The sequence below is a fragment of the Nicotiana sylvestris genome, chromosome 4 (genome assembly GCF_000393655.2).
Source record: "Nicotiana sylvestris chromosome 4, ASM39365v2, whole genome shotgun sequence".
Taxonomy (NCBI): domain Eukaryota; kingdom Viridiplantae; phylum Streptophyta; class Magnoliopsida; order Solanales; family Solanaceae; genus Nicotiana; species Nicotiana sylvestris.
Window position 1 is genome coordinate 32,072,883 of NC_091060.1, and position 72,089 is coordinate 32,144,971.

General features: G+C 38.1%; 4 protein-coding genes and 1 long non-coding RNA gene across 6 annotated transcripts; 2 read left to right on the forward strand and 3 right to left on the reverse strand.

The window, feature by feature from the left end:
* Nucleotides 1-19,150: 19,150 nt before the first annotated feature.
* Nucleotides 19,151-20,315, reverse strand: LOC138889393 (DNA polymerase delta subunit 3-like). Its single transcript, XM_070172697.1, has 4 exons — nucleotides 20,012-20,315; nucleotides 19,766-19,915; nucleotides 19,375-19,679; nucleotides 19,151-19,282 (listed from the first exon to the last, which is right to left on the reverse strand). The coding sequence occupies exons 1-4, from the start codon at nucleotides 20,313-20,315 to the stop codon at nucleotides 19,151-19,153; spliced, it is 891 nt and encodes a 296-aa protein (XP_070028798.1).
* Nucleotides 20,316-30,165: 9,850 nt separating this feature from the next.
* On the reverse strand, nucleotides 30,166-37,028 carry LOC104230189 (uncharacterized). The gene is made up of 6 exons (XM_070172698.1): nucleotides 36,531-37,028; nucleotides 34,608-35,475; nucleotides 34,384-34,493; nucleotides 32,985-34,284; nucleotides 30,396-30,464; nucleotides 30,166-30,311 (listed from the first exon to the last, which is right to left on the reverse strand). Exons 1-6 carry the CDS (start codon nucleotides 37,026-37,028, stop codon nucleotides 30,166-30,168), a joined length of 2,991 nt encoding a protein of 996 aa, XP_070028799.1.
* Nucleotides 37,029-39,506: 2,478 nt separating this feature from the next.
* LOC104230187 (uncharacterized) lies at nucleotides 39,507-41,576 on the reverse strand. Of its 2 annotated transcripts, XR_011406518.1 has the most exons (6): nucleotides 41,519-41,576; nucleotides 40,987-41,433; nucleotides 40,447-40,495; nucleotides 40,207-40,364; nucleotides 39,690-39,769; nucleotides 39,507-39,581 (listed from the first exon to the last, which is right to left on the reverse strand). It is a non-coding gene; the product is annotated as an uncharacterized lncRNA (long non-coding RNA). The 2 variants fall into 2 exon arrangements; XR_011406519.1 differs by lacking the exons at nucleotides 39,507-39,581; nucleotides 39,690-39,769 and adding an exon at nucleotides 40,049-40,136.
* A 1,705-nt stretch (nucleotides 41,577-43,281) lies between these two features.
* Nucleotides 43,282-43,725, forward strand: LOC104230191 (uncharacterized). Its single transcript, XM_009782933.2, has one exon. The coding sequence runs from the start codon at nucleotides 43,282-43,284 to the stop codon at nucleotides 43,723-43,725; it is 444 nt and encodes a 147-aa protein (XP_009781235.2).
* A 20,587-nt stretch (nucleotides 43,726-64,312) lies between these two features.
* Nucleotides 64,313-65,998, forward strand: LOC138889394 (uncharacterized). The gene is made up of 3 exons (XM_070172699.1): nucleotides 64,313-64,716; nucleotides 64,814-65,231; nucleotides 65,876-65,998. The coding sequence occupies exons 1-3, from the start codon at nucleotides 64,313-64,315 to the stop codon at nucleotides 65,996-65,998; spliced, it is 945 nt and encodes a 314-aa protein (XP_070028800.1).
* The last annotated feature ends 6,091 nt before the right edge of the window (nucleotides 65,999-72,089 follow it).

Consider the following 72,089-nt stretch of genomic DNA (forward strand, 5'->3'; position numbering starts at 1 on the left):
TCAATCGGGCCAGTCCCAAAGACGACTTCCCCTCGCCTAACATACACATTCTTATCGACAACTGCGCCAAGCATGAGTTGCAGTCTTTTGTTGATTGTTTTGCTGGATATCATCAGATATGGATGGATGAGGAAGATGTGGAGAAAACGGCTTTCATCATGCCATGGGGAATGTACCATTACAAAGTGATGTCGTTCTGTTTGAAGAACGCTGGTGCCGCCTACATGAGAGCCATGACTACCATCTTTCATGACATGATACACAAGGAGATCGAGGTATATGTGGATGATGTCATCATCAAATCCAAAAAAGCCAGGGATCACATGGAAGACCTAAGAAAGTTCTTCAACAGACTGAGGAGGTACAATCTGAAACTGAATCCCGCCAAGTGTGCATTCGGGGTTCCTGCTGGAAAATTATTGGGTTTCATCGTGAGTCGTCGAGGAATAGAATTGGATCCATCAAAGGTCAAAGCTATCCAAGAATTGCCGCCGCCAAAGAACAAGAAGGACGTGATGAGTTTCCTGGGAAGACTCAACTATATCAGCCAGTTCATAGCTCAATCCAAAGTCATTTGTGAACCTATCTTCAAAATGTTGAAGAAGGACACTGCTACCAAATGGACTAATGATTGTCAGAAAGCTTTTGACAGAATTAAGGAATACTTGTCAATGCCGCCGGTCTTGGTTCCGCCTGAGCCAGGAAGACCCTTATTACTTTACCTTGCGGTATCGGATAGAGCATTCGGTTGTGTTCTAGGACAACATGATGAAACAGGGAGAAAGGAGAAAGCCATCTACTATCTCAGTAAGAAGTTCACACCGTACGAGGCCCGGTATTCTCTTTTAGAACGCACTTGTTGTGCTCTGACTTGGGTCGCACAGAAGTTAAGGCATTACTTCTATGCTTACACTACTTATCTCATATCCAGAATGGACCCTCTGAAGTATATCTTCCAGAAGCCCATGCCCACTGGCAAGATCGCCAAGTGGCAGATCCTGCTAAGCAAATTTGACATTGTTTACGTGACCCAGAAAGCAATCAAAGGGCAAGCCTTGGAGGACCATCTCGCCAAGAATCCCGTGGACGGAGAATACGAGACCCTAAAAACATATTTTTCCGATGAAGAGGTATCTTTCATAGGAAAAGATATTGCAGAATCCTATGATGGTTGGAGGTTGTTTTTCGACGGAGCTGCAAATTTCAAAGGAGTTGGCATAGAAGCAGTCCTAGTATCAGAAACTGGCTAGCACTACCCGGTATCCGCCAAGCTCAGGTTCCCTTGCACTAATAATATGGCCGAATATGAAGCCTGCATCTTGGGGCTCAAAATGGCCATTGACATGAACGTTCAGGAGTTGCTAGTGATCGGGGATTCAGACTTGCTCATACATCAGATTCGAGGAGAGTGGGCAACCAAGAACTCTAAGATACTTCCCTACTTGCATCATATACAGGAGTTGAGGAAAAGGTTCACAAAGACAGAATTTCAACACATCCCCAGAGTCCACAACGAGTTTGCTGATGTATTAGCTACTTTATCGTCCATGATCCAGCATCCAGATACAAATTTCATTGATCCCATCCCAGTAAAGATTCATGATCAGCCAGCTTATTGCGCCCACGTTGAGGAAGAAGCGGATGGAAAACTATGGTTCCACGACATCAAGGAATACTTGACAACAGGGGAATATCCAGAACTTGTCAACGCTACTCAGAAGCGCACACTGCATAGGTTATCCAATAACTTCTTTCACAGTGGAGGAATCTTGTACAGGAGGACTCCTGATTTGGGTGTACTAAGGTGTGTCGAGGCAAAAGAAGCATCCAGGCTATTGGACGAAGTGCATGCAGGGACCTACGGGCCGCACATGAACGGTTTTGTCTTAGCAAAGAAGATACTCCGATTAGGGTATTTTTGGATGACTATGGAAACAGACTGTATCCGGTATGTTTGCAAATGTCATCGTTGTCAGATACATGCAAATATGATAAAGGTGCCTCCAAAAGAGCTTACTGCAACGAGCTCACCATGGCCATTCGCCGCTTGGGGAATGGATGTTATTCGACCAATCGAGCCTGCCCCATCAAACAGACATAGGTTCATTCTAGTGGCAATTGATTACTTCACCAAATGGGTCGAAGCGGCATCATATAGAGCAGTAACAAAGAAGGTTGTGGCAGATTTCATCCACAACCGCATTGTTTGTCGGTTCGGAATTCCGGAATCAATCATCACTGATAATGGTTCCAATCTCAACAGCGACTTGATGAAAGCAATGCGTGAAACATTCAAAATCAAACACAAGAACTCTACAGCCTACAGGCCTCAGATGAATGGAGGTGTGGAAGCAGCCAACAAGAATATCAAGAAGATACTAAGGAAGATGGTCGAAAGGCACAAACAATGGCATGAGAAGTTATCATTTGCCTTATTGGGATACCGCACTACAGTCCGCACATCGACCGGAGCAACTTCCTACATGCTGGTTTATGGTACAGAGGCGGTCATCCCCGCTGAGGTAGAAATTCCCTCCTTAAGGATCATACAATAAGTAGAATTGGATGATGCAGAATAGGTAAAAGGTCGCTACGAGTAGTTAGCCCTTATAGATGGGAAAAGGATGAATGCGGTTTGCCACGGTCAGTTGTATCAGAACAGAATGTCCAGAGCCTTCAACAAAAGGGTTAAGCCAAGGAAGTTAACACCAGGGCAGCTGGTGTTGAAGAAAATATTCCCACATCAAGATGAAGCCAAGGGGAAGTTCTCTCCCAATTGGCAGGGTCCGTACATAGTTCACCGGGTTCTAACTGGAGGAGCCCTTATTCTTGCAGAGATGGATGGAGAAGTCTGGCCGAAGCCAATCAATTCAGATGTAGTGAAACGATATTATGTGTAACCACTTATGATTCCCTCTATGATGTAATTTGAACTACGCCCGACCTGATTCCCGTTTAAGAGGGGATACGTAGGAAGCCCTATGGGTTCGGTCATAATTCCGAAGTTAATTTTAGTTCATGCATCGCCAGAAGTGCCAGCCTAGTAAACTGGGGCAGAATTTTGAGGAGGACCCTCAAAATTCCAAAGATGTTTTTAGTCATTCAGCACAACCGTCATAAATGCCCGCTCAGCAAACTGGGGCAGAATTTTGAGGAGGACCCTCAAAATTCCGGAGAAAAAGAGGTTGCAATGTCTTGAACCACGTCACAGTCGTTGGTTCATCTAAAGAAAACTATATTTGATTATATATTTACTAGAGCATGCATAACTATTATCTGAATTGCTGTTGTTTAGCGACGCTACCCCAATAACACACAACGTCAAGAGTCTGGGGAAGACGAACTAACCTTTCCCCTTACAGAACTCACGATTTTTATTTGGTTGCAGACACTCAATTTGTAATATCATTAGGTATATTTATGCACTCTCAAGAATATAACTTCTCAGAATCATCACTTGTCCGCAATTGCTATCCGTATACAATCTCCCCAGCAGTCATATTGTCGTAATCGGCTATCAGCTAAGAGATCTTACTACTAATCATCCTTTTACATTCTTGTACTGCATAAGGCTACCTTTCTGCCTTCCGAGGTTAAGCTCTACCTCCATCTGCATCGCATAAGGCTACCTTTCTGCCTTTCGAGACTAAGCTCTGTATCCATTTGCATTTTGCATAAGTCTACCTTTCTGCCTTCCGAGACTAAGCATTGTCTCCATCCTGCATCTTTCTGCATTTTGCATAAGGCTACCTTTCTGCCTTCCGAGGTTAAGCTCTACCTCCATCTGCATTTTTGCATTGCATAAGGCTACCTTATCTACCTTTCGAGACTAAGCTCTGTCTCCATCTGCATTTTGCATAAGGCTACTTTTCTGCCTTCCGAGGTTAAGCTCTACCTCCCTCATCATCTGCATAGGGCTACTTATCTGCCTTTCGAGACTAAGCTCTGTCTCCATCTGCATTTTTCATAAGGCTACTTTTCTGCCCTCCGAGGTTAAGCTCTACCTCCATCATCATCTGCATAAGGCTACTTATCTGCCTTTCGAGACTAAGCTCTGTCTCCATCTGCATTTTGCATAAGGCTACCTTTCTGCCTTCCGAGGTTAAGCTCTACCTCCATCCTGCATGGCTGAAATATCGCCACTTCATCTCTCTTGCATGGCTGAAATAGTGCCGTTTTATTTTGCATCGGCTGAAATACCGCCACCTTTTATTTATGTCTTGCATCGGATGAAAGATCACCACCTTCTGCATTGCATGGGCTGAAAGATCGCCAAATTGTCCAAGGGCATCATTGTTCGGAGGTACCATTTGCATAGCCCAAGAACGCCATGCCATGGCCTGAGGACCCTATTTTACCTTTTGCATATCATCATTCAAAGGCATCATAGTTCGGAGGCATCATTCTCATAGCCCGAAAATATGATTTCATAGCCGGCGAATCCTTTACCATACACTTCATGGCCTAGGACATCATGGTTCGAGGACGTCATCCTAACTGTCCGAGGACAACATTCATGGTCCAATGGGAATTTGCATCACGTTTAAATTTACGCACAATATGCACTCGTATTGCTCACTTGCAAGTACACCGGCTGGCAACGACCGTCTCAGCAGGAGGGATCCTGCTCCGGTTCCCACAGTCTATCGGTTTTTTAGAAAGCTTCTCTCAATCTAAAACATCGCGTCCGTCCGTTTCAAATCTCCATCGGCATATTCCGCCAATGGATCCTGAACTACATATGGCCTGATTCCTGTAAGAGTAGGGATATGTAGGCGGCTCAGAAACCAGAGCTAAGTCAAAACTCCTTTCAAATCATTTCCTTCGGTCAAAATTGGCCATCATATCTTTACCCGATAACTCTTTCATCCTCCTCGGATAAAGAGGGGCAGCTGTTGATACCCAATTTTTCCCTAGGTATTTTTGTACCCAAAATACTTCCAAAATAGCATATATGTGCATACATAAGTATGCCCAAGAGTTTTGGTATTTTTCCCTAATTTTTAAAGATTTTTAAAATCAATTTATTGTCTATTTCAGCATTGCAAAACCCATAATTATTCCCAAAATCATCAATTTTGGTGAATAATCTATTTCATTCCCATATTTATACCAAAATATAGTTAAGATAAATTTTTGTATATTTTTACAAAATTATTTGGTATGTTAAAAGCTAAATTGCATATAATTGCAATTTTAGCCTACTTTACGATTAACAGCCTTTTATGATTGTAAAATTAGGCCCAACATTTTTTAAACAAATATTTATATATTATTAATTGGCTCAGTACTTTTAATTTGCTTTTAAAATCTTTTTTACTAGTTTTTATAAAATAAAAGGGAAAACTGGCTATTTAACATTTAGCCTCATTTCATTGCAATTATAGCCTATTTACATTTAAATTTTGGCCCTCAATTGGCCCAATTCCGCCCCAAATTAAACGACTCAATTCCCATTTCGACCCGACCCCTTAGCCCAATTTTTAAACCCGTCCAATTTTCTTTAAATCCTAGCCGTTGATCGTTTTGATCAACGACTGTAGTTTAGGCTTTCCTTTTTTAATCACCTAACACCCCTAACCCTACTTCATTTGCATAGAGACGCCGCCTCTAACTCTCTTCGTCTCCCTCAAATCCTCTCGAACCCCTCCGAAACCCTAATCACCTCCCACCTTATCTCACCTCGTTTCCACCGGAATCCATGGCATCTCCTGCCATAGATGGCCTTTACTCACCCTCTCTCACACCCAAGCCTAAGTTGCACGAAGTATGGAGGCTTGACCTCGATGGTCCTCTCTCAGATCCATCTCAAATCCGTAGATCTATGGTTTTCCAGCCATGCTCCAGCATATTCAAGCGTTGGAAGCTCTATTCCTGATCGTTTCGACTCAGGATCTGATCTTGTTCTTCCAAGCCTTTCTTACTTCTAGGGTTTCTCTAAAACAGAGAAACCCTAAGCCATTCGAGGTTTTTTCACCGTTATTTGTTTAGATCTGTGCTATGTCTGTGCTTTTCTTGACGATTTGAGAGTTTTCCCCAAATTTCCTTCTCAAAAATCGTTCGATTTCAAATTAGGGTTTCTGAAGGTCTTTTGATTCTTGCTGTTCTTTTCTTTTAGGTGTTCGTCTGTATTATGCTCGTATGTTTTCCTTCTCTATTATGCATGTATTGTCTTTTTTTTCTTTCTTATATATGTGTGCTCACATGATTAATCCGTGTTAAATTTTCGTCACTCTTCTACCATGTGTGTTTACTACGAGCTTCTTGACTTTTGCTTTTCTGAACTCTATTTTTGTTCTTGTTAAGCATGTTTCATCTATTCTGGACTTGTCTGAGCTCCGGGTTTCCAAAACGTGTCCTTTTATGCTCTCAAATCGATTTTCTTTCTCTGATTGTTTCAAACCTGTTATCGTGGTCTGTTTGTTCCTCATGAGACTCCTTGAGTCTGTTCACTTGCCTTCTCGTTTCTATGTTTCATTCAATTTGAAACCCTAGATTTTGGGGGTTTCTTCGATAAATTGGATTAGGGTTCCACTTTGGGACCCTGAACTTTCAAACTCACCGTGAATCTATGACTGAACTCGTATCCTTTTGTTTGTGATCCTAAACCCTTCAATGCTAGACTATTCTGTTTGAATTGTTTGCTTTATATGTGAGAAACCCCTCTTTCAAGATTTTTGACGATTGCTTGATTGATTTTGGACCCCTTTGATAGGGTCTTGATTGATTGCCCTTAATTTCCTTTTGTTTGAGCCCTTCTCTCCCTATTTCTGACTGGGTTCATTCGAATCAAACCTGTTTACTTTGATTTTGTTAACTATCTGATTGATTCCCTTTCCTTTCTCTTTACAAATCAAGTACTAGTGAGACCTTTCCTTAAATATACTTCATGTATTTTCCCTTCTTAGGCTACTATGAAAGATTTTACTCAAATTTCCTTTCCTTGTTTACATTTTTCCGTCTGAAATTAAATCCCTTGGCTTAAGGGAGAATATTTGAGACTGATTTTTAAAAGGTTTTCTTACCTTTCTTGCTTGCTTCTCTACACTATAAGAGGGGGCTGCCCTTCTGCACTTTAGATAATCAATTTGACACGATCGATTCTGATCACTCCTCACTCTCAAGTACACTTAGAATTTTCATAAGAGCTTGAGTTCTCTGAACTCACAAGCATAAAGTGTTCTTCTCTGATTGTGGCTTGCTTGAAAGAATCCTGCTTTTCTGTGCTTACTTTTCTGCAACTGGTATGTTCTTATGTTTAAGTCATGTCTCTTCCCCTTATGTGTTTATTCTATAGTTCATCTCTTACTGTTTACATGCTGTGATTTTCTGCAAGTTTGTTTATTTCATCGTTCCTGCTCTTATATGAATCCCAAACCCTAAGCCCCCTATGTGGTTGAGTTATGGTTCAGAAACATGGCAATACTTGATATTATTGTCAATGGACATGAACTGGACCCTCTTGAGTCCTAAACTCTTTCAATTCCCATCCCCATTCCCCTTTACATGTATGCCGAGTTTGAGACTTTGGTCTGATAGTGTCCTAATCACTGTCCAGGCCCTAGTCTGACCTTCAATAGGTCTTTACTCATAATTGATTGGCCGACAGGCTGGTCAGGGGTGTGCCAACCTAGCATATGGCTGGGCATAACCACTAGCCTGCCTTGGCACTCCCTAACCCCTTTATTACACTTGCACTCATTCTTAGAACATTAAGTTCTGCCCCCTCTTGCATGCCTTGCTTTGGGATCCATGAGCTCCCTCTGAACTTGGACACCTGATGGCTGGCTCTTCCATACTGCACTATAACTCTTTCTGATTAATATCTCGGGTGTAAGCACTTCCTGGAATTTTTGAAATTTCTTGGATCTCTGAAACACCCTAAATAAGAGAAGGCTTTGTAAACCTTGATCTTGGAAGTGGTTCATCCCCAATTGTTAGACATTAAGTCTGAATTAGGTTCCTCGGATGCAGCTGTTAGTTTCTGATGTACTTTTAATTTTAGTCTGATTCACTGGTTTGTAATAATTTGTATTAAACTCATGGGGATTTAGTAAGGAAGGGAGGGGGTTTACTTTTATGCACAAGGGTATAAAGCATGCCTATAGGGGTGTTACTTCTGATTTCTGCAACTCCGCACGTAGATATCATGCCTATAGACTCCAATATTTCTATGTAATGCTATTAGGCAAACAGTTAGGCTTAATAATAAAGTTGTACATAGATATCATGTTCATAGGACTCCTATTAAAGTTTGAAAGGTGTTAAAATCAGTAAAAACTTGTAGAAAGCATGCCTATAGGAAATCTTGGATATAAACCGTCTCACTCGTTTAAAGCCATATCAGATTTCTGAAACTCACATACCTTTTTCTGAAACGCGTCTTGTTTGCTAAAACTGGTAGTCTTCTACATACCTTTTCTGAAAACTCTCTTCTTCTTGACAAAATTGGCAAACCCTTTCCTTTAATCAGTCCGCATTTTTGAAACCCAACTCTTTCCTGATAAATCTGATAAACCTTTTCAAAGTTGGTAAATGTTTTTCTATATTAAATCTGCACCTTTTCTGAACCATATTTTACTCTTTCAAAAAAACTGGCAACTCTTTATCATTTTATTTTTGAAATCAGTAGTTCTATTCAACACATAGACAAAATGTTGATTAATCAATTGGATCAGTCTTAGGGAACTACATTCGAGCGAACCTAATGCGGACTCCTGTTTAAAAGTCTGTGTTGAACCAGTCCGCTTATCGCCTTAATTTATTTTTAAGACCAAACCAGTACATGCAAGACATGCTAAACTCTATGGCCTATCTGATTTAAGGAGGTTTTGCTTGAGCCTTACTTGTTTATCTGCCTCCACTTTCACTTGTATTACGTGTTGTGATTGACGCTTTAGTATTTTGTCCTTTTGAAAACTCTGAAAGAGCCCTAACTCCCTCTCCTTTAGGATTAGTACTCTCAATGCCTCCGGGACTGATAGGATTGGGACGGGTACTAGCATGTAATAAGTAACGATACCATTCCGCGCTTTAGTACCTTAACGGGGTGGGAAGGGTAAATATGGATATGATGATCGGTGTGCTAATATCACGTGCGACCCCTCTTCTGAGAAGTGATTGATGGATATTACATTGAAGTGATCCATATTAATCATAAACCTAGGACCCCCCTCCCTTTTATTTGCTTTCAGCTCTTCTTGTAAGACTATTCAAAATTTTTTTTTTATAAATTTCTGCCCTCTCTATTTACCTTCAAAAGTTTTCAACCTAATTGCAATGTTATATGCAAGTCCTTATTTGAGCCTTGATTGTTTACTTGTAAAGTCACAATTGTAACATGGCCGGGAACCACACTTGTGGATCCTGAGGGGTGCTTAACACCTTCCCCTCGGGATAATTTCTAGCCCTTACCCTAATCTCTGGTCTCTTTATCTCAAACCCTTCTTAAAGTGTCCTAATGCACTATAATCATTAGGTGGCGACTCTTCAACTTCTAAAACCAATTCTCGAAAGGGAATAGAGTTGTCCCTCCAATGTCGTATACCCGATTTCTGACCCCACGGTTAGCGAAAAAGGGGGCGTCGACACATGCTAGGTAAGACTTTTAAAAATTTGCTTTCAATACTTTATTGTCATTAAAATACCATTAGCAACCTCTCGTTTGAATATAGTAGCTATCTTTTCTTTTTACTTCTTTTGAGCATTACATTAAATGTCCACATGAAAAAAAGCACAATAAAGAAGGACTTGGTCCTATCACCAATTTCTGTATGAAATGTTTATTGTGAGAGTCCTTATTTCAATAGTTGTATAGTCTTTTACTTTTGACATTGCTATTTACACAAAAATCATGGCAGAGGTTTTGGTTGGAAATCGTTTGGTATCATATGCTTTGAGATTGTGTGCAATTTGTTGCCAATGTTTCCATATCTTCATTTTCTTTTTAAAGGCCGTATGGTTTGCATCTAACAAAATAGTGCTAATTGAATTTTTGGTAATGGACTATTATTTGTTAGCTTTAAGGGGCTGTAGGATTGGTTTGGATTTTTTTTAGAAAAAAAAAAGCATGTTGGGTTGCATAATAATCCCAAAGTTTAGTTCAAATAATTCAAATACGTAGCTTGCTTTAGGCGTGATTAATAAATTGTCATAGCTACGGGTATGGTTCCCGTGACGTAGTTGTGACGACTAATTTCTAAATTCGGGGGTACATTTATGTGACCTGACCACAATTTAATCTTGTTAATAAAATAAACACGTTATGCGTTGTGGGTACGGTTCTCGTGACATGATTCGCAACGTGTAATCAAATAATTAGATGTATGACAATTGGATTATCAAAAGCGGTTTAGAAGGAATAAAAATGCACATAGGTTTCAAAGATGTTTTAAAATCAAATAAATAGACCAATAATGACAGTTGAGCGACCGTGCTAAAACCACGGAATCCGGGAATGCCTAACACCTTCTACCGGATTAACAAAATTTCTTACCCGGATTTCTGTGTTCGCGGACTGTAAAACAAAGTCAATCTTTCCTCGATTCAGGATTTAAAACCGGTGACTTGGGATACCATTAATTATCCCAAGTGGCGACTCTGAATCTTAAATAAATAATCCTTTTTTGATTGTCACTTAAATTAGAAAAATTCCCTTATACCCTTCCAAGGTGTAGGAAAAAGGAGGTGTGACAAAAATGACTAATTCATAAATATAAGGGATGGTGATGCCAGGAACTGGTCGAGGGAATAGGATCATAGATGAAGAAGCTGAGGCACTAGTCAAGTACAACATGCTGCACAAGAGGGTCCACGACTTTGAGAATTAGCACCGGGAAATACACGAGAGAAATATAAAGTGGATCGACGAGTGGAAAGAAATGGCTATCACTTCCAACAGAAAGTTGGAATATCTGGAGCGAGGATTAGTGGAGCTAGAGGGAAAAGTCATAAAGAGGATTGAGGATTGCCAGAATGCTGAAGGAAGTGAAGGAGGACATCTGGCTAGAGCCTACATGCTTCTAGGTCTTTGCGAGCTGGGGAACCTGTACGATGGAGTCAAGAAGATCGAATTTAGGAAGGTCTTTCTGGGACCAAGTAGGCTAGATTTATTTGCTTTCTTAAAAGTAATAAGGCCAAGTCTTAGTGTCATTTTGAGATTCGTCTGTTTTTACATTATGAAATGAAGAATTTACTGGCATCTAAAGTCTCCGAATTTACTTGTCGCTAGGCCTACCTCGGGCACAACGAGGATCCTAAATTAGGACATGAATTTACATTCCCGCAATATGTGTTTAAATATTGCAAACATTTCAGAATCCTTACTGACTTGTTTACCTTTTTGTTTTTTCTTTATTTCTTATTCCCATCCCCTAAGGTTGGTTCGCTCATACTGGCATCGTCAACATATCACACCAGATCTAGAGGCCCTCCACCACCTCCTCCTCCAAGCAACACAAAAGGCAAAGGGAAAGCAAAAATGGACGACCTAAGTGGTATCCGAAAGGAGAATGTTGAGAATGTAGAAACTTCATATGGTCGGAGTACTCCGGCACCAAATGATCTAGTCTTGAGGTTAGAACAAAAGATATTGGAGCTACAAGGAGAGCTTGAGCAGGACTGCAACTTGGCGAACTTTTCACTCACCCTGAATGTCCCCGACATCAACCAACAAAACATAAAGAACCCAACACCTCTCCAAAACACACCAAACCAGCATCCGCAAAACCCTTCTGCACAACATCAATATGCAACCCCACCCCAAAATCTCAATCCCCTACCAATACAACTCCGCCACAACACCACCATCAACCAATTCATTACCCACCAACCGCCACTTATCACATTCCCCAAAACACACCACAACCCATTCCCGATCCTCAAAACTCTACTAATGACCACCACCACACCCAGGCACCAGACATCACCAAAACAACCCCATATATGTGGAAACCGTACCTCACTCTATACAACCAATTTTCTATACCCAAGAATCCTCCGAGAAGGACCTGTTCATTCAAAACATGGCTGAAAAACTCAAGAAATTGATGAGTCAAGTTCAGGGTGTCGAAGGCGACATGGGAATAGAAGGTTTGAACTATGAAGACCTATGCATACAGCCAGATGTAGAACTGCCGGAGGGATACAAACTTCCCAAGTTCGAGATGTTTGACGGTACGTATGATCCCAAGGTCCATCTGAGGACCTATTGTGACAAGCTTGTCTGGGTCGGGAAAGACGAAAAGATCCGAATGAAACTCTTTATGAGGAGTCTTACTGGAGATGCTCTGTCCTGGTACATCAGCCAAGACCCCAAGAAATGGTCCAATTGGGTGAGTATGGCATCAGATTTCATAGACCGGTTCAGGTTCAAAACAGAGAATGCACCGGATGTTTTCTACATCCAGAATTTTAAGAAGAAACCTACCGAGACTTTCCACGAGTATGCTAATCATTGGAGGTCGGAAGAAGCCAAGGTCAACCCGTCTTTGGACGAGGAACATATGAACAAATTCTTCATCAGAGCACAAAATCCACAATATTATAAAAGATTAATGGTTATTGAAAACCATAAGTTCTCCGATATCATCAAGCTTGGTGAAAGAATTGAGAAAGGCATCAAAAGCGGGATTGGTAACAAATTTTAAGGCATTACAGGCCACAAATAAGGCATTACAATCAGGCGACATATCAAAGAAGAGAGACGTTGGGGCAGTAATGGTGGCCCAGGGCCCAAAATCTCCACTTACCTATCAAACACCTCCACCCATATATCAAACACCTCCACCCACATATTAAACACCTCCGCCCATATACCAAGCATCACCGCCTACATATCAGCCTTTATCTCCCAGATATTCCCAATTATCCACTATTTATCACAACTATAACTCCAAACCATCCCATTTCCAATCACCTCCAACTCGCCAAAACTTTCCAAGACCATGACCAAAATTCGACCGCAAGCCACCCAGACAATACACTGCCATTGCTGAACCCATCGACCAACTATATGAAAGGTTGAAAGCCGCTGGTTATGTCACCCCCATTCCTGCTGTGGCATTAGAGAATCCATCCCAATGGGTCAATCCGAACAAATATTGTGCGTACCACTCCGATATGAAGGGGCACACCACTGATGAGTGCCGAACATTAAGGATAAGATCAAGACACTAATTGATAACAAGGTTATATAGGCAAAAGAAGCTGCACCCAATGTCTGCAACAATCCCCTCCTTAATCATAGAGGTGGTGGGGTACATGTGATAGAGACGAACGAAGAACGGGACCCTGAGGGGTCGATTGGGCTTATTCGAGAAGGCGATGACTTTAAAGTTGCAGTCACACTTACTCCTATTGTGGTACAGACTCAGTCACCAATCGAGGTTGAGGTAGCTGCACCGATTCCATTTGAGGTAGAGGTAGCTCCACCTACGGCCACCCCCGCTCCATTTGAAGTAGAAGTGGTCACACCTTTCACAGTGACAGTATCAACCACACCTCCTTTCGACTCAAAAGCAATACCCTAGGATTACGTTGCCGAAGCTCAGCGAAAGGGAAAGGCAAAAATGGAGGAATTTGATGGTGCACAAGGAATGACTAGGACTGGAAGAGTCTATACACCTGAACATTTGGGAGGACCAAGTAAGGATGCCACTACCTGGCATCCTGTCATTGAAATAGGGCCAGATGACCTATGGAGGAAAGTACAAGCAAAGGAGTATTCCGTCATTTGACCATCAGAACAAAAACCCAGCTCAGATATCCATCCTGTCACTGTTGCGAAATTCAGAGGCGCATAAAAATGCTTTAATGAAAGTTCTGAGTGAAACTTATGTACCCACTAACATCACCAGTGGAGAGATGGCCAATATGATGGGGCAAGTACTAGAAAGTCATAAGATCATCTTTCACGAAGATGAGCTACCACCTGAAGGGTTGAATCACAACCGAGCATTGCATATTATAGTGCAATTTGAAGACAAATTCATTGCCAGGGTTTTAGTTGACGGAGGTTCAAGCCTCAATATTTGTCCGTTAGACACTCTGAAAAAGGTTAGACAAAGGTTTTCATGAAATACGGGTAGGAAGCATGAACGTGAAAGCTTTCGACGGCTCTCAAAGGGCCACGATCGGGGAAATTAACCTTTGCTTGCTGATGGGTCCAACTTGGTTCGATGTCGAGTTTCAGGTGCTTGACATAACGACCTCATATAATCTTTTGTTGGGCCAACCATGGATCCATGCCACTGGGGCCGTGGCTTCCACACTACATCAAGCCATAAAGTTTGAATGGAATCATCAAGAGGTGATCATTCACGGAGATGGGAGTAACCCTATTTACACTAGTCAAACCATCCCGGCTATTAGACATAGAAGAAGGCTAGGAGGGGAAACCTATCATCATATTAAGCGTGTCAATGCCATTGAGAAGGACAAATGGTGGAGCAGTAAAATAGAAAGCATATTGGCATGGTCTGGGTATGATCCCGACAAAGGGCTGGGGAAGAATCTCTAGGGCATCACTAAACCAATACGGCTGAAGGGTCATGGCACTACCTTTGGGTTCGGATATCAGTACACATGGCAAGAATACAATCATTGGGCGCCTCCATGGCACAGATCATATTACCCTCTCGAGCAACCAATGCCACATCTAGATCAAGTTTTTCACCAAGTTGATACAACATGGGGAACTGCAGAAGAGAAAGCATTAGCTGGGTTAAAGAATCTGTTCTTGGAGGATGAAGACATGGACTGTAATGCCATAATTGAGGAGGAGGAGGAAGAAAGCCTCACTATTCAGATTATGAAGAAGGGAGTTGTTCTCAAGAATTGGACCGCCACACCGTCCTTGGGCCCGCCGAGTCCCTGAGTAGCCTGACAGTTTTTATTTCTACAGCCATTCTAGGCATTTAAGATTTTCAGTAATTTTGATTTAAAGACTTGCTTGTTTCAAAAATAAGTGCTCGATTCATCGAGAACACTTGTCTGGATGTTGTTTAATTTTAATCAAATGCATTTGCTCTTTATTATTCATTACTATTTTCTACACTTTTTCTTTCTACAACGATATTATTACTTTTCCTGATGAACCGGTGACTGTGATATGTAATGAGGAAATGCAACATGAGAATAGTGATTCAGATGAAGAAGATGAGATACCTGAGGAAGTTGTCAGGGAAGTTGAAAACTTTGAGAATAAGCCTAAGTCCAATCTGGACGAAACCGAAGAAGTAAACTTGGTGGACGCCGAGACCGTCAAGGAGACTCGCATCAGCATTCACTTATCACCAACAGAGAAAGAGGAGTACATCCATTTTCTAAAAGAATATGAGGACATTTTTGCATGGGCATATGATGACATGACCAGTTTGAGCACGTCCATAGTGGCTCACAAGTTGCCTACTAATCCTATGTGTCTGCCAGTGAAGCAGAAACTCAGAAAGTTCAAACCAGACATGAGCCTGAAAATCAAGGAGGATGTTACCAAGCATATTAAAGCCAAAGTTCTCAAGCTGGTCGAGTACCCAACCTGGTTAGCTAACATTGTGCCAGTTACAAAGAAGGATGGGAAAGTCAGAGAATGTGTTGACTATTGAGATTCAAACAGAATAAGTCCCAAGGATGACTTTCCACTGCCAAACATACTCATCCTGATCGATAACTACGCCAAACATGAACTCCAATTTTTTGTAGATTTCTTTGGGGGTTATCATCAGATCTGGATGGACGAAGAAGACGCAAAGAAAATAGCTTTTATTACACCATGGAGGGTATACTGCTACAAGATGATGCTATTTGGTCTCAAGAATGCTGGGGCTACCTACATGAGAGCCATGACAACCATCTTCCATGATATAATACACAAGGAGATAGAGGTGTATGTGGACGACATTATTATCAAATCCAAGAGGGCCATAGATCAAATAGCAAACTTGAGAAAGTTCTTCAACAGGTTAAGGAGGTACAATTTGAAGCCGAACCCTGCAAAATGTGCATTCGGGGTTCCCGCAAGAAAGTTGTTGGGATTCATCATCTGTCGTCGAGGGATCGAGTTAGATCCATCTAAAGTCAAGGATATTTAAGAGTTACCGCCACCTAGGAGCAAAAAGGACATGATGTGCTTCCTGGGACGTCTCACTAATAACAGTCACTTTATAGCACAGTCCACAGTCATATGTGAACCTATCTTCAAGATGCTGAGAAAAGATGCCGAGACAAGTTGGACCGAGGAGTGTCAGAAAACCTTCGACAAAATTAAGGAGTACATATCCACACCACCAGTTTTGGTTCCGCCAGAGCCGGGGCGGTCTTTACTACTCTATCTATCTGTATTAGATGGAGCTTCGGATGTGTTCTGGGACAAAGGACGAGTCAAGAAGGAAGGAGCAAGCCATATATTACTTGAGTAAGAAGTTCACATCTTACGAAGCACGGTACTCTCTGCTGGAATGTACTTGATGTGCTTTGACCTGGACAACTCAGAAATTAAGGCATTACTTCTGTGCCTACACCATATACCTCATATCCAGGATGGACCCTTTGAAGTATATATTTCAGAAACTCATGCCAACTGGAAAGTTATCCAAGTGGAAGATACTATTAATTAAGTTCGATATCGTCTACATAACTCAAAAGGCGGTCAAAGGACAAGCCTTGGTAGATCTTGCTGAAAACCCGGTGGGAGGAGAATACAAACATTTGAAAATGTATTTTCCTGATGAAGAAGTGTCGTTCGTAGGGGAAGACATTACCGAAGCATACGACGGTTGGAGGATGCTCTTTGACGGAGCTGCAAATTTCAAAGGAGTGGGCATTGAAGCAGTTTTGGTATCATAAATTGGTCAACATTATCCGGTATCTACTAAACTCAGATTTCGCTGCACCAACAACATGGGAGAATATGAAGCCTTGATGTTCTAAACGTCAATACCACACAAGAGGGGGGATGATTTGTGTGGTACTCAATTTTTCGATCTAGAAGAACCTGGTTCTTCTAGGTGTTCTAACTGCTACTCTTGCAGAGTTAAAAGTACAGAAAATAAAGAACACAAAGACTTTTACGTGGAAAACACCTGGCTCAAATGGTGAAAAAACCACGACCTACTACTCAGTAGAATTTTCCCAAACATCCACTAAAATCACTGAGCCAAAACAGCATTTACAAAACTCTTTGTAAACCTAAGGATTAACTCTAATCCCTGTGTAGCACACAGCCTCAACTGTTGCGATACCTTCAAGTTAGCCTATAACTTGAACACTCAAAGTACCTATTACAAATACTTCTATGAAAGCTAAAAAGGTACAACTTTAAACCACCTACTACAATTGAACTAGAATAAGAATAAATACAATGGAACTGGTTCTTCTATCTCATTCAAGTAGCTTTAGGTTTGCACACTTGAATTTCACATGAACTGCTTGCAAAAAGCATTGCTATTTTGCTCCCTATTCACGTTTAACTTCTGCGTATGTGCAACACCTGTAAAAGAGAACAATCACTGTTATTTAATGAATTAGTAATCAGAGTTTGATTGAGACTCAATTGCTGATCTTCCATCGAAGTTGAGTCCTTGTTCAATACAAACTCCAACCCTATCATTTATCCATATTGTGTGATTGTGTCCTCTTCCCATAAGGAGACTTTCTCTCCTCATCCAATATGCAACCTTTTCGATCAATTCAGGAGATATTACTGCTTGATTACTGAGACTTATCTCCTTCACGTGTATCTCACATGTTTAGGTTGATAAATACTATGCCTCACATGATGAACCTAGTCCATGAGTGAGTTCATTTGTCATTCTTCAAAACTTCACATGAACTTGGGCCAACAAATTCCCCCTTTTTGATGATGGCAAACTCTGTGTTTTTACTAATCAAAGAACCTGTAGGAACTCAGCTTGACCATCAACACATTAACTTAGAATTTTAACTTATCATCAAGGACCAGATTTAATTAGGTTATAAATATCACATTATTCAGAATAAAAAGTAAAGCACAATATCTCTTCCCTCTTTTGGCATCATCGAAAAGTTGCATGCATTGTGAATCCCAGATTTTAGTAATTATTCATGGCCACTTGGGCAACTGCAAGTGAAAACATGGATGAAATCATCAATAATCAACAAACATATTCAAACTATTAAGAGCAAAATCTTCATAGAACAAGAGAAACAACAGCTTCATTGATAAGATATGTTTCCACCAACAAACCACAAAAAGAAAGAAAAACTTCCAAAGCATGAGCAAAAAAAATGAAAAAGTCCCTAATCTGGGTCACCGGGGGTACTAGATTGTTTCAGAAGACAACAACTGGACATCCTAAGGCTTGGAGGAACTAGAGGGCTGGGTTTGGAGAAGGTTGAGCATATTCTGAAGCATCCCATCACTCATCTCCTTTTCTTTTGCTAGCTCATTTCTAAGGCCATCTCTTTCAGTTTCCAGTTCAGCTACACGAGCCTGGAGCCAAGCAATTTCAGCATCCTTAGATCTATACTCTTGAACCAAAGCCCTAACCTTGCTGTTTACAGGTGTCTTCAGAGATGAACCAGGTTCAACTGGGGTGGCATTGACTGGATAGTCACAAGCCAGAAGAGTCTTGACGCCAAAGTGTTCCTTGCTTGATGTCATCTCCCATTTCTTCAAAGGCACATTCAGCCTATCCAGAACAGTAGTCAATATGAACCCATATGGGGTGGTATGAGCCTTGGAGCCATTTATGACCCTGTCCAGTAATTTGACAATAAAGGCAGGCCAATTGATCTGCATTCCTCTCACAAGGCACTCCATAAGAACCATGTCCATGTAGTTAACAATGTGCCTCCTCTCCTATCTGGGCAGCAAGCACTTGTTAACAAATACAAACAAGACCTTGTGCTCAAGCCTCATCTCACTTTTCTGCACAAATCTGGCTTCAGGCCCATCTTCAGCAGTTGCGGCATCACAAAAATTCCTAGTGATTTGAAGAGCAGTAGGGAGAGAATCTAGACATGGCCACCTTTGCCTTGTATAATCATCATACCCCTCACTAAGTATTTCTAGAATCTTACCCAATTTGAGTGCATCAAACTGCACCCTTACTCCTTTCACTATACTGGTGATTACCCCATTCTTCACTGTGGCATTGGCCATAAACTCAATCAATTATTTCCTAGCCAACCTCCTATCCATTTCAAGGACCATGTCCTTCCAACCTTGTACAACTAGGGCATCCACCAGTCTTCTCATTCTTGGCTCATCCAGGTCTCTCAACAGTCTTCCTTTCAAAAATTTCTTCTGCCAAAGATGGCAAACCTATCTTGTTCATTTTCAGATTCCTCTTCTTCTTCTTCTCCACTCTATTCTTCTTCTTCCTCAGTAATTTTTACCTGCTTACCTTTCACTGCAGATCTGGTTCTTTTGGCTAAAGAGGGTTCAGCAAATACATGTTCAGAGGAAGACTTCTTGGAAGAAGCCTTGGCCCTTTTTGGTTTGGGTGTAGGAACCTCCACAGTTGTTCCCCTTTCTTGATGGACCAGTTCCATCTCCTCTTCTTCTTCTTCTGCAACCTCAGAACTCTCCACAACCTTTGTTTTTCCCTTCTCCTTCATTTTCTTCTTGTTTTCTTCTAGAGCTTTCTGTAACTCAGCTTCACTTTGTCTGACCCTGCTTCTAGTGGCTCTTCCCTTAGGTACTGAAGGTACAGTAGATTTTGGGGATGACATTTTGCTTTTCTTTGTTGGCTTGGAAGCAGTTGGAGCCTTTTTGTGGAAGCTTTACGCTTCTTTGGATCATAACTGGCCCCAACCCTCTTCAGAAGATTAGCTAGTGTTTCCTCAATAGATGAACCAGGTTCATCTTGTTGATTGCTTAGATGCACAAGCCTTTCAGCCGCCTCCCCAGAACCACTTCCCCCTGACTTGTTGCCACCTTCTTCAACACCTCAACAGATAACCAGAACTTTTTCTTTCCCATTTCCCCTCTCATCACCACTTGCTCCCTCTCTCTCCTTTTCTTTCTTTTTACCTCCACTTCTACTAGATTCAGCTCCCTTTACATCTTTGACAGGACCAACCAAGACAAATCTATTTTCTACATTTTCAACCACAATAGAGAGTACCACACAAGAGCTCACCTCACCAGGGGTTTCTTGAATTTTGGCAGTGTCAGAAGACCCATGTTCTTCTCCTTCGCTGGCAGAAATAAAAGCTTCAGACTCAGAGCTTGAGTTAGATTCTTGAGTAGGACTTTCCTTCCTCTGTCTAGCCTTCAATTTCTCATTTAGAACTTTTCTTAGAGCTCCAGAAGCTACAGTTTTTCTGGCCAACATTTTCTACCTACGAAACCTAGGTTTTGGGGTTTCACTAGGGGGTGTAGATGAGGATGTATTCGAAGGGGATACTGATGGGGGAGTGCCAGGATTATCTTGGGGGTTAGTCATGGTGGATTGTTTCTTTGAGAAAAATTTGGGAATTTTGGAGAGAAGAAGGGCGATCAGAACTTGAGAAGAGTTTTGACGGTTATGGACTAATGAAGAAGAGGTGTGGCATGTATTTAAAGATGATTAGACTTAAATGCAGTAACGACAGCTTTTTCAGAGGTCAACTAGAAGTCTAATCAAGATGTAATTCCGGTCTCTTAGTGATTATTAGGCATCGCTAGATTTTAGGCAAAAATCTCGATTTTTAGAGTTCTAGGGGAACGAAACTGGTTCAATGCTCAACCGATAGAATTTCTGGGAATTTGATGAATGTAGGACTTCTGCTCATGATTGGAAAAATGATCTTTCTAATTGTGCAGAGTATAGAAAACATACCTGAGCTTTTCATATGAACACATACTGATGAACTAGGTTCTTTATATAGAACTCTCTTGAACATGCCTCAAATGCCAAAATAGAAGAAACTTTGTAAGAGATCAGTGAGTCATACACATGTCACAGGAGTATACTAATTAAAGTATGAAACTGAGTAAGAATTGATCTAGATATTTATACAAAGTTAGAACTCCTAACCAAAAAACATTATTTTTCATTGTGCATTCTGAACTGGACCTATTAGGTGATCTTAATCATCCCTAACTCCAACCTGTTCCTCTAAAAGTTTTCTCTACTCAGTGCTTTAGTGAATATGACAACTATTTGTTTATTAGTAGCACAAAATTCTATTGAAATCAATCCTTTCTCATAGTTATCTCTTAAGAAGTGGTGTCTAACATCTATTTGCTTAGTCCTCTTATGATGAACAGAGTTCTTTGTCATACTTATAGCACTAGTGTTATCATAGAATATTGGAATACATCCCACTTCAATTCCAAAATCTACCAGCTATTGTTTGATCCATAGCAATTGAGCACAACAGGAAACAACAGCAACATACTCAGCTTCAGCAGTAGATAGGGCCACAGAATTTTGCTTTTTGGTAGCCCATGACACAAGACATGAACCAAGGAAGTGTGCCATACCAGAGGTGTTTTTCTTGTCCACTAAGAAACCTGCATAATCAGCATCAGCATATCCAACTATATCAAAATTACTACCTTTAGGATACCAGAGACACAGATCAATGGTGCCTTTCAGATATCTCAGTATCCTCTTTACCACAGTCAAGTGAGACTCTTTTGGATTTGCTTGAAAACAAGCACAAAGCCCTACACTGAAAACGATGCCAGGTCTGCTTGCAGTAAGATACAAGAGTGAACCAATCATACTCCTATACAACTTTTGATCGACTGATGAACCAGGTTCATCAATATCTAATTTGGTGGAAGTTGCAATGGGTGTGTCTATTTCTTTAGATTCCTCCATTTTAAACTTTTTAATTAACTCTTTTGTATACTTCTGTTGATGGATCATGGTTCCATTTGGACTTTGTATGATCTGTAAGCCTAAAAAGAAGTTAATCTCACCCATCATGCTCATTTCAAGCTCACTGCCCATTAGTTTTGCAAAGTCCTTACTCGGCCTATCAGTGGTAGCCCCAAATATGATGTCATCCACATATATTTGCACAACAAGGAGATCTTTACCTTTTTCCCTTAAAAATAAGGTACTGTCAATTTTACCTCTTTTGTAACCATGCTCCAATAGGAATTTGGATAGTTCATACCAAGCTCTTGGGGCCTGCTTGAGCCCATAGAGAGCCTTGTCTAACTTGTACACATACTCAGGACATTCCTTGCTCTCAAACCCTAGAGGTTGTTTCACAAACACTTCTTCCTTTAGGTAGCCATTCAGGAAGGTACTTTTGACATCCATCTGATGAAGAGTGAATTCCATGTGTGTTGCAAAGGCTATGAGGAGTCTGATTGCCTCTAGTCTTGCAACTGGAGCAAATGTCTCATCATAGTCTATGCCCTCCTCTTGGCTATATCCTTGTACCACCAGTTTTGCTTTATTTCTTGTAACTGTTCCATCTTCATCAAGTTTGTTTCTGAAGACCCATTTTGTACCAATGATTGATTTGTCCTTGGGTCTCGGAACTAGATGCCAAACTTGACTTTTTTAAAATTGGTTGAGTTTATCTTGCATTACATTCACCCAATCTGCATCCTGCAAAGCCTCAACAACATTTTAGGTTCAATAAGAGATAGGAAAGCATCAAAAGCACACAGATTCTTTAGCTGTGATCTAGTTTTGACTCCAGATGTTGGATCAGTAATAATGTTCTCAATGGGATGAGAACTTTGATACTTTTGAGGTTTCACAACCAACTGGTTTCTGCTAGATGTCTCTCCCATGTTCTGTTGCTGAGGAACAGGTTCATGAACAAGTTCCTCTAGGGGGTTTGATTCAATTTCTCCTTGATTAGTTCCCCCTGTCAGGTTTCCCTGATTTGAAGGACCTATTCCATCACCTGTTCCTTCTGTTGATTCCACTTTGACTTGTGCTAGGGATTCAATCAATTCCTTTACCAATCCAATGGCTTCATCTTCATGTTCCTGTCTCTCAGAAAGTATGTTAGTTTCATCAAATAATACATGTACACTTTCTTCTACACACAGAGTTCTTTTATTAAACACTTTATATGCTTTGCTATGTGAAGAATATCCCAAGAATACTCCCTCATCACTTCTGGGATCAAACTTACCTAGGGAGTCTTTTCCATTATTGTGCACATAGCACTTGCAACCAAATGCCCTAAGATGGGATATGTTTGGTTTTCTCGCTTTAAGTAATTCATAGGGAGTCTTCTCTACCAGAGGTCTTGTCATGCATCTATTGATTATGTAACATGCAGTGTTTACGGCCTCTGCCCAAAAGCTGTGGGGCAATTTACTAGAAAGCAGCATGGTTCTAGCCATGTCCTCCAGAGTTCTATTCTTCCTTTCAACTACTCCATTTTGTTGAGGGGTCCTAGGGGCAGAGAAATTATGATCTATACCATTTTCATCACAGAATTCAGCAAACTTGGAATTTTCAAATTCAGTTCCATGATCAGACCTAATGGATGCAAGTTGATTTCCTAATTGTTTCTGAGTTTTTCTAACAAATGCAATAAACATGTCGAATGCTTCATTTTTGGAGGTTAGAAATAAAACCCAGGTAAATCTAGAATAATCATCGACAAGCACCATTACATATTTCTTTCCACCTCTGCTCATGGTTCTCATTGGACCACATAGATCCATATGGACCAGTTCCAACGACTTGGTTGTACTTACCATTTTCTTGCTTTTGAAAGATGATCTTACCTGCTTCCCCCTTGCACATGCCTCACAAACTTTGTCTTCCTTGAACTTGATATTAGGTAACCCTATCACCAAGTATTTAGAAACTAATTTGTTTAGCTGATTTAGACTTGCATGACCAAGTCTTTTGTGCCACAGGAGGGGATCATTAACTAACACACTTAAGCAAGTGAGTTCATTTTCTGAGAGAGTAGACAAATCTACAATGTAAATATTGTTAACTCTTTTTCCCTGCAAAACAATCTTGTCAGTGGTAAGGTTAATCACAAAGCATTTGGTAGAGGTAAAAGCTACAAGATAATGTCTGTCACACAATTGTGACACACTTATTAGGCTATATTTCAAGTCATCTATCAGGTAGACATTCTCTATGGAATGAGAATCTGTTTTGCCTACCTTTCCAACCCCAATTATCTCACCTTTCTTTCCATTGCCAAAGGAGACATTACCTCCTTTTAAGTCCTCAAGTGAAAGGAACTGGTCCTTGTTCCCAGTCATATGTTTTGAGAAGCCACTATCCATATACTATATTTGGCTCTTCCCTTTCACTTGGACCTGCAAAAAGAAATCAGGGGTTAGTATTAGGAACCCAAACTAGTTTGGGTCCCTTTCTATAGGCAAAAGGATGAATTAGATTCCTTCTTGCCACCCAGGCAACTTGTTTTTCTCTTGAACAAAGACTTTGTTCTTTTGACTGGCCTTTTCTTTTGCATTACATTCATTTTGTACTGGTCAGCCTTGCCACAGTGTGTGCAGATTTTATTTTCAGGAAGAGTGAGGTACTTGCTTCTAGAGTCCCATTTTGGAGCTTGAGTCACATAGCCAAGTCCTCTTTTGTCACTACTGTGATGCTCTTGCAGCCAAGAGAGTGCATCAGAAGCCTTGTTCCACTTGCAAGTTCTGTCTAGTTCATGTTTCACCTTTCCTAGATCTTCCTTCAGGACTTTGATGAGTTCATCTTTATTATACGATTCATCTTTCATTTTTCCCAAGTTTTCTTCTAGAGTGAGATATGTGTGATCAAATTTCTTCTTTCCTGTTCCTAGTTTCAGTTTTAAGTTTTCAGACCTAAGTTCTAGGACACTGTTATCAAGTTCAAGAACTTGGTTCTTCAACTCAGCATTTTTGTTATCACTCTCATTAGCCCTACACTCTAGACTTTTGCATTTTGCTTTTAGGATCACACATTCCCTAGACAGAACTTCTTTCTCATTGTTAATTATCTCAGACTCATCAATGAAGTCTAGTAGTAGCTCAGCCAACTTTTCTTTAGACAAAAATTTAATTTTATTTTTGAGATGAAGGATACTTACCTCTTGTTCATCATCTGATTCTCCGATGGCCATCAGTGCTTGCTCTTCTTCAGCTTCATCTTCCTAATCTTCATCTGAAGTTTCTCCCTAAGCAGCAACCATAGCCTTGGTTGAACCTTTGTTCCTTTTTGGTTGAACCTATTCCTTCTTCCTATTCCTTCGTTCAGCCCTTTCTTTCTTCCACTAAATTTCCCATTGAGGGCAGTTTTTGATCATGTGATCAGTCTTTCCACACTTGTAGTAGCAACCCTCATTGGTCTGTTTCTTAGGAGCTCTTGACTTGTTGAAGGTTGTACCTCTTGAAGAACTTTTTCCTCTCATCGGGTACTTTTTGAATTCTCTAGTGATCATAGCCATCTCATCATCTTCCAGATCTGAACCTTCAGCAATTCTGAGAGCTAGGCTTCTCTCCTTCTTGGGTGTATCCATCTTCATGGTTTGCCTTCTTAGTTCATAAGCAGTAAGATTTCCAATCAGTTCATCTAGTCTGAGAGTAGCAATATTCTTGGATTCCTTAATCAATTCATCTAACTGCTACTGTTGCGGAATTAAAAGTACAGAAAATAAAGAACACAGAGATTTTTACGTGGAAAACACTTGGCTCAAAAGGTGAAAAAATCACAACCTACTACTCAGTAGGATTTTCCCAAACATCCACTAAAATCACCGAGCCAAAACAACATTTACAAAACTCTTTGTAAACCTAAGGATTAACTCTAATCCCTGTGTAGCACACAACCTCAACTGTTGTGACACCTTCAAGTTAGCCTATAACTTGAACACTTAAAGTACCTATTACAAATGCTTCTATGAAAGCTAAAAAGGTACAACTTTAAACCACCTACTATAATTGAACTAGAATAAGAATAAACACAACGGAACTGGTTCTTCTATCTCGTTCAAGTAGCTTCAGGTTTGCACACTTGAATTTCATGCAAACTGCTTGCAAAAAGCGTTGCTATTTTGCTCCCTATTCACATTTAACTTTTGCGTATGTGCAACACCTGTAAAAGAGAACAGCCATTGTTATTTAATGAGTTAGTAATCAGAGTTTGATTGAGACTTAATTGCTGATCTTCCATCGAAGTTGAGTCCTTGTTCAATACAAACTCCAACCCTATCATTTATCTGGATTATGTGATTGTGTCCTCTTCCCATAAGGAGACTTTCTCTCCTTATCCAATATGCAACCTTTTCGATCAGTTCAGGAGATATTGCTGCTTGATTACTGAGACTTATCTCCTTCACGTGTATCTCACATGTCTAGGTTGATAAATACTATGCCTCACATGATGAACCTGGTCCATGACTGAGTTTATTTGTCATTCTTCAAAACTTCATCTGAACTTGGGCCAACAAGCCTGCATACTAGGACTCAACATGGCGGTCGACATGAAATTCAGGAGCTGTTGATAGTCGGTGATTCAAATTTGCTTGTGCACCAAGTACAAGGAGAGTGAGCCACAGAGAATTCCAAGATATTACCATATCTGCACCATGTACAGGAATTGAGAAAGAGGTTAACGAAGATAGAATTTCGGCACGTACCCAGAATTCAGAATGACTTTGCCGATGCATTGGCCACCTTGTCATCTATGATACAGCATCCAGACAAGAATTTCATTAATCCCATCCCGGTGAGGATTCATAATCAGCCGGCGTATTGTGCCTATGTTGAAGAAGAAGCAGATGGAAAACCTTGGTTTCATGACATCAAAGAGTATTTGGCAAAAGGAGAATATCCGGAGCATGCAAACCACACTCAGAAACACACACTTCAGAGATTGTCCAATCACTTTTTCCACAGCGGGGGAAACTTGAATAGAAGAACTCCTGATTTGGGAATGCTAAGATGTGTCAATGCAAAAAAGGCTTCTAAACTACTCGAGGACGTACACGCTGGGACCTGCGGCCTGCATATGAATGGATTTGTCTCAGCTAAGAAGATACTTAGAGCCGGTTACTTTTTGATGACTATGGGGACAGACTGCATCCAATATGTTCGCAAATGCTACCAGTGCCAAATGCATGCCAATATGATAAAAGTGCTACCAAATGAACTCAATGCAACAAGCTCACCTTGGCCATTTGCTGCTTGGGGAATGGATGTCATTAGCCCGATCGAGCCCACTGCTTCAAATGGACACAGGTTTATTCTGGTAGCCATTGACTACTTCACGAAATGGGTAGAGACTGCATCTTACAAAGCTGTCACCCAAAAAGTCATCACAGGCTTTGTCAAAGATCGTATCATTTGCCGGTTCGGAGTTCTCGAGTCCATCGTTACTGATGATGTTGCTAACCTCAATAGTGATTTGATAAAAGCCATGTGTGAAACTTTCAAAATCAAGCACAAGAATTCCACAACCTAGACCTCAAATGAATGGAGCCGTAGAAGCCGCCAACAAAAACATCAAGAAGATACTAAGGAAGATGGTAGAAAACCACAAATAATGGCAAGAGAAGCTACTTTTTGCTTTGTTGGGATACCGCACTACAGTTCGCATATCAACCGGGGCAACTCCCTCTATGTTGGTTTATGGTACCGAAGCTGTCATCCCAGCCGAGGTAGGGATTCCTTCTTTAAGAATCATATAGAAAGCCGAACTCAGTGATGCAGAATGGATAAGAAGTCACTATAAACAATTGGCCCATATCGATGGAAAGAGGATGAACGCAGTATGTCATGGTCAGCTTTATCATAATAGAATGTCCAGAGCTTTCAACAAAACCGTCAAACCAAGACAATTTGCGCCAGAATAGCTGGTGCTGAAGAAGATCTTTCCACATCAAGATAAAGCTAAATGAAAATTCTCTCCCAACTGACAAGGTCCCTTACATGGTTCACAGGGTGCTGACAGGAGGAGCACACTACAAGAAAAGACGTTTTTAGCGGCAATAATTATGTACTTTTGCGGCAATAATAATTGCCGCAAAAACCTTTACCGGTAATTAATTATTTGCCGTTATATCCAGCGTCGCTAAAGCCTTTAGCGGCAATTACATGAAGTGTTGGTAAAGGTCCAAACTATTGCCGCTAAAGGTCTAAATTATAACGGCAGTTATTTGGTGGCAATAACTATGGCCACTAATACTACCCTGAATCATCCTTTTTATATTATTTTATTGGCTTTTGATATGGCCGAAAATATCATTTTCTATTGCCGCTATAGCAAAGAGTGTTTAACAGCCATTGTATTGGCACTAAAACTATGCCCATATTCGAATTTTTCTTGCAATTAAATACGTCAAGGAACATTGTGCGTATTTATCATTTAATGTGATATCAACATGATCAATAAATTTTTTAGATATAATAATATTTGCACCTAAATAATAACATAAATTCCTAATAAAATATGCTCATGTTCATTCTAGAAAGCATAACATGTTTAATTAAAACAATTGTAACAAAACTACTAATCCATAATTTTAGTTTCAATATATAGAAAAAAATATAGAATTTAAATTCAAAAGCTATTGAAATTTTGAGATTACTAACTGATGTCATCAAATATTCATAATACGCAATAATAGTTAGTCTATAACATTTTTCTAACTCTTGATCATAATAAAGTCTTCCACATGTTAAATCTCTTAACATCATATCATATGATGACCTGAAATGATAAAATAAAGTGAGCAAAATGTCATTCATCAAAGATAAAACGAACATAGATAGTAGGCGAGAACACTGGAGTTTTAGTTTTACAATAAGCAAATGTATACCATTTAAAAACTCGTAATAATGTATTATATATCTTGCTTGTTTCCGGCCTTGCATCTGAAGCACAAAATTTTTTATCAAATGGATTAATATCAGGACAATGACACTTCAAAATCAAAGAACAGAGTGTCATTTGCTAAATAAGGAACCGAGCATGCGGCCACGACTAGTTTATCTCTTTAGAGAAGTGTTTAGTCCTACTAACAAATTTGAGACTTGGTATTGGTTAATTAAAGCTAAGGATTTAGCTGCAACTATTTTAGGGAGAACAGTTCGAATGAGGCAAATAGTTAAGTGTCATAAAATAAATAGAAGTAAAAATATTCCTCTATCATATCATAATTCATTCATCATGCAGTTTCGTTTTCTATGCTCAATAATGGGGTCCTGATCTACGTTTTAATACGTCTAGGACTACCTAATATGCGCTGCAAATAATATATTAGAATTTACTCCCTAAGTTAATTAGTCAGCCATACGTTTACATTTTCCGAGGGAAAATCAATACATACTTAAGTGATGACTTCAACAGATTTTATGGAGAAATGAAGATCATTCACCATAGCAAAATGAGTTTAGATTAAAATATATTATTATATAGATCTATGGATATCCAAACACCTGGTCTTATGAAATCTGAAAGACCACAATCTATAGCCTTTGATGGTAAATCCCCCTTTGGAGATTTAAAGAGAAAAACCCACAAAAAAAGAAAGATATGCAAAAAAAAGCAACATAAAATCCCAAGAACCAGCTAAAGCAAGTACATACCTTCTTGCAAGCCTCAGGTTTTGTATCACGATGCACCAACATGTAAATTACATTGAGCGTCATATTTTAGCAGCTAACATACAACTATTGCTGCATCTTTCTCGGTATAATGGTTGTCAGAAGAAATTATCAATAACATGTATAAGCATTCTTCTTAACCAGAAATAACCTATAATTAAAGCAGGTACTACATCCCATGAATGAACTAAACCTGGTTCATGCTACTTACTTGGCCAAAATGCGATTCAAGAATTCTCCACCCTCACATAACCTATAGAAAAATAAATTAGAAATCCATTAGCTTACCATTAAATAGCCTGATCAATTATAAAGAAAGGGGCTAGGACCAAACGGATCTCTTAATAAATAAACTTACTCCATTGTTGTTTGGATATTACTATCATACTCATTGGACCAATAGATCAAATTACAATCTGCTATCTATAAGATAAAAATGGAAAGATTATTGGTGAACTAGGGAACGTGACCGCGCTTCGCGCGATCGTTAAAATATGCTATAATTTTGTAATTATATTCCCACGTTGTATATTTAATATGGTGTAAATGAAAAACGAAGTTCATTAATTTTAACGTCGATAAATGGTATGTAAATAACATTTATTTGTAATAATGTAAACTCAAATTTTGTAAATGCAATTACATAATATTCGAATAAATAATCATTCTTTGCATGTTGTATCTGGTAATACTCCTTTATATAATTCGTTTCTAAGTTGTTTTTGTTCATACTTCAAATATTCTTTTCGCATTTGTGTGATTCTTGTATACATCTCATCCAAGGAAGCTTCAGGTTGTTTTTTCACATCTGTAACAAAAGACGAATTGTAGTGTTAATATAGCTAAGAATAGTAAATTAATTAAATTATTTAATTATGCATAAATAATTTACCTTGACAATTATTCAAGGAAGTTTGATGTCGTTGATCTATAATCTGTTTATCCATTGTAGAAATCCTGCCTAATGTAAGACAAATTTTATTGTGCAGTAATAAGCATATGTTGAATTATATTATTAATGTATATTTAATTTAGATCTCTATAAGAATGTATTATTTTATATGCTTAAATAGTTATGCTACTTTAGAGACAATATCTATTTGTGCAAAGGAATGTGATTTGTGTAGAACAATAAGAGAATAATGTATAGTTTATGATTAAACCTGATGCTTAAAAATTATTCCTCTTCATGAAGTTATGTTTTGTGTTATTTTGAATCTTCCTCTCATCTTCCTTGTATGTTGTCTTTTTTGTATTTATAGGGGTAAATTGAATGTCTGGAGATCTTGAAAAAAAATATGAGTATCAAAAATTTGAATGAGTATAGGAGAATTAGGAGGGATCTATTTTTTATTTGGAATTAACCGTTAGTGATTTGGTGGATTAATGATATAATGGGAAGGTAAAGAGAAAAATGAGTGAATAGGTGTATAAAAAGAAAAACAATAAATAAGAAAGATAACATACATTAAAGCGAAATCTTTTTTGTAATCTTACCAGTTAAAATTCATAATAACCGGACAATATTTATCAATCAATCGATTGTTTTTAAAACTTATTTAATGTTACAATTGTTGTTCTGTATTTGTATTATAGATAGAAGTAAAGTATTAGGACCAATATAAGAAAAGTTAATTTTGTAACTAAAAGTACCTCAGTGAAAACGCAAGCAGCTGACCACATATGAATTGCATTTGTGTATTATGTAGTCGTAAAGATGAATTCATGCGCCCTGTAATAGCACGCCAGATCAGATGTAGGATATATTGGGCTCCCCGGGCACCTATGGCAAGTAAAAAAAATCTGAGTAGATGCAAACACATAGAAAAAACATAGTATTCCATTATCGAGGTGGAGAATTCCATTTCACAAGGCTTAATATGGTATTCAAATGCTTATTATACCCTATAAAATAAACATATATAACTGCATCTTATATTCGTATTATGTTAATACAGGCATAAATAATCGTATTTTTTTTATGTTTTTGACATTTTTTAATTAAACTGGGAGATTAGTAAAGGAGTAGGGCCTATAAAAGTAGTACTAAAAAATTAAACTCAAATGTATTATGTGACGTTGTTCTCTACTTTTGACTTCACTTATACCAAAATAGATGATTTTGTTTACTAAGGTTATAGTAAATGAATGTGCACTTTAAACCAAAGGGATACTGACATAAGATAATCAACAACATATTTCTAACCTACAAACCTCTTACACAGTTATGTCTTTCTATATTAATTAACAGTAAAAATAGCACCAATAGTAGAATATATTGCGTGGTAATCAGACTTGTGTATGCTTTCCACTATTGTGGAACAACCGTTAGATGTGAACACTGCACATCAAGTCACAAATAGTTAGGACTGAGGCAACAGAAATGACGGGTGAGTGATAAAGGAATTATTTCAGATAACCAAGGAAATGGAATAGTTATTAACACCTAAGCAGGGAGCATTACCAGCAAAACTTACCATTTCAATTGTGCAGTCAAATTTACTGTATAATCTATCTTTAACTTTTGATTTTAACCTCTTTTCCATTAGTAGCAGTTGGATCATCCCAAAAGAATATAATAAACAAAAAACAAATCAACAAATTGAGATGTGAAAAGATAGACAATGTCATTATTTTAACTAAACTACCATCAGTATGTTTTGCCTTAGTTGAGGAGAGTAAGGTCTGTTGTTGCTTCTTCTGCCTGGATTCTCTCCTCATCTCCATAGCTATTGGTATTTTTACTTCTTGTTTTCTCAAAAATTAGATTAGTGTAATGAACAAATTTAGAAGCAAATTAAGACAGAGTAGAAAGAGTGTGTAGTAAATTTTTGAGAGAATTGAAGTGTAGCTCATAGTATTATGCATAACAAATTGTTATAAGTAACATCAAAGAAGTAAGTAGAAATTCATTAGCTAAGAGTAAGAATCATATGTTTGGGTGTTCGAGCCTGTCCTTTCCTCAATCAATATAGCCAACCATCGCAAGGTGAGGCTGGTCCTGATGTTTCAGCTGCCAGAGAAGATGAGAAATTATCATAATTAATTAATTTTTTAAAAAAAACTACACAATTATGAACGTCTTTAATGGTAGAAAAAAATACCTCGTGTTTATTGCAACTGTAAGACATATATTTTGGAAAACTTCTTTGTCAACAATATTTTTAATGAACACAAGGTCTTCTATGTCGTTGCCAGCATTCAGTATGGTTAATCCTTGTCTTGTTGTTACTCTGGAGACAGCTACATATAATTGTTCATGGGTGAATACTTGTTTCGGAAGGTACAATCCAACATGGTTTAGGGATTGTCCTTGACTTTTATTGATTGTCATGGCAAAACATGGCGCTAAAGGAAGTTGTCGTCTCTTAAGCTTGAATGGCCACTTTGAATCATTAGGTGACATAATTATTCTTGGGATTGTGACTCTCGAGCCAATGTTTTTTTCCAGAAATAACGTTTGTGTTGACAGACCATTTACCGAGATGCATGACGATCAATCTTGTTCCATTGCATAGGCCTTCACTTTGGTTTAGGTTTCTGAGAAGCATAGCTGGGGTACCTACTTTTAAATGTACATCATGATTAGGGATGCCAGAGAACCGTAAGCTGTTCAAAAATTCAGTTGGGTACAACAGATCTTCATCATTAGTATTCACACTTGCTTTACACACATTGTCTGAGCTAAAATATGTTCTTCCTTCACCTGGTAGTATTTTTATAATTGTATCATTCAACTCATGAACCATTTCATTTTTTGGCGTTAATATTGCTCTTTCTTTCAAATATGTTGGGTCATTGTACTTCTGCAAGAGGGATGGGTAAACTGCCTCGACAATTGATCCGATTGGATCGTTGGATGGTTTGATACATACATTAGGAGGTAATTTAATAAGCTCCTTATTAATATCATCGTAAAATGAGCCATCTCCAATTTGTTGCAACCATTTGTCGAAAGTCGATATTTTAGCAGCCTCAGAATCACTTACTCTTCCACTATAGAGACGCATATTTTGCTTCAACTCATAAATTGTGAAAAATGGCCACAAGTAAGAGGAGTTTAGTGACGCATCAACAATATCAGCTCGTGTACCCTTTGGAATTACTGGTAGTATTTGACGGAAATCATCATCAAATACAATTGTAAGGCCTCCAAAAGGTTTATCAGAGCTATTTTCATACCTCACTCGGAGGATTTCTCTCAAGGTTTTGTCTAAGGCTTCAAAACAAAATTTATTTACCATTGACGCTTCATCCCAAATGATCAAGGAAGTTTTCAAGAAAAGTTCAGCTAATTGACTGCCTTGTTTTATTTCACAAATTGACTCTGAGCTAACATCCAAAGGAATATGAAACCGTGAATGAGATGTCCTATCATTTGGTAATAACAAAGCAGCTATTCCAGATATAGCAACAGGGAGAACTATTCTTGATTGTAATCTTATCTTGGCTATTATTGTATTCCATAGAAATGTGTTCGCAGTACCACCATGTTCACTTATAAAAAATGAACGGCCTTCTTCCTTCTCAACTGAATTTATTATTGCTTCATACGCTGACTTTTGGCAAGCATTTAACAGAGCGAATGATTGGTCATGCACTATCTTTAGAGCATCTTTGTCATACTCTAGCTCCTCGTTGATAAGACGATTTCCGGCATTGTTTAGTAAAGCTGAATCTGTGAGTGGCATTCCATCTATGTCTTTCAAACTTTTTCCCATCTTCAATAGGATGCTTTCAATCTCAAATAATGTATATGCTTCAAGTTGTTTTTTTGTCAACTATAAATTTTTCAATCGAAATCTCTTTCTCTGTAATGATATTATATCTTCTGATAAAATCTCAAAGTTGGTATTCCAAATTTTTCTACAATCAGTTACCTGACAGTGAATAAGTATCGTCACAAAGAGATTTCTCAACTCGTTTCCTGTTGCCCAAAGTGCAGCCTCAGCCAAGCAATCATTCCACTCTTTATCATCTTCTAGTAATCCTAAAGCGTAGCATGCATCTTTATAATTGTCATGTGTTACTCCATTTATTCTTCTGATGCTTTCAAATGAAGTGCATCATTTGACAAAATTAAGCAGCATTCTCATGTAAAAACGTTCTCCACTTGCAGGATGTGCAAAGTAAATTCTACCAACTACGTTGCTATTTCTCCTTTTGGTCCAAGTTTTGTCTCTTGAATTCCAGACAAAATGTGTAGGAAAATCAGAATATGTGAGCTCTCGTGCCTCAGTGTATTTTTTGTTTGCCTCAAACCATTCTGTGAATTTTGTTACTTCAATGCCTGGTGTACTAAGAACACTTTCTGCTCGCCTTTCTTCTTCGAATATTATTGAATTTTGTCCCTCTAAATGAAATGGTAATCGCTCAACTGTTGGCTCTCTGTGGTGTATGCCAAATTTAAAGATCCTCCAGCAAGCTTCTGTAGCTGATATGTATCTGCAGTCTAGATATCTTTTAATCTCATCAATTTCTACACCGGTATCTGTATATTCTACAGTTTTTGTTGCTCTATCGGATCCTTTATTGACATATTTGAACAGGTACTTCACCGACCTTGAGTAATTGCATAGCTCAACATTTATATGTGCATCAAATTTGACAATCAAATTCCTATTGTAAGGTACGACACATCTGTTGTCTAATAAGACACCATTTTTCTTGACCTGAGTACCTGTGTTCCTTCTCTTATAAATTGGAAATCCATCTGCATCAAAATTTGTTCGATCGTTGAATTTTTTCGGAAAATGCTTGGTACACTTTCCCTGCTTCATACATGGGCAATGGCGATTGAGTTCTCCACAGGGTCCGTGCATCATGAAGTTCTTGACAGCATTATAACCGTCAGGATCAACCTCCAGATCAGGTATTTCTGCTGCTATTAATTTATCAATATGGTCTGTGGAGGGGCTCTTTAATGTGGGATGCAGGAAGAGCAGTATATGTGCGTGAGGCAGTCCTCTTTTCTGAAACTCAATTGTATATAGACCTACAGAATTAATGGTATATGGTGATAGTTAGGATGGAAGTAAATTAATAATCATACCATCATTTATTCAGAACATAAAGCTGACTTTCTTTTTAAAAATTCATCAAAGTGGTACTTTTAAATTCCTATTAATAGTTTATTACGAAGACTTATAATTCTGTTAACTAAATCAAACCTTAATTTTGTTTTTTGTTGTGAATCTATTGAGAATACATTTCTTCATACTTGATAAGGATAAAGCAAACAAATTAAAGATAAAAGTAAACAAACATATTATTAAGGTCAAAGATAGCCATATATTATTATATATATGCAAGGGAAGGTTTAATCATAGTGAAATGTCTAAAAACATAAATCCTTTAGGATAAAATAATATTTGTTTTCATGATACAGATTTAACTGCAAAAAAGACATATTACTAATACTCATTTCGTGCTAATTTATTGATAGATGAGTGATGCCTGCAATGAGTATGTAATGATGAGGAACTTACAGGCGATTATTTTCCCAAAGGGTTGCTGCTTTTTCAAATCTTGCATTAGCTGGAACAATTTTATTTGAAAAACTCTGCATATGATGTCAACTCGGCTATCATCCCCCTCTTGGTTACTTAAGTGGAGCATTTCATTTATTTCTGGCCACTTTGGGTTGCAAGTGAAAGTAAGGAAAAAATTCGGATATCCAGCCCACCTACAAATTGCCATGGCATCTTGATAATTTTGTGCTCTATATCGGGGTCCTCCAGTGTGTGATGAAGGCAGTATAATAGTTTTTCCTACCATTGAACAATCAGAATCACCTCAAAGAACAATATCCATTAATCCAGCGGAAAGATCAACTCTGAGTTTTTTTGATTATTTCGAATATAGCGGAATCTCTCTTCTTCTATTGCCATGCAACCGTCAACGATGTACTGTTGCAATAGTCTGCCTGCTAGTAGAAGAGTTTGTCCCTCATTAAGTCTTTGTTGTATCCTGAAACAATAGAATTATCTCATTGTTAATTTTTTCGCTTGGAATTTCTGTTGTTTACGTCTGCCAAAAGAATTCCTAGTCTATATCCGTCTTCGCCATATGGGTGTATTAATGGGTATGTCATAGACATGAAACTTGGGTGTAAATCTGTGATTCTTTGAAGTCCCTTTTTCCGATGTTCTACAATAACATCTCGTTTGAAGTTTTCTTTAGTAAGATCACCAACGATTAATCCTGCAACTTCAGAGGCTGTGGGTATATTGTATTGGTGACCATCTCTTGTCCTGTCAGATAGTAGCCATAGATGGAACACAGATTCTGGATGCTCTCTATATCTATCCATAACCATCCTAAGTGTTTTTACCAAAATGTTATGCTCATCTAACATTTGAGATAATTCATGAACAACCTTGGGATCAATATCTTCTTGCAACAGCCAACTCATTCTGTTACTTATCTCATTTTTAGTGTCGTATATATAAAGCTGAGCAAACTGTGGCTTCTTCCCAATTTCTGGTAGCAAAGAGCCTGTGTGATGGTAATTCTGACCGCTCATCCTGAAAACATACGGCCCCTTCGAACGATTAATAGATCCATCAATTCGCCCCCCTATAGATATGAATGCGAACATCGAGTTATAAGCCCTGATAGTTTTTCGAAAGTTGATACCTAGTTGTCCAGAATCTGTTCCCAAAAGATATTTGAGATAGGGTGGTGGTTCAGTCAGTAACGATAGCCGTACGCAGCCTTCCGAACAACACAATGAGAATTTAGGGTGTGATGTCTGTGTAGTTTTTTGTTCGTTCTTCATACCATAAAATAGCACCACAATATTGGCATGTGTACGTAGGGGGGACAAAATTCCAAGTTGTTGCATAATGACCTGTCAAGTTCAAATTTTGTAATATGAATATAAGTATGCTATACTTAGATTGTGATGCGATTTTTCTATCTTCCCACATCAACAAAAATTGAAAGTAACAACTTTGGCACTATTATTAAGGAATAAAGCTTGGTAAAGAATAACATACCATTTTTTTGAGGCAGCACATGTCTCCCTTCGAAGTTGATTAACTTCATAAATTTTGTGAATCTTCTCACCAAGTATAGAAACAAAACTATTTTCTTTATTGGGTAATACTTGTATTTCTTTCAACTAATGAGACTTTTCGCTTTAGTCTCGCAAACTTGAATCTACAATTTCTAATTACACTTAATTCCTCGTTCTTTCGGTTGCATTGTACTGTTAATGAAAATCTCTTCAATTTTATTTTTAACATCCTTTCTTGCCGAGCTAAAACTGGCAAAAGCTGCTGTAGTAGGGTAATCTCTAACGGAATATTCACTGACACACTAAATTCCTTAACAGTAGCAGATACCAATTCCATTTAATCTGCTATAAAATTTTGGAAGAGTAAAATATATCAAAATAACATGTAAAAGGAAATATTCATGAAAAAATAATATGATATATAGAAGATATGAATATTGGAGGAGCAAATCTAAAGTGAACTAACCTGGTGATGAAATTGGAATTGGAATTAAATGGGGTATAGTGAACGAATTTGCTTATGTGTTATTTTTATAAGATAGTTTAAACAAAATACACGCCTTCCTTGGATGTGCTAATGCTTGAACTTCTAGAGAAAACAGAATGGATGTTTGGTTGGTTGAAGAGTTTGAAGAAGATGAGTATAATCTGGTATAAGGAAAATAAAAAAAAGAATTAGGGATTTGTCTTTTTGTTATTTAGTAGGAGAGTACCGTTAAAGATTTGGTGGTACAAAAGTAACAGTTGGCGTGGGGGTTGAGGGATTTTGTGGTGTATCATAAATATTTTCTTAATTGTGAATCATGTGACTGTTATATGGTGTAGTTCAAATCTATATAGATTATTATTTTCTTTTGCGTTATTATGCCTTTATGTTAAATTCAATTTCAATAGCAGCCTAATTAAAGTCAAAGGGTGCAAATTGATAGAGCAAATGCATAGCAACAACCTCAACAGCTGAGCCCATATCCACTAAATTTCACTGCCTACCCAAAAGTACATTCCTAGGCTGCTTCACCAAGAAACAGAATTCTGTTAAAGCTCGATTCTTTTTCATTTTCTGATATCAACGTCAACGCTGCATTTACAACTGCCATTACTCTTCTGCTAATTCTAACTTTTCCTTCCAGTCTATGGTCATTCCACTTGTTAAGTACGCTTCTTGTTGTTGTCTTATATGATATAGTATTTACATTATTTGTTGGTTGAGCAGGGGAGAAGCTTCTCGCCGGCCTATGAATTGGTGCTCATCAATTTTACTGAAGAATTCAATCCTCATTTCAGAATCATATAAATATCAACATTGTTTTGTTGTGTCTCTTTTGACTTGGTTAATGGATGCAATTTGAAATGTGCATTTCAATTAAGTGACTATTAGCTTTGGGGACAGAGTTGTAGTATACTAAGTTTTACTAATTGTTCAACTCTTAAACTGGTTTTTCGCTTTGGGACAAAAAATAGACGAAGTAAATAAATTGTCAAAGGATTGTTTCATCAAGAGACTTTATCCATCACGTACAGTAATTATGTTTTCTTGATGAATGCAATACACCTAAATTGAAGGAGAAGCGGCAACATTCGCTCCAAAACCATGAGTTTCCAATTTAACCGTCATTGCACCGAAAATATAAGTTACCAATCTAATAAATGGATTATATCTGCAAGAAACTACTCTAGTGCCACAACAAAGAGGTAGAAATCAAATCAAAACAAACTTCAGGACATAGTTGACAAACCGAGCTCAAGTTTTTCAGTGAAGAAGCCAGCACTTTCCATATTCTAAAGTGATGTGAATGACCAACAACTTTGACAGGGTTCTTCGCAGTCTTTCAAACAACCAAACAAAAGGCTAAAAAGAGGACCAAACAGTTTTATTTAAGCACACACAATATGCTATAACCAACACTAAAGACTCTACTATTTGCATTTGTTGGTGTTTTCATCACTAAATTCATCGTCGTCTATGATTATGTTTCTTCTCTCTCTATTCTTAACACCATCATTGACATGTTGATCTTCATCAGAGTCTTCCAAGTTATCGAATGAGACATCAACAGCCTGTTTGGTTTTGAAAAAGACAAGTTCACATACCTATTAAACATGTCCAATTTTAAATCTGAAAAGGATAGTTTATTCACATACATATTACATTGTAAATCAGCTTACCTTTTTTTAATTAATCTTTTTGTTTTCTGCTCCTTTGGTTCATTTTCATCCTCCAATAAGCTTTTTCCCTGCAAAAACAACTTCATATATATATATATATATATATGAAAGTCCAATATAATTATGGATTAAAAGTTTCATATACACAGTACCTTCTTATCTTTCCTCGATTGGTATTGTATTTCCAAATTCTCAACTGGAACGAAAACCTTTGATATGGTAAAATTTTCAAGCCCCTCTTGCAAATTATAATTGTTTAATTTTAGCTTGAAAATAAATTCTTTTTTGCAAAGGCTTTGGATTTGGATAGGTACATCATTGTTATCTAATGACAGCCTGTTTAACAACTTGTGGGCTGATGTATCAAGTAGCTTCTCTGCAACAGGATTAAATAGGACAACACTGCTCTCCGCAGTTTTGTCTTTGACTTTTAGGTGTATCTTATACCTTGATTTACATAATAAGTTAGTTTAAATAATAACATGAATCAAATTCACATTAGAGATTGGTTTCTTACTTCAACAAAGGAAACTTGCATTCTTTGTTGCAAATATGGCAATTATAGACACCATTTTCAGCTTCGATCTTCTTTGAGCACGCATTGCATGAAATATGGTACCAACCAAAATGGTTGTCTATTTTTGTAATCTCTCCCCTCATGGTAACAATGTATTCCTACCATTTAAAAAATTATGTATTAGAAGCATATTGCAATTTTGAGAAACAGAAAACTCAAGAAGCAAAATAGTGAAAGAACCTCTAATCCAGGACTCCAGTCGCAATCCAACAACTCCTTGATGTTCATCCTGTTAAAAAACATATCTTCCTTAATCGGAATGCTATTAACATTAGAACGTTCAATAGTTTGTACTCCAACAGAGACGGTTGCAAACTTTTGGATCAAAGAAGTTATGAAGTCTACATTGAGATTTACATATATTTTGCTTGCGTAGCTGGTGGCGAAGCTAACCTCACCTATTGATAATGAATGCAATAATGAATAATTTTATTCTAATATTCAAAGTAACAGAGTATATAACTTTAATCATTAAATCTAAAATAATTACCACGGAATTCTTTAACTGTTGTAGCGGTTACTATCACGATATATGGGCCAGAATCATTTTTGTACAAATAAGGATCGAATTTCTCACCAAATTCTTCCCATAAAGTAATTTTTGCTTTGACAGAACTACAACAGAAATATGGATTGAGGAAGAGGCATTGAAACATAATAAGAAATGAAAGTTCTGGAGGATTTACAAATTAAACAAACATAAAATGAAAAACGACTCACTAATCAGTAACAATTTGAATGTCCCTTTTTTTCCACCTCGAGCCAACAGTCTCCATGTCTCCAACTCCGCACAAACAGCCCACCACATGTTCAAATGAAGAGCATAAAGTAGTTATTTAAGAATCACATGGATATTTAAAAAAAAAAGATAGCAAAAATTATAATGAATATACCTGATAACACAGTGTTATTGTTCACCCTTGAGTCGATCATATCTGGTGTGATAAACTGAAATCCATTTATAGGAATATTAACAATATCTTCTTCTAGACTCTTGACGGCAGTTTTAAGTAAGAAATTAATTTTAAAATTACTTTCAACAGGCCTATATCCACCACTACTTTCAACAACTTTGAAGTTCTTGATAACAGACAAAGAACCTTCAGTCAACTTATCCTTAAACTTGTTATATAGTTTCTTGTTGATTGTAGCATGCATCAAATTTTCCTGATAAAAGAAAAGAGTTAAGAATTTTGAGGTTAAAAGCTACAAAGAGAATCTACATATAAAAGATTAAGAATCATATATGTACCTTTTCGTCAATAAAGATCATATCCAAGCCAATTAACTCTCCATTTTTCTTGGGATTAAGAGAATCCCACATTCTACAAATTCTAACCCTTATCAACCAATCATCCCTCTGAAGACCCAACTCTGAAAGAAAAGAGTATGCCATTCTAAGAAAATAATGAGAAGCAAGAGAAAGCAAGCAAGTTACAGTATGAACAACAGTCATCACCATCTATATATAGTCTATCAAAATAGAGTATCAGTAGGCACAAGATTAATTATCAATTTAATAATCAAAAATTAATACACATTAAATATCATTGTAATTAGAAATTATGAGGATGAATGGAGAATTATTAGGAGAAGATGGTTGGAAAAATTAAACGGCTATACCATGCCATGAACTGAAGAAAGACTGGGAATTTTACCTTAGATGAAGCTCATCTGTTCAACATACTCAATAGCTTTATACCAGATTAATATTAGCTCTACAACAACTTGACTATAATGATTCCCAAAATGTATTCGCTCACTCTAGGAGTTTTTAATTTACCACATTTTTCAAACACATGAAAATAAGAAAACATCACAACTATATACTATAAGCTAAAACAAGAAAATATAACAAAATGTATTTTTCTTGTTAATGAAAATATAAAGAAACTCTCTGTACCTTCACAGCTTAAGTGAGTTTCCTATCTTCCTCCTCATCTTCTCCAATTTTTTCACCTCCAGAATTTTCAAGAAGTTCATTCTCTTAGTTCAATGAAAATTTGCTGATATAATTTATCATTTTAAATTTTCGTTTAACCTTTATTTCTTTGAATAATATTTTCATATTCAAATAAAAAATGTTGATGATGAATAACAACACAATTTAGTAGCCTTATTTAGCCCAAAGATATTTATATTGTTCTTTACAATTTAATATGTGAAACAACTCCAATCAAACTCATAAACAAAAGAATTAAAAATATTCGTAAGAAAAAGGATTCTGTTATGATAAATATCACATTATGGTGGATGTCTACACTTCTTCCACGATCTTCATCTCAAATGCTTAATGACATATTCAATGACATATTTTGTATGTTCAATGACATATTCCATGACATATTTTCTTCACTTTTTATGCCTATATAAAGGCCTTGTAATAGATAGGAAAAATACACACAATTGAAGAAGAAATAAAAATCTCTCTTCCTCTCTTTCTCTCTATATCTCTTAGTTTGTTTTTGCTTGTTCTCTATTGTTATTTTGGGTTATATTTTATAACACGTTATCAGCATGAGGCTCTACCATCTCAAGAAGATCTTTGAGAAAATTAAGATATAATTTTTCTCAAATTTGTATTTTTTAAATTATGTCTGATATTATGAAAAGAAAGTTATTTGCCCTTGAAATTTCGAGAAAGAACTATATGACATGGGTATTGGAAGTTGAAATCCATTTAGATGCAATGGGTCTTGAAGACGCCATTAAAGATAAAGATAAAGCATCTATCCAAGATTGTGCTAAGGCCTTGATTTTCTTGCGCCATCACCTTGATGAAGGGTTGAAAATTGAATATCTCACAGTGAAAGATCCACTTGTTTTGTGGAATAGTTTAAAGGAAAGATATGACAACTTAAAGTTGGTCACTCTTCCACAAACACGATATGATTGGGCTCATATTAGGCTCCAAGACTTTAAATCTGTTTCTGAATATAATTCTGCTATGTTTAGAATTACTTCTAAATTGAAACTCTGTGGAGATAAATCAGTGACTATGATATGCTTGAAAAAATGTTTACAACGTTTCATGCCTCCAATATGGTCTTGCAACAGCAGTACCGAGAGAAAGGCTTCACAAAGTACTGTCTGTTGATTTCTCTTCTACTTGTGGCTGAACGAAACAATGAATTGCTTATGAGAAATCACGAAAATCGACCCACTAGGTCTACACTATTGCCTAAAGAGGATGAGGTGTATTCTCATTATGCTAATCGTGGAAAAGGTTGTGGTCATATTCGTAGTCGTGGTCGTGGTCGTGCTCATATCCTAGGAAGAAAATTTCCTGATGTTAATCATCCTCCACCGAAAAATAACTTCCAAAAATGGAAAGGGAAAGATGAGAAGCGAAACGCAGAGGGTTCAGAAACTAAATGTTATCGTTGCGGTGGAAAAGGGCATTGGGCAAAATTTGTCGCATACCAAAATATTTGGTTGAGCTTTATCAAGCATCTCTGAAGAATAAAGGCCCTGAAGCCAATCTTGTCTATGACAATGAATTTGACATCACCCACTTGGATGTGGCAGATTTTTTTGAGCACCCTGATGAAAAAATAAACCACTTGATTGGTGATGGATCTGTGGTTAGAGATAATTGAGCAATTTAATTTTTATGCTTTCCTACTCGTAGTATGTAATGAATAAACATCTAGTAATTTTTATTGCACTTTATAATTTTTCTTATGTAGTTCTTAAGAATATATTTATTTGTGAAATTTTATAAATTTCACAAACAAGGAGTAGTATCCTATTAATTAGTATTCTAGTCTCAGTGATCTTTTAACAATTTTAACTTTCCTTTACGTTGCTTTAATTCTCTTTAAGAAAAGGTTTACAAGCACCCTAGAACAACTTTTGTTACTTCACCCTCAATTTTTTATGAGTATGTTCTTTTCTTACACGGAACAATTATTTTTCATACAATATGTAGGAAAATGTATTAGTCATATGTGTACTTGTATTATTTTTTGCGTAATTATTTGTATAATAATTAGAATTTGCCAGAAAATACATTAAAGGCTGATATTGAATTATTGGTTTAACTTTATTTCTTTTCCATTTTTCTCTAAAAATACTAATATTTATTCATATACTTCTTTTGTATGTCAAACTACGGGAAGCAAATATGGATATCTTTCAATGCAAACTTGGATCAAAGTTCAATTGTAAAAATATTTGCTTAATTGATTCATGTACGACACATACAATATTCAAAGAGAAGAAATATTTCTCTCATTTAAGTATATGTAAGGCAGATATTACTACAATTTCTGGTAGTAGTAATCTAATTGAAGGCTCTAGAAGAGCTACTATAACTCTGCCTATGGGAATAATAATTATCATAGAGAATGCAATGTTCTCCTCCAAGTCCAAGAGGAACTTGTTGAGTTTTAAAGATATCCGTAGAAATGGATTTCATATTGAGACAATAGATGAGAATAATATGGAATATCTCATCGTTACCAAGAATGTCTCTGGCCAGAAAAGAATTATTGAGAAGTTCCCATCTTTATCTTGTGGCCTGTATTGGACAAAAATTAGTGCAATTGAGGCACATTCTACCTTAAACCAAAAGGTTACTGCTTCCAATACTTTTTTACTTTGGCATGATCGATTGGGCCATCCTGGATCAATTATGATGAGACGAATCATAGAAAACTCAAATGGGCATCCATTAAAGAATTTGAAAATTCTTTTAAATAATGAATTTTCTTGCACTTCTTGTTATCAAGGCAAGTTAATTATAAGACCATCACCAACAAAGGTTGGGATTGAGTCCCCTGCGTTTTTAGAACGTATACAAGGGTACATTTGTGGACCTATTCACCCACCTAGTGGGTCGTTTAGATATTTTATGGTCTTAATAGATGCATCTTCTAGATGGTCTCATGTATGCCTATTGTCATCTCGCAACCTCGCGTTTGCAAAATTAATGGCACAAATAATCCGATTACGGGCACAATTTCCCGATAATCCAATTAAGTCTATTAGACTTGATAATGCTACTGAGTTTTCATCCCAAACATTTAATGATTATTGCTTATCAATTGGGATAAAAGTGCATCCTGTAGCTCATGTTCACACTCAAAATGGCCTTGCAGAGTCTTTAATTAAACGTCTGCAATTGATAGCAAGACCGTTACTCATGAAAACGAAGTTTCCCACTTCTGTTTGGGTTCATGCCATTTTGCATGCAGCAATGCTAATTCGCCTCAGACCGACAAATTATCACAAATATTCCCCGTTGCAATTAGTTTTGGGTCATGAACCTAATATATCTCATTTAAGAATTTTTGGATGCGATGTATATGTGCCTGTAGCACCCCTATATCGCACTAAGATGGGTCCCCAAAGAAGGTTAGGAACATATGTTGGGTTTGAATCGCCCTCCATTATTCGCTACCTTGAAACATTAACGAGAGATTTGGTCACTGCTCATTTTGCAGATTGTCGATTCGATGAGGCATTTTTTCCCAAAATTAGGGGGAGAAATTAGTGAAACCAAACGTGAAATTTTGTGGAAAAATACATCATTATCTCATCTTGATCCACGTGCCTCTATTTGTGACACAGAGGTGCAAAAGATTATCCATTTGCAGAAAAAAGCAAATCAAATGCCAGATGCATTTACGGATCTGAAAAGGATAACAAAATCACATATCCCTGCAGAAAATATTCCAATCCGTATTGATGTCCCTATTGGACAATCTTCTAGTGTCATAACTAATGAGTCAAAAGCACGCCTAAAACATGGCAGACCATTAGGTTCTAAGGATCAAAATCCTAGAAAAAGGAAAACAAATGATCAAGATGACACTACGAAAGAGTCTCATAATGAAATTCACGATTTAACCAATCCTGAGATTCATGAGGAATCAATGAGCCTAAGACTCAAGAAAATAAGGAACTATCAATAAATCCAATCGATATTGAGACAAATTTGAATCGAATGGATATAGTGGTGGATTACATCTTTGCATATAATGTTGCATCTAGCATTATGCAAGAAAGTGAGGATCTTGAACCTTAATCTGTTGGAGAATGTCGACAAAGACTTGATTGGCCAAAATGGCAAGAAGCAATCCAATTATAGTTAAGTTCACTTGCAAAACGTGAAGTTTTTGGGCCTGTAGTCTAAACACCTAATAGTGTTAAGCCTGTTGGCTATAAATGGGTCTTTGTTCACAAAAGGAATGAGAAAAATGAGGCACAAAGATATAAGGCACGCCTTGTTGCACAAGGATTTTCACAAAGGCCTGGTGTCGATTATGAAGAGACATATTCTCCTGTTATGGATGCTATAACATTCTGTTATCTCATTAGTTTTGCTGTCCATGAAAAGCTTGACATGCATTTAATGGATATAGTTACAGCCTACCTTTACGGCTCACTTGATAATGAGATATACATGAAAATTTTTGAGGGATTTAAAATGCCTAACGCACAGAATTCAAAGTCTCGGGAAATATTTTCAATCAAATTGCAAAGATCTTTGTATGGTCTAAAGCAATCAGGAAGAATGTGGTATAACCGTCTTAGTGAGTATTTATTAAAGGAAGACTATATAAATGAAGCCATTTGTCCTTGTGTTTTTATAAAGAAAACAACATCGGAATTTGTTGTACTTGCCGTATATGTCGATGACATAAACCTTATTGGAACTCCTATAGAACTCCAAAAGGCAGTTGATTATTTAACGAAGGAATTCGAGATGAAAGATCTCGGAAAGACAAAATTATGTCTCGGTTTGCAAATTGAACATTTGACAAATGGGATTTTTTTTCCGTCAATCTACCTACATTAAAAAGGTATTGGAACGGTTTTACATGGATGGAGCACATCCATTCAGTGCTCCGATGATTGTTCGATCACTTGATGTGAATAAGGACCCGTTTCGACCTCAAAAAAAGAATAAAGAGCTTCTTGGTCCTGAAGTACCATATCTTAGTGCAATTGGTGCACTAATGTATCTTGCTAACACTACAAGGCCTGACATAACTTTTTCGGTTAATGTCTTAGCAAGATATAGCTCTGCTCCTACAAGGAGACACTGGAATGGGATCAAACATATATTGTGATATCTAAAAAGGACTACTGATATGGGTTTATTTTATAGCAATGATTGCAATCCCGATCTTGTTGGTTATGCCGATGCTGGGTATTTATCTGACCCGCATAAGACTCGATCTCAAACAAGTTATGTGTTTACATGTGGTGGCACTGCCATATCTTGGCGATCGACTAAGCAATCAATCGTGGCTACTTCTTCTAATCATGCTGAGATAATTGTTATTCATGAAGCAAGTCGAGAATGTATTTGGTTGAGGTCTATAATACATCTTATCCGAGACAAATGTGGTTTGAAGTGTGAAAAACTACCCACAATTTTGTATGAAGACAATGCAGCATGCATAGCCCAATTGAAGGGAGGATTCATAAAAGGAGATAGAACAAAGCACATTTCACCAAAGTTATTTTTTACACATGATCTTCAAAAGAATGGTGATATCAATGTACAATAGATTCGTTCAAGTAATAATATGGCTGATTTGTTCACCAAATCTCTACCAACATCAACCTTCAAGAAACTGGTGTACAAAATTGGGATGCGAAGGCTCAAGGATGTGAGTTGATGCTCTCATCAGGGGGAGTTATTACGCGTTGTACTCTTTTTCCCTTACAAGGTTTTGTCCCACTGAGTTTTCCTTGCAAGGTTTTTAACGAGGCAATAAAAAGGCGTATTTCTAATCATGTGTACTCTTTTTCCTTCACTATGATTTTTTTTTCCCATAGGGTTTTTTCCTAGTAAGGTTTTAACGAGGCACATTATCTTTGGACATCCAAGGGGGTGTGTTATGATAAATATGACATTATGGTGGATGTCTACTCTTCTTCCATGATCTTCATCTGAAATGCTTAATGACATATTCAATGATATTTTTTGTATGTTCAATGACATATTCCATGACATATTTTCTTCACTTTTTATGCCTATATAAAAGCCTTGTAATAGATAAGAAAATACATACAATTGAAGAAGAAATAAGAATCTCTCTTCCTCTCTTTTTCTCTATATCTCTTAGTTTGTTTTTGCTTGTTCTATATTGTTATTTTGGGTTATATTTTATAACAGATTCAAAGATTTAAAGAATTACTTGTAAAAACCTCATACCCCCACTAATCATTATTGCTCAAGTGACATATCTTTGTTATGACATTTTTATCGAACACCAAATAGGCTTCTTAACTTATCCCCAAGAGCATACACTACAAATAAAATTAGTATAAGCAAACAACTCACAAACTTAAATAATTACAAAATGATACAAATTAATCACCAAACAAAAAATTCAACATATAGTAAATTTAAAAGATAAAGAATGAGCAAAATTTACTTAATGAACGGTTTATATATAGATGTATGCATTTCGAAGGGGCTTGAGGAAATTAGATACATATTCATTTGCAAATGAAATTAAAAGTATGTAAAAAGAGGCATACTTTGATCTTTTTACCAAAAAAAAAAAAACTTCTCCTAAACATTCAGTAAGCCGGTTACCTTCAAACTGGAGTTTGTTCAAATCCCCTATCTTCAAATTCATGGAATATTGAAAGGTTAATCCTTGGTTTCTTTAAATTGACGAGATTGTCTCTTTCGGCTGGATAGATTAAGCGACAACAACAATAGAAAATTGATTACTCCTAGTATGTAGAGAGAGATGCCATAGGCGGGATGAGATAGAGAAAGAGAGGGAATTGAAAATATAGAATTTGTTTTTGGAGGGAGGATAAAAGTAAAAGTTTGGTTCTGCCATTTTATCTAATTGCCCCTAAAAAGTATTTTTTACTGGCCATTCCACATTTATCGGTGTAGTTTAGCGTAGTGAATAAAATTAGTGACAATTAGTTTATTGCCGCTAAATAATTATTACTAAAAGCTATTTTTGTGGTAGTGGCACTCATACTTTCATACATGGATGAAGAAATCTGGCCAAAACCGATCAATTCAGACGCAGTCAAAAGATACTATGCTTAAACTATTTACATTTCATCATCTGATGTAATTGAACTATGCTTGACCTGATTCCCATTTAAGAGGGGATAAGTAGGCAGCCTTATGGGTTCGGTCATATCATAATAAAATTTTCATTTTCCCCCAAGATCAGAAACTGGGGCAGAATTTTGAGGAGGACCCTCAAAATTTCGGAGCAAGTCCAGCCAACGCCAACACATGTCAGACGGTCAAAAATCGATTAAGAAACTGTGGCAAAATTTTGAGAAGGATTCTCAAAATTTCGAAGAAGGGTCAACAAGCCTCATTACCCGCAAACGGTCGAAGGATCATCTACCAAACTAGGACAGACCCTCAAAATTCTAACATAAGAAAATGCAATGTCTTTGAAATGTGCTACAGTCACTAGTTCATCTAAAAAATCACTTGATGTATCAATATGCTTCTAAAATGTCTCTATTTTTATCAATAATTGCATATTTTTGAAAACTCTATTTCTGTGACAATCAGGTGTTACCCAGGGAAACTCAAAAAGGCCTCCAGAACGGAGCAAAGCAAGGCCAGCGGACGAAGGCACGGACCAACCTCCCTCCACAAAACTTACAATTTTTCTTTGAACGCAGGACAAAACTTACAATTTTTCTTTGAACGCAGGCACATCTGACGTAACAATAACATCCGCAAATATATGCACATAGCAAGATTACTATCAATCCGGACATCAGATACCGAACATATCTCCAGCTAAGAAGTACACTGCTCTTATTTGCTACTCGCTCTTTCTATGGGACTAAGCCCTGTCCCGCATACTTGCATGAGGCTAATCCTTGCCTCCATATCTTCCATGAGGCTAATCCCTGCCTCCACACCTGCATGAGGCTAATCCTTGCCTCCATATCTGTATGAGGCTAATCCTTGCCTCCATACGTGCGTGAGGCTAATCCTTGCCTCCCCACCTGCATGAGGCTAATCCTTGCCTCCACATTTGCATGAGGCTACTCCTTGCCTCTCTATTTGCATGAGGCTGATCCTTGCCTCCATATTTTCATGAGGCTAATCCTTGACTCTATATTTGCATAAGGCTAATCCCTACCTCCACATTTGCATGAGGCTAATCCTTGCCTCCACATTTGCATGAGACTAATCCCTTCCTCCATATCTGCATGAGGCTAATCCCTTCCTCCATATCTGAATGAGGCTAATCCTTGCCTTCATATTTGCATGAGGCTAATTCCTGTCTCCACACTTGCATGAGGCTAATCCTTGTCTCCACACTTGCATGAGGCTAATACTTGCCTCCCATATTTGCATAAGGCTAATCTCTGCCTCCCTATTTGCATGAGGCTAATCCTTGCCTTCATATTTGCATAAGGCTAATCCTTGCCTCCATATCTGCATGAGGCTAATCCTTGCCTCCATATCTGCATGAGGCTAATCCTTGCCTCCATATCTGCATGAGGCTAATCCATGCCTCCACATTCGCATGAGACTAAGCACTGTCCCTCCTTGCACAAATATTGCTCTATTTCTAGTACTATCTATTTGCTTTTTAATCGGGCTTAGCTCTTCCCTCCATTTCACAAGACTAAGCCTTATCTTGTTAACATCATATTATCACATATCATGGGCTGAAATATCTCCAATCTATTCGAAGACGTCATAGTCTAAAAGGCATCATCCTCATTGCCGGAAGACACCATGTTATGGCCTGAGGATCCCTTAAATTTGCATATCATTATTCAAAGGCGTCATGGTTCGGAGGCACCATCTGCATGGCCCGAGAACACCATTTCATAGCCTGCGAATCCCTCACTAAACAATTCATGGCCCAGGACATCATGGTCCAAAGACGTCATCTTTAACCGTCCAAATACAACCTTTATGGTCCAAAGGGAATCTGCATCATGTTTAAATTTTCGTGCAAATACATGTCGGTAGTGTCCTTTCATTTGCAAGTGAAAAACAAGAAACCGCTAACCTAGTAGGAGCGACCTCGCTCCAGTTCTTTCAAATTATCTCAAACTTAACCGCTCACCATAACTGCTCTTGCATCTAGTGCCCGTTCTTGCAATGACTTCACTGGTATATTCCGTCAATGAATCTCGAACTACACATGGCCTGATTCCTGTAAAACCAGGGATATGTAGGCAACTCAAGACTGGAGTCCGGCCTCTGTCTCTCAAAACATCCCATCCGGTCAAAATTGGCCATCATTTCTTTACCCGAAAACTCTTTCATCCTTCTCGGATAAAGAGGGACAGCTGTTGATACCCAATTTTTTCTCATACATTTTTAATATATATATATATATATATATACTTTCAAAATAGCACATATGCAATTATGAGCATGCATAAGCATTTTTATAATTTTTCTGTAATTTTAAAAGCTCCAAATCAATTTATTTCTTCTCTTTTTATTTATAAAATATCCAATAATTATCCTTCATATTACTTTTAGGGTGATTCAGTTATTATAATTCATTATTTATGCCAACGTAGTGTTTAAATATGTTTAGTGTATTTTTTGTAATTACATTTACATATTTAGGCTAAATTGCACATCTTTGCAATAATAGTCCATACTAATGTATAATTATATTATTTATGCATAAAATGGTCTTTTATATTTTTAAAATATTATAACTATTTTTAATCATTTCAGTACACAAAAATTATTTTTGGTACTCACTTATTATTTTTATAAATTATTTAGTTATTAAAAGTAGCTATTTAAAACCTGGTCTATTTTTTATTTCAATTCTAGCCCTAATTCAACCCAATACCAGCCCTATCCCAATTTAAATATACCCAGCCCAATACCCATCTGCCCCAACCCATAACCCGGGCAAATCCTGGTCGTTGATCAGCGTGATCAACGGTCCAGATTGACCCTTGCCTAAAATAAACCAAACGACCCCCCCCTCAAAAAAACCCTTTCATTTCCCACCGTCCGCCGCCCTGAAATCCCTCTCCTCTCTCAAATTCTCTCAAACCTAACCCTAATCTACCCACATCGTCGGTCGTCTGTTGCCTTCCATGGTGTTCCTCACCACCCCAGGCCTCTAGTAGCCTCTCTTGTACTGGTATCACCATCTTCAGGGTCCTCAAGGGACCATGGTTAGTTTGCTTGCATCTATGGCCATTTCTCGTCTGTTTCATGCTGTCCTGGTTTGATTCCGAGTGAGATATTCCTATATCTGGGTTTCTACGTTTGATTCTCCATCTCTGTGATTGTTTTTCTTGAAACCCTATTTTCTTTCTTCTAAACTTCTTAGATATGTACATATCTGAGATATTTTGACCTATTTCATATAATTTTTTACAATAACCTTTTGATTCTTTACAAGGATCGTCTGATTTTCGAATAATTTTTCATCTTTCTCTAAACTAGGGTTTCCGGAATCTCTTTTTCCAAAAAATATTTGATGATTTGGGTGTTTAATCTTCTGTTTAGGGTATGTTTTAATCGATTTCGTTAGGTTTGCTCTAATTTCAACTCGTTTCCACTAAAAGCCCTAATTTTTTGACGTTCTTTGTTTGGTTTCTGAGTACTCGTGTACTGACTGTGTTATTGCCTTTGTTTTATAATTTTTCTTTAGCCATCTAGATGTCTCGTGATTTTCTTACCCTAATATGCCTCTACTGAGTTCTTGGTTCAACTTTTTCATTGATTCTATATACTTATGTTTATTCTGACTATTCTTTCTTGATTTATTTATGTTGGCAGCGAGACTTGCTGACTCTTTGCGTGATTTTCTCTTTGATTGAACCCTTGACTATTCTGAAGTTCTTATTTCCGGGGTTGATTTGAACTCTTTTCCTTAACGAAACTTTTTATTCTTACCTCCTTACTCGGTTTGATTGAATTTCTTTCCTTAATTAGTTTTTCCCTTGCCTTATTTGCTATTTGGTGATTCTTATTGATTGTTTCCTTAATTGAAACTTCTGTTCATTTACCCCTAATTACCTACTTTGTACCCCAAACCTTACTTGATTCTTTTCCCTAAATATCTATCAGGCTTTTACCGTTAATTGGTTATCCCTTGACTAAAGGGAAGACTTATCGATTTACATGTGTGATTGATTCCATGAATTTTCCTGATTGCTACTTAATTAATCTCTTACCTTATTTGGTTAAGCTTTTGATTACTATATAAGCTCCCTCTTATTTTAACCTCTGAGGAACATACAATAGTTCAAAAACTACTACTTTTTTCACTAAAAAAAGGCTCTCTTTCTTCTCTCTTTGCTATTTGTGATCTTTGCCATTCTAGCCGGCTGCAAGCCAAGGATGGAAGTTGCACACTGCCTTTCTCACATCTTGTATTTTTTATTCTTTAACTAGGTATGCTTCGAATTAGTTTTTAAGAATCAAAACCTATGTGTTACTTACTGCTTTAGTTCATGTGGCCTGATGTCCATTCTTGTTTCTGTTTACTGCTTAACTAGCATGACAAATCCTGCCTACTCAAATTTGTGATCAACATGTTTCTACTATGCTTGCTTGTTTGCTGTCTTGTTTAACATATCTACATATGCAACTTCAGCATGTTGGGACTAACTACTGTCTTTCCTAAACTCTGCTTCTATATGATTAGCATGCCTTCATTGTTAATACTTGCCCAATATGCTCATTTAAGTCCTTGACTGTTCTGTTTCACTCCTACTAAGTCAGTCAATCTCTTCAAAATGATTCTAGTTGTGTGGTTTAGATGTCTTCAGCATGTTTTGCTGTGATCTTTGCTGCATTTGTAGAACCCCCTCAAAACTCTCTATATTTTGTTGTTTGTCTGCTTCATTAAAGCGTACCCTTTATGTTCCCAACCCTCATCCCCTTGTGTGAAAGTTGTTCCTAAAACTTGTTCTATGACTTGTGCTCTGATTGCAAATTGGTTTCTTTACACTTTCCCTCAAACTGTTTTAGTACTAATGGTTTTCAGAAGCTCTTTTTCAGTCTTAAGACCTTTCTATTAAACTCTTTCAAACTGTTATGCATTTCCACTTACTCTTAGAATACTAGGTTCTGCCCCTCTGATATGTGTACTACCTTGAGAACCTTGAGATCTCTTTGAACTCTGGCATATCAGGGCTGGCATTTCCACACTGCACAATAATCAGCTGTCATTTGAGAAAGGTCTAGGTGTGAGCACTACCCGGGATCCTTGAGGTCCTTAGGGAACTCTGACATACCTAGACATGAATTTTGCTATGGAACTTTGGATATTTGAGACTACTGGAGGCTTAGAAATCACCTTGAGCCTATTTCAGGCTCCATATTGTTTAATTTCTATTCTATTTATGTAATTCATTCAATTCTTGGCTTGTAATAATTATTTGTAAACAAACAGTGGGGTAATTAGTGAAAAGGAGAGGGTAGTTATGTATATTGGGCAAATTGGGTAGGTATCATGCCTATAGGGTCCATGTTGATTCAAATGTATTTGTTATGTTTGCTTTATTTCCACACAATTAGAAACCATGCCTATAGGATCTAAAATGGCTTTAATAATAGAGATCATGCCTATTGGCTTAAAATCACCTCTACAGAAATCATGCCTATAGGGGTCTCACATTGGTTGAATGAATGCTGTTTATTTTAACTTATGCTCAATTAGAAATCATGCATATAGGACTTAAACCAGTTTAGTTAGAAAAATAGTTTAATTTTATTCTGAATTGGTTTAATTAACTAATTTGTCCACTTCTTTAATAAGTTTTAACGTTGCCTTAATTAACATTGTTAGAAATCATGTCTATAGGATCCAAATTGCCGTTTAAAAATCATTTTACTGCACTCCTAATCAATATAGATATCATGTTCATAGGACATCATTGTTATGCACCTAGGCAAGCCTATAGGATGATTAAAAATCCTGCAACTGTAAAACTGTGTTCCGTTATCTGTAACTGCTCATAATCACTATCTAAAATCAGTAGGCAACTAAACAGGTCTTTGACACTCTGGTTCTAATTCAATACTGCATAATCTCTGCTCACCTAGATATCATGTTCTAAGGTTTTCTCTTAAATATTTGAGACTGTTGTTTGAAGACGTGCAGTTATCTGTTATGTTTGTAGAGGTAAATGTGAGCCTTTACTTGTTCTCTTGAATGCAGTCCTAATTGTTTTGATTGACGCTTAGACTTTTCTTCTTTAAATACCTTAGGATGGTCTAGAACCACCTAAATTAGAAATCTTAAATACCTCCAGGGCCACAAGGAAGGGACGTGTAGTGCACGCATAGGGTATCTTTCAAGGTTGCTAGAACGCTTTAGGCTATGACCAAGGGGAGGGGATTGGGTAGTAAGGGATATGATGACTACACACTAATGTCATGTGTAGCCCCTCATTGAGGAGTGTTTACCGGGCATTGTGTGGGTATGATCCTATAGGCTAACCAACCTAGGACCCCTCTTTCCCAACTCCCGTTGTTTAAATAAATTTACTTTTCTTTATATATGTGCAACTTGTTCAAACTTTTTCCCTATTCCATTACTTAAATCATATATGTGCTTAGAATGTCAAAACATGCCTTTACTTGCAAGTACGTGTTAAAACTGTTTGTGTGTTAAAATGACTAATTCATAAGTATAAGTTCGGTCGGGACCCATCGTTGTGGACCGATAGGGGTGCCTAACACCTTCCCCTCATGGTTATTTCGAGCCCTTACCCTATATCTCTGGTAATGCAAACTAGTCTAAGAGTTAAGTGCTCTAGGTGCCCTAACGCACCATAATTCGTTAGGTGGCGACTCTTCAAATACCCAAATCCCAAAAGGAAATGAGTTATTACCCACATGAACATCGGAACCCGGACTTTATCCATGGAGGAAAAAAGGGGGCGCGACACGAAGTATGGACTATTCATAACCTTTTGCATCTCGTACGTCGTTTACCTTTACCTTACGTACTTTAAAGTTTCGTATCACGTCTTCTATCTCCTTTATGACCTTCCTTCCATATAGGTAGAATTCATATCCACAATTTAAAACTCTATTATAATACTTGTACCTCTGGTGCCTATACAATCCGATGGGAGTTCCATACTGAATTCTTATGAGGCTAGTATTTTCTAATCGGCTTTATCGTAGAGTCGTTATAGAATATGGTTGTTGTGCTATCTCTTTTGCACCTCAATATTAAGAGTGATTCTACTATGTTCTCAATCACTATGTCCATAATTTTTTGTGTTCAATAATCAAACTCCTAATTTACTTAGTTAATGTAACTCTTTAGTTTTCTCTTTCCTCTGGTCAACCTTTATGTAGGCTTTAAGCTATCTTTCGATCTGCGGCACATGGTGTTAGTTATTACTTTTAGCCCTTCATGGCGCTATGGGATATGCATGATACAATCATTTAACAACTTAATCCTTCGTCTGTAACCTAGGCTCATTTCTTTCTTTTAACATATACCAGAATCTTCTATGGCTGTATATGCTGTATGTATAAAACTCTGAACCCTTACGCGCGTTCATAACTTAACCAACTCTAAATCATTGATCGAATAATCCAGTTTTTTCATCTTAGCTTTCTTTAAACGTAAGCTATTACTTTTCCTGATCTTTCTGCACCCTTGTTGCATCCATACTTAGCTTATCTTAGTGCCCACATATTTGAAATTCCATACAACTCATATGATCCTGAATATCACTTCTGATTTTACTCCCTATTCATTATCCACTGTAGGTGCCACTTTCTTAGGGAGTGCATACAATGTTGTTTTGAGACTATTATCACACGACCATTTCCTCTTTAGGTCATTGTGCCGAGGTTGAAGCCTTCTTCCTTATTTCCTCAGCTAGTCTTTCGTCGTAGTACTTAGGGAAGACCCTTTGACTCTTGTAAAGTTGTGAGCCTACTACATTGTATACTCGACTGACCTTCTGATGTCCTTTCTTGCCTATACTTATCAGTAGTTACTTATCTCCATGCCCTTGTTCTTATAGGGTTGCTTTTGAACTGATATTTTGACTGCCTTTCTAGTGGCACTTTCTTTTATCCCCGTAACACTTATACAGTACCTTTAACTACCCCAACTCCTATTTGAATATATCTCAAGTATTATAATGACATTACTACGAGACTAAATTCTCCATGTTGGGATTTACGACATTTATATTTTATGATCTACTGATTTGTCTGTAAGTTCTTGTCTAGTCATGATTAGGCTCTTCCTGAATCAACTACTAACTGCTCATCAGCCCATTCTCATGTCCATATTCCGTGTAATCTTTCTTGGGTTACTTCCTTGTCTTAACTTACCTCACGTACTGGCTCCTTATCTATCAATAACATCTCGGGCAAGAACCCTTACTTTTTTTTCTTGACGTCGTGCTTACATAACGTTCTGGAATCATAGCATATCTGTAACATCTGGATAGGTGCAATCTCATCCCTTTCTTATTTTCATCTCATTCTTCCTTTATCATTCCATATTCCCCCCTTTAGGGGAGTACTAAGACTTGGAGCTATGACAACCTGCCTATAGATATTTTTCCTCTTCATTTTTGGCGTCCTTTCACATCATCGATGATCTTTACTCACTTGTGATAATCCTTTTGTACCAAGGATAACAAAATTCCTTACTCGCGATGGTGACATTTAGTATAACTAGCATATACAGTCGTTTAAGCTTAACTTTGCTCGCATTGCTTGCTTTAGGGAAGCGTCTTCCTGAATGACCATTCTCTAAATTTCTCATGAATCTTATTCCATTGTCCATTCTATTATCGCCAGAAAGCAATATGAAATTCTCATGATGCCGATCGTTATCAAATAACTCAGTCCCTAAATTCATGTTTAGCTTATCTTGTTCACCAACCCATACCGATTTCTATTATTTTGGGGTTTAATTCTCCCTTCTAGTAATCACGTTAGAGTCACGAACTTATTCCTTGAGATGAGGATATGACTTTATGGCATATACTCTTTTGTTGTCCTAAGGCCTGTCACCTCTCGTCTCTTTATTCACTTGACTGGACTCTGTAATACTCTCATTTCTTCTTCTTCTTCTTCTTTTTCTTTTTTTCCTACCGTCGTTATCCTTGTATCACACCTTATTCATAATGATTCCTTATCTCTCTTCTCATTACTCTGCTAATATTTCTGCATATCCCTTTTCTTGTGAAAACTTCAACACGATATTCTTTCGCTTTTAGCTCTCCTTGATTTATTCATCGGCTCTTCGGGTTGCTCAACGTCCTCGCTCCAATAGGGACGAGTATTTATCTCTTCCAGGCTTTCAGTGCTTATCATCTGATTTTTTTTATCATGCTAGTATTCACATCTAATTGTAATATTTTAGAGTGCACCAGTTGGGTGTCCACAAGGTGATCTATTAGAACATTTGCAATATCCTTCAGTAATGTCAACTAATACAAGCAATCCATTCATCAATTTGGGTTACCCTAACCCCAGCTAGATCCTGATATCTCGTCCTTCTCTTAACTATACCTGTTAGCCCCCACAAGGCATAGCTAAAATGGGTGTGACCAATTGTACATACCTTTGTTACTGTTGAATATAACTCAAAAAGCTTATGTTCCCCTGCCTGAATTATAAACACTGTTAACCTTCATTAACTAGGCACCCCGTACCCTTCTTCATCTTGCTTCTTTTGCTTGTTAAAACTTGTATTTATCTTCTTAATCTCTCATTGTCTTTCACCATAAGGGTGGATAGGCATTCTTGCCTTAAGGCTTCTTATCAGAAAGCTTACACCTTTCAGTACACCTATGATCTGCTAAAGACCTCACATTTACTTATCATAGGCATCATACAAAAATCGAATTCCACTGACTCAGCTCTTCCGCAACTATCTCTCTTTCCAACCTTCTTTCTGGATGTAGGTATCGTCTTATTACGAATAAAATAGAATTTTGGAATTTGAATTCTTATAAGTGAGCTCTACCACACGATCTAGAGTAACAAGAAAGAGTGACAGTCCTAAATTCCCTGTAGCCTCTTGCTTATAAATGTGGTGCATGACACACTCATAAACAAGACTATACTAGACACGGCTTGTAGACTCCCAAGGATAGAACTTCTCTGATACCACTTTTGTCACGACCCAAACTGATGGGCCGCGATAGGCACCCGTCACCTTACTCAACCGAGTACCAACATAACGTATCTTTTTATGTCATACTATTATAAATAACTGAGCCGGAGAGGCTGCCGTGAAATAGGTAGAATACAACAGGTAATGCCAACTTATACATAAGACATATGGGACTCTAAGACCAAAATAACAACTTGAACACGGAACATAGGCCGACAAGGCCATACAATCTTTTACGTACATGACATCTGTCTACAAGCCTCTAAAAATATATCATTTTCATAAAGGTCGGGACAGAGTCCCGCCGTACCAAACAATGCACATCTAACTCATACTAACCAAACAAGCAACTCTGAACCAAATGGAGCGCACCGACATCTTCCACTGAGCCGATAGCCTACTTGGAGGGCTCTCGGCTTGTCTATTGGGACCTGCGGGCATGAAACGCAGCGTCCCCAAGTAAAAGGGATGTCAGTACGAATAATGTACCGAGTATGTACGAAAAATATACCGAGTATGTAAGGCACATAAATAAGTACATAACAGACATGGAAGAAATATAGAGTAATTGACTCAACGTGTAAGTCTGAAAAACTTTGTAAATCATAAAATACTTATAGTTTCATGCATATGCGTATAAATGTCATGTCATGCATAGGTACATGTTTCATAACATCATCAGCCTCTGAGGGCATCCCATCATATCATCTCGGCCATTGTGGGCAAAATCATCAACGTATACCAGTTGATCAGGTGGTGCTGCCTATATAATGCCATAACCTTTTCCATATCCCATATGCATATATATACATACATATATACGCGTATATAACTCCATCTGGTCATGAGTCAATGTACATAAATACAACAACAACAACAACCCAGTATAATCCCACAAGTGGGGTCTGGGGAGGGTAATATATACGCAGACCTTACCCCTACCCCGAAGGGTAGAGAGGCTGTTTCCAGGAGACCCTCGGCTCAAAAAAGAAACAGGAGCCGATATATTAGTACCATAAAAATGCATAATAAAATAACAGCAATATAAGAGATATGAAATACAGAATACGAAATACGAAATAGATGGCTGGTATAGTACAACTAGCAGGTAAAGCCCTGCATCAATAAACGACCAATGACATTCTTAGTCTAACTCCTAACTGGCTAGTCTCACTCTATTGTGCTGTAGAAATATTCACACTTTCCCCTAACCTACAACCTTAATGCTCGACCTCCATAATTCCCTGTCAAGGGCCATGTACTCAGTAATCCTAAGTCGCGCCATGTCCTGTCTGATCACCTCTCCCCAATACTTCTTAGGTCGCCCTCTACCTTTCCGCATGCCCACTACAGCCAGTCGCTCACACCTCCTCACCGGTGCATCAATGCTCCTCCTCTGAATGTGCCCGAACCATCTGAGTCTTACTTCCCGCATCTTATCCTCCATGGGGGCCATGCCCACCTTCTCTCGAATATCTTCATTCCTAATCTTATCCATCCTTGTATGCCCGCACATCCACCTCAACATCCTCATCTCTGCTACTTTCATCTTCTGGATGTGTGAGTTCTTTACCGGCCAACATTCAGTTCCATATAACATGGCAGGCCTAACCACTGCTCTATAAAACTTACCTTTTAGTAACGGTGGCACTTTCTTGTCACACAAGACTCCCGACGCTAACCTCCACTTCATCCACCCCACCCCTATACGGTGTGTGACATCCTCGTCAATCTCCCCGATCCCCTGAATAACCGATCCAAGGTACTTGAAACTACCCCTCTTGGGAATGACTTGAGAGTCAAGCCTCACTTCAACTCCCGCTTCCGTCGGCTCAACTCCAAATTTGCACTCGAGGTATTCCGTCTTCGTCCTGCTCAACTTGAAACCTTTAGACTCAAGAGCATGTCTCCAAATCTCTAGCCTCTCGTTGACGCCGCCTCGTGTCTCGTCAATTAGAATAATGTCATCAGCAAATAGCATGCACCATGGCACCTCCCCTTGAATATGATGAGTCAGTGCATCCATCACCAGGGCAAATAGGAATGGGCTGAGCGCAGACCCTTGGTGCAACCCCGTAATAACTGGAAAGTGTTCAGAGTCGCCTCCTACTGTCCTAACCCGAGTCTTAGCTCCAGCATACATGTCTTTAATCACCCTAATATAGTCAACCGGGACCCCTTTATCCTCTAAGCAGCTCCATAAGACCTCCCTAGGAACCCTATCGTACGCTTTCTCCAGATCAATAAACACCATGTGGAGATCCTTCTTCCTATCCCTGTACTGTTCCACCATCCTCCTAATAAGGTGGATAGCTTCTGTGGTAGATCGCCCCGGCATGAACCCGAACTGGTTGTCTGAAATAGACACCGTCCTTCGCACTCTCATTTCTACCACTCTCTCCCAAACTTTCATGGTATGACTTTTGTGCATTTGCTCGTTTCGTTTGTGTCGTAAAGAACATGCCAAAAGAAATAAGGGATAGCCTTAACATACCTGTCGATTCTCTTAACAATCCTTTAACACCCGTTAATTGCGACAAAATGTGGAACAAGATGTATGAAAGCTTGAAGCAATAATGTTTCTTATGCAAAGACCATCTGGGCCCAATTTTCCCTTAAGTAGCTATAACATTAAAATGTATCCTTAACTATTAAAAGAGTTAGAAAAGTCTTGGTGAAGTTTGAAGAGCTTATTCTTAATAAAAACGTTAGAAATGATTTACTAGAGTTATGGAAGCTTTTGTTAAAAGTCTTAGAATTTAAAGTGTTGTTGGGAAATGAAAATGTTAGGCATGAGATGTCTTGTAACCAACATACTAGGTTGCCACATACTCTAAAATGACTAAGAGTCATTTATTTGAAAAGTGGCATGGCTGCCACGTATTTTTTTGGGGGGGGGTTATAAATTTTTATCCACTTTTTCGTTAATTGGGTAATGTCCCATTATCCGGTAATTAACCAATTATCCGTATAATTAAAAATTATTTTCACTTACTTAAAATATCACTCACTTTTCACATACCTTACTATCATGGTCATGTGGTACCTTGTATGGTACTAGTCCATAAATACCAGATATTTTAGCTCGGGCCGTATTTTACCCCAAAATTCCCAACTTTGACGAAAATTCATTTTCTTTGACTTGTTTCCCCTTTCACCTTCACGAATTTACTCATCACTTGTGAAATAGCATAATCCTTATAATCTCCAAATAATCTTTTACTTGGTCTGATGTCAATTACCTTACGACAAATTCAACGTACAATACTACGGGGTGCAACATCGTCGTAACTTAATACTGCGAAGCATAACATCACCGTAATGTTATATTGTAGGGTGCAATATTGTCGTAACTTAATACTGCGAAGCGTAAAATTATCGTAATATAATACTGCAAGGCGTAACATCATCGTAATATAATATTGCAGGACGTAACATCATCGTAATATTACGGGGTGGTACAATACTACATGTGACTATGACTGCACTCAGAAGAGATCTATGGCAGGCAATCAAAGAAATTCATGCTCAGATGAAAGGCCCCTAGGCGAATGGGGGATTTTAACTGTGTTCTATACAAGGAAGAAAGAGTGAGAAGTCCTGTCACAATGACAGAGATAAGAGACTTTAAGAAATGTGTTAAGGATTGTGCATCGATGGACCTTAAATCTACTGGAGCATTCTTCACATGGACAAACAAGAAAAATGGAGGGGGAAGGGGGATTGAGTACTCAGTAGAATTGATAGAGTAATGGTGAATGATGAGTGGGGTCTTAACCTACATACATCAGTAGTACATTACAAGAATGTATGGTTGTTTGATCATTTTCCAGCCATTATGAGTTGGGACAAGGGCAGGCAACCGAAGAATAAAATGTTCAAATACTTCAATATGTGGAGCTTGGCCCCAGGCTTCAAGGATAAACTAAAGTCAGGATGGAGGACTGATAGGAAGGGCACTAAAATGTATGACCTTGTGGGGGAAACTACACAAAATAAAACATACATTACAAGAGCTGAACAAAGATTGATTTAGTGAGGTTGAGAGGAAGGCATATGAGGCAATGCAGTAACTTCAAAATTGCCAGGAAAGAATGCAAAGGGATCCAAGCAACATCCAACTGATAGAATACTACATGTCACTATGATTTATGCATTCAATTATGCTGCACTTAGAAGAGATCTATGGCAGGCAATCAAAGAAATTATGTTCAGATGAAAGGCCCCTAGGCGATAATGAGGGATTTTAAATGTGTTCTACACAAGGAAGAAAGAATGGGAAGTCCTGTCACAATTGCAGAGATAAGAAACTTTAAGAAATGTGTTGAGAATTGTGCATTGACTGGCAGAATACTACATGTCAAGCTATCTTGTCCCAGGAATGCAAAACATAGAATAATTCTAGAGAACAGTTCTTGAGGCAAAAATGCAAAATACGGTGGCTGACTCAAGGAGACATGAACGCAAAAAATTTCCATAGTATGATGAAAGCAAGAAGGAACTCCAATAGAATATTCTCTATTGACAATGCAGATGGACAACACATAAATGGTCTAGAGGGGATAGCTAAGGCTTTTATACCTTCTATGAAAGTCTATTGGGAACCAATCTAATGGATAGGGAACATGTATGTAGCAGCTTGATAAGACAAGGGCCTACTGTTTCTGCTATGCAAAGAACACAACTATAAGAACAATTTACTAAGAATGAAGTAAAAGAAGCATTGTGGGCTATTGCTGGAGACAAGTCACCAGGGCCAGATGGCTTTGGAAGTCAGTTCTTTAAAGATAGATGGAAAATTGTAGGGAAGGATGTGGTAAATGCGGTGTTAGAATTCTTTAGGAAGGGGAAAATGTTTAAAGCATGAATAACACAGTAATAACACTGATACCAAAAAGTGCACATACATCTAGTGTAGGGGATTACAAGCCAATACATATTACAATACAATATACAAGATCATACCAAAGATGCTTTGTCACATTCTCAAACTAGTCCTCCCAGATCTAATATCTGACAATCAAAGTGCATTTGTAGTTAGGAGAAGTATTGTGCAGAACATTCTTATCTCTCAAGATATAGTAAGATTATACAACAGGAAAGCCACCACCAAGAGTTGCTTGATTAAAATTGATCTCAAGAAAGCATATGATACAGTAGAATGGGGGTTTGTGGAGGAAATGCTATATGCTATGAACTTTCCTATGAAGTTTATTAAATGGGTGATGAGCTGCATAACTACAACACAATATAGCATTGAATGGGGAATTGTTTGGAAATATTCATGGCAAACGTGGACCGAGGCAGGGGGATCCAATATCTCCACTTATCTTTGTCATATGCATAGAATATTTTTCCAGAATAATGAAGAGGGGTACCAAGTATGTCAGGATTCGAGTATCATACAAAATGTAAAGGGCTGAAGCTGAATCACTTATGTTTTGCGGATGATGTTCTGCTATTCTGCAAAGGAACCTACCAGTCAGTTTTGCAGATGCTAAGAGGACTTCAGTTATCTCAAGGGCTTCAGGACTATGCACAAATGCAGGGAAGTCTTACATTTTCAGTGCCAATATGGAACAACAATGCCTGGTGGATTTATGTGACATAACAGGATACCAGAAGGGGTCTTTACCATTCAAGTATTTGGGTATCCCAATGTCAACTGAAAAGCTCATAGGCATAGAATGTGAGATATTGGTAGACAAGATGACAACAAAAATTAAAACATGGGGATCAATGCACCTATCATATGCAGGTCGAGTGCAACTTATCAACTCAGTACTAATACATGTTCACACGTATTGGGCTTCCATTTTCCTCTTACCTAAAGCAGTGATGAAACAGATTACAATAATTTGTAGGAATTTTCTATGGGAAGGGAAGAAGGTGAGCAACAAAGCACCACTGGTAGCATGAGACTTGGTATGTAGACCAAAAAAATGGGAGGCCTGGGAATCACTAATGGGTGGTATGGAATGAGGCTGCAATAGCCAAGTATGTATGAAATATTGCTTGCAAGGTAGATGGTTTATGGGTAAAATGGATATATCACATATACTCTCTTGGTGGCAATACAAACCTCCTAATGATTGTTGCTGGTATTGGAGGAAAATATGCTCGATTAGGGACAGGTTTGCAGAGGGGTATGTTGAACAAGGATAGCTAGCAAGGAATGGAAGGTATACCATTAAAAATGGTTACCTCTGGAGACTAGGAAACATGGAGAATTGGCCTTGGACTCACTGGGTATGGAACAAAGGAAATGTTCCCAAACACAACTTCATATGCTGGACATGAGAGAATATTAATGTAAAAGTACCAGAAACAGAGAAGTCGAAGCACTGGTTTTGCTATTGTTTCTCTCTTTATTTGATACAGAATCTTTGGATGCAAATATATACAATAAGGCTATACAATTTGATAAGGATTGAGAGATACAGTTACCCTATGATACAAGTTAAGAATAGCTAAAACCTATCCCTTATCCGACTAGGAAGGACACAATCTAATACTCCTCTTGCAAACTGAAGGAGGCGAAGACACGTTCAGTTTGGAACGTAGAAACTCAAAGCGCGCAGCTGAAAGCGGCTTTGTCAAGACATCAGCCAATTGATATTTTGACGACAAGAATTGTACCAGGAGATCTTTCTTAGCGACCCTATCCCGAACAAAATGAAAATCTATCTCGACATGCTTTGTGCGAGCATGAAAGACTGGATTAATGGAGAGGTAGGCTGCACCAATGTTATCACACCACAAGATAGGAGCTTTGGGAAGGTGCAACCCAAGCTCATTAAGGATAGACTGAATCCAAGTTAGCTATGCCGCAGCATCAGCGAGTGCCATGTATTCTGACTCAGTGGAGGATCGAGCCACAGTCCATTGTTTCTTCAAAGACCATGAAACAAGAGCATCACCAAGGAAGATGGCATATCCTCCAGTCGACTTACGATCATCTAGGGACCCTGCCCAATCTGAGTCAGTGAAAGCCTGAAGAAACAATGTGGAAGAGCGTGGAATGTGAAAATAGAAATGTTGAGCGTTCTTTAAATAGCGTAGAATATGCTTAACTGTAGTCCATTGATTGACTGTGGGATTATGCATATATTGGCAAGCTTTGTTGACAACAAAGGCAATGTCAGGATGAGTGAGTGTGACATATTGTAAGGTTCCAATAATTTCCGATACAAAGTGGCATCATGGAATAGGGGACTGTCACCAACGTGGAGCTTCGAGTTCACTGCCATAGGTATGGAAAGTGGTTTACAGCTTTGCATATTTGCATTTTTGAGAAGAGAAGTAATGTACTGCTCCTGAGAGAGGGTGATACCGGCAGATCTATGAGAGACTTGAATTCCAAGGAAAAAACTTAAGGGACCAAGGTCACGAATTGAAAACTCTGCACCAAGTTTTGAGAGCATGCTTTCTAGAAAGGATGATTTGTTTCCAGTGATAATAATATCATCTACATAGGCCAAAATATAAGCCACTACACCATGAGTTCGATAAATAAACAAGGATGTATCTAATTTTGAAGTAGTGAACCCAGCAGTGAGAAGGAACTTAAGGAGACGCATGTACCATGCTCGAGGTGCCTGTTTGAGACAATAGAGGGATTTCTTAAATTTACAGACATGATTCGGATACTGAGGATGTATGAAGCAAGAAGGTTGTGACATAAAGACTTGTTATTGAAGCTCACTATGGAGAAAGACATTTTACACATCTAATTGATGCAAAACCCAATTGTAAGATGCTGCCAAGGTAAGAACAATGTGAATGGTAGCCGGCTTAACAACAGGACTGAACGTTTCGTAGTAGTCATGGCCCTCAAGTTGGTGAAACCCCTTCGCGACTAAGCGAGCCTTATAGCCCTCTATCGCACCAGAAGAATTTCTTTTGACGCGAAATACCCATTTGCACCCAAGAACATTCATTAAGGGATCATAAGGAACCAATGACCAAGTATCATTCCGTAGTAATGCATCTATTTCAGATGACATAGCAGCCCGCCATTCTTTATATTTGGAAGCTTCAGTGAAACTAGACAGCTCATATACAGGAGGGGTAATGAATATAAGGTAGTCGCCAAATTAGAGGATGGGGGCATGTTCCTAAGTACCATATGATGTGAGCATTTAGGAAGGGCTTTGAGCCTATTGGTATGGGTTGGAAGGGGCAGTGAAGCTGGGGAAGAATCTGGGAACATATCATAGCTGCTTAAGTCGACAACAAGAGGTAATCCGGGGGATAACGTGTTGGGAACACCTTGGAGGGAAGTTGGTTGTGGAGTGGGAGAATGTGAAGAAGATGTGGGACTAAATATGGGGAATGGACTAGGAGTATGATCGGGATTTAAGGAGGAGGAAGAAGAGTCTCCTGAATTAATGGTAGCATGAACTAGTGAAGGAGGAGGTGATTGAGAAGGTTTAGGCAACACTGGAGGAAGAACTCCAACGGGAGAGGATTGGTGAACAACCATTGATGGAGACACGAAAACTAGAAGGGAAGCCCAAGGTGCAGTAGACGGAGACTGATTGGGTGCAGGGCCAAGGATCGATGGTTTAGCGAATGGAAAGGTATGTTCATCAAAGCGAACATGTCGAGCAACATAGACTCGTCCAGTGGATTGATCCAAACAGCAATACCCGAGGTGAGTTGAGTTGTAGCCAAGAAAAACACAAGGTTTGATTCGAAAATCAAACTTATGTTTATTATAAGGTCGGAGGTAGGGAAAACATAAGCAACCGAAGACCTTAAGAAAAGAATAGTCAGGTTTGGAATAATGGACCAGTTCATACAGAGAGATACCACGAGTTGTAACTGAGGGAAGGCGATTAATGAGAAAAATAGCAGACTCAAGTGCGTATTGCCAATAGCGAAAGGGAATTGAACTGTGGGCAAGAAGGCTAAGGCCGATTTCAACCACATGGCGATGTTTTCGTTCAACTTTGCCTTGTTGGTTATGAGTATGAGGACAAGATACTTCATGAGCAATGCCAAGTTGACTAAGCACAGGTGATAAGGATCGAAATTCCCCACCCCAATCGGATTGAATTGCTTTAATTTTGGTATTAAATTGTCTTTCAACGAGGGTACGAAATAGATTAAATATTGGCAACACATCAGATTTGCGAGAAAGAGGATACCCCCAAGAATAGCTCGTGTAATCATCAACAAATACTAGAAAATATATGTGTCCTTGAGATGAAAGAGTGGGTACTGGACCCCAGACATCGACATATAACAATTGTAAAATGGAAGAACTTTTATTGATGCTCAAAGGTAAAGACAATTTGTGCGACTTGCCGAGTTGACAAGCACTACAAATAAAATTAAAACTAGAACTAGTACAAGGCAATTTATGTGTCCTAATAACTTGGCGAAGAATTTGTTCATGAGGATGTCCTAGTCGAAGGTGCCAACAAGATGGAGATGCCTTGATAGGGTAAAGAGCCGAGGGTGAAGTAGACTTGGGAGTAGAAGATGACCGTGGAGTATAGAGTCCCCCATCACTCTTGCCTGAAAGAAGTGATGTCTTGGAAGCTCGATCCTTCACAATAAAATGATAGGGATGAAATTCAAAGAAAATATTATTATCACGAGCAAAACGTTGGACAGAGAGTAAATGTTTAGTGATAGCGGGAACATGAAGAATATTATTTAGACGAAAGAGTCGAAAGGGAGAGGGAAGAATGGCATTACCAATGTGATGAATAGGGACACTATTACCATTGCCAACATGAACTTGATCTGTTCCTTTATAATCCTCAATCTAGTGAAACGCGGTGAGATTAGGAGTGATGTGATGCGTCGCCCCGGTGTCTGGGAACCACTGATGAGAAGGTGCGTTTGGAGTAGAATGCGATAGATAAGCCGCTGGATTAGTCACTTGGCTGTAACGTTGAAAGCAATTCGGAGCAGTGTGGTTATGGCCATTGCAAATTTGGCATTTTTGTCGCTGGCCGGTGGACTTCCAAGGTTGATTATAGGTGGAATAATTTCTAGAATTAAAGCGACCACCTCTGCTACCACGACCCCGATTGGACCTTCCACGACCTCTGTTAGTATTATTGTTGTATGAACGATCAGGTTGTGCATTCTTGTGGGCCAAGTTTGCTGAAGGATGTTGGATTGAGTCTAGTTGTTGCGGCGTAGAAATTGAGAGGTTGGAAAGTGATGAGCCATTGATGAACTCATGGTTCAGAAGAAGACTATGCAATTCGGCAAAAGTAACTGGTTGAGGTCATGCCGATAAGGTAGTGATAATATCTTTAAATTCTGAACGCAATCCTCTGAATACGTAGATGTTCTGGTTTGCGAGACATAAGGGGTGTCCAGCAGCAGTCAACTCATCCGAAATCAGTTTTGCCTTGTGTAGATATTGTGTGACAGTTAGATCATCTTGCTTCAGGTTTTGAAGTTGCATATGAAGGCTCAAAATTTGAGTGTTGGAGGGAGAAGATAGCGCAGCCTCAAGAGCGTCCCAAACTGCTTTCGAAGTGTTTAGTCCGATGGCAATGGGAAGTGTCTCTTCCGATAGGGAGGATATGAGTAGACTCAAGATTAATTGATCTTGCTAGATCCATACTGCATAATCAGGGTTAATAGTTGTTGTTTGGGATCCATCACCTATGGCGTTAGCAACTGAGACATGGGATGGTGGGCAAGGGTGACTACCATCGATAAATCCATGAAGATTTTGACCACGGAGAAACGGCAACAATTGTGTGCGACAAAAAAGATAATTTGTGGTAGTTAATTTTATGGAGATAAAGTGGTGAGCATGGCTAAGTGAAGTCGGAGAAGAGAAAAGAGAGGTAGACTGGGTAGTGGCAGAAGAAGTACTCGAGGCGGAAGAAGAGATCGTCATGGCTCTAATACCATGTAAAAGCACCAGAAACAGAGAAGTCAAAGCACTGGTTTTGCTATTGTTTCTCTCTTCATTTGATACAGAATCTTTGGATGCAAATATATACAATAAGGCTATATAATTTAATAAGGATTGAGAGATACAATTACACTAGGAAACAAGTTAAGAATAGCTAAAACCTATCCCTTATCCGACTGGGAAGGACACGGTCTAATAATTAACAAGAGTGAGATTGCATAAAAAGGGAATAACTCAAGATACAAAATGTAAGATATGCGACAATGCACCAGAGATGATAGAACACCTGTTCTTTGAATGCCAGTTCTCAAAAGCGTGTTTACAGGAAGTGCTAAAATGGTTGAAGCTTGGAATACAAAATACCACATTACAAGGCATATGGAGAAGGCTAACAAGAGGGTTCAAAGGAGAAAATTGCAGAACATTAGTAAAAACAGCATTAGCAACACTGGTATATGTTATACGGAAGGCACAAAATGAAGCATTATGGCATCAAAGAGTTCCTAATCCTAGGACAATATGTACTCAAATTCAGCAGGAATGCAAAATAAAGAATGATAGAATAGGTAGTAAGAAAGGAAGTAGAAGGAACAAGGAGTGGATAGAAGATTTGTATACGCAAAGATCATAACACAAAAGAATACATATGCCAGTTTTGCGACTATGGAAAGATTATAGGTAGCAATACCTAGCTTTCATCGTCTGTACAGATTGTGTATACCTCATATAGTCATTGTTAGGATGATTAATAATATTTTTTTCTTCACCTAAAAAACACTGTGGGCATGCATTGAAGAAAAGCTGTTAAACGGGTGGGTCGGGCCGGGCCGGGTCCATTTTTTTTACCCATCTGGGTTTTGGGCCGGGCCGGTTCCGGGTTGGTACAGTAATGGGTTTAGCGGGCTGGGTTAATCCGGGTAAAAATTGAACCATAAGGGTTACGGGTTGAGGGGGCCGGGCCGGGCCGGGATTAGTGTATTTTTAATTTTTTTTTTTGGAATTTTGTATAACTATTGTAAGTTATATTAATACTTTGTATTAATTAAAAAATATAAGTAAGATGGGAAAAAATTGCACTTATTGCAAGTGCTACTTTATTTCTTAATTTCAAGTTTCAACTTTCAAACTTACAAAATGAAATGTTTACATTTTTTTCAACAAGTAAACTAGTAAAGTAGTAATTTCAAATGTTTTGCATCGCCCTAGCAAGTTTATCATAATCAATATGAACCGATTGACCTTCTTCTGGCGTGTTAAATTCGGATGGGTTTCCATGTGTTAATATATCTCCAACTTCCTCGTCTTCTGGGCTATCAACATCTTCCTTTCCTTGATTTCTTCGTTCCGATCTAATCCAATCTCTGAAAAATACTAAAACTTCCAAAGCATTGCTTCCCAATGAACGGCGGGTGTCTCCAAGTTGTTGTCTTGCTTGGATAAATGCACTCTCCGATGCAACAGTAGAAATTGGCACATTCAGCACGTCCCGAGCCATAGCGAAAAGAACAGGAAATTGCTTTCCATTTTCATGCCACCATCCCAACGGTGAAAATTCCTTTGTGTGAGGCTCCTTTTTCTTCTGCAAGTAGAATTGAAGTTCATCAATATTCCTGCTACTGGTTTGAGTGTTAGAAAATGTAGAAAAAATATTAAAACTATCAAGGCCTTCTTCATCATCCACAGTAGCAGAAGTGCTACATTGCATAGCGGGATTAACATTGCCAGAAGCACGAGCAGCATTATCACATTCATTTGCATAATAATTATATAGTTGTTGTAAATATTCATTTAGCTTGTTCATAGAAACATATAAATTTGGGGTTTCAGTTTCTCCAATCTCCAATCAACAACTT

Coding starts and splice junctions, on each gene's coding strand:
- LOC104230191 (XM_009782933.2), top strand. CDS start 43,282: ATGTTTACAACGTTTCATGCCTCCAATATGGTCTTGCAACAGCAGTAC.
- LOC138889393 (XM_070172697.1), bottom strand. CDS start 20,315: ATGTTGGCCAGAAAAACTGTAGCTTCTGGAGCTCTAAGAAAAGTTCTA. Junction 19,680..19,765: donor CAGTTATGATCCAAAGAAGC/GTAAAGCTTCCA, acceptor CTGTACCTTCAG/TACCTAAGGGAAGAGCCACT. Junction 19,283..19,374: donor CTGCAGTGAAAGGTAAGCAG/GTAAAAATTACT, acceptor CATCTTTGGCAG/AAGAAATTTTTGAAAGGAAG.
- LOC138889394 (XM_070172699.1), top strand. CDS start 64,313: ATGCTTTGTCACATTCTCAAACTAGTCCTCCCAGATCTAATATCTGAC. Junction 64,717..64,813: donor TTCCAGAATAATGAAGAGGG/GTACCAAGTATG, acceptor TATTCTGCAAAG/GAACCTACCAGTCAGTTTTG. Junction 65,232..65,875: donor TTCTATGGGAAGGGAAGAAG/GTGAGCAACAAA, acceptor TGCAAACTGAAG/GAGGCGAAGACACGTTCAGT.
- LOC104230189 (XM_070172698.1), bottom strand. CDS start 37,028: ATGAGCGGTCAGAATTACCATCACACAGGCTCTTTGCTACCAGAAATT. Junction 34,285..34,383: donor CGATACTTATTCACTGTCAG/GTAACTGATTGT, acceptor AAAAATTTATAG/TTGACAAAAAAACAACTTGA. Junction 30,312..30,395: donor TTCCTTGAATAATTGTCAAG/GTAAATTATTTA, acceptor CTTTTGTTACAG/ATGTGAAAAAACAACCTGAA.